The sequence below is a fragment of the Triticum aestivum genome, chromosome 2B, assembly GCF_018294505.1.
Source record: "Triticum aestivum cultivar Chinese Spring chromosome 2B, IWGSC CS RefSeq v2.1, whole genome shotgun sequence".
Classification (NCBI taxonomy): domain Eukaryota; kingdom Viridiplantae; phylum Streptophyta; class Magnoliopsida; order Poales; family Poaceae; genus Triticum; species Triticum aestivum.
Window position 1 is genome coordinate 412,377,815 of NC_057798.1, and position 72,089 is coordinate 412,449,903.

Here is a 72,089-nt window from a genome sequence, read left to right on the forward strand (position 1 = left end):
GTTGTGTCTCCTAAGGTGTTTCGGCTACTTAGGGACCGTGACTTCAACTCTGACACCGTGCATAGCTCATCATACTCTTCTGCCACCTTAACCCATTTTGACCGGGCTTTCACCGATACTTCCGCAACCACCACCGCATTCCGCTACCACCATTTGACATTTACCTTTGAGATTTTGAGTTTGTGGTTTTTACGTTTCCTAGGGTGTTTCGAATACCTAGGAACGGTTCGACATCGATAACACCGCCGCTCAACTTTGACAAGCATTCGACATCGACCACCTTCGCCATTTTGACACCCTAACTGTAGGCAAGACGGTAACCTCTATATCATCTTGGTATTGTGGTATCACATCATTGTACATTCATTCTTGCCATTGCATTATTAACCCCTAGCCCATTTTGCGTCACTTACCTATCGAGACTAGCCATTGAGTATTATCGGCAGCATTAATTGTGCACATTAGTGATCATCGATCCGCCCTTCCATTGCATACATACCATATCATTTTGGTATCATCATCTTGGTATCATCATATCATCTCGTGTGCCACAAGATTGTTCCCGCATATACACAATTGCTATCTTGTTTTGTGCGTTTCGCAAAGTGGCAATACAAAAAGAAAAGAAAAAAAGAACAAGCTTTTAAGCAAAGAGTGAACAAAGAGATTGTAAGCAATAGCCATAGCATCATACCACATTGCATATAAGATTGTCATATTCTATCATCTTGAGAGGAACACCGGGAACCATACATACATAGCATACTTGGGATAGAAGTCGTTGCATTTTTGTCTCTTATAGGTTATGCACAAGTGTCATGTCTACCTATTGAGCAATCGCGCTAGCGTCTCTCTAGAGCTGTGCAACTAGAGCATTTTTCGTGGATTCCACATTTTGAGCTCATTCCTTGGTTGATGACCCCATTTATCTATCTGTGTGTGTGTGTGTTTCTGTGTGCCACATATTGCTATTGGTCTACTTGTTTCACTTGCAAATTTGTGAATCTCTTTCAACATTATTGACTCTTGCTAACATTTTGAATCAAATTTTTGTGCCACTATCCTCACCAAGCTACTCCATAAGCCTTACTTGTGTACGTGTGAGAACTTAACGAGATACGGTACCAACTGTGCTATTTCCTTGCTGCACTATTGAGTGATGATTGATCCATCTTCAACATCGGTAAGGTACATTTGGTCTAGTTCTTCTCTTTCTCCCACTCACATTTGCTCGAGTCTTGTGATGGATAGGCAAAGAATTTCATCTCCGGTCTTCCACGACAAAGACAACTACATCATCTCTGGACTACAACGACAAATGCAAGGCACACAATCTACCTTGCGCAAGTGCATCGAGAACCTCATCATCTACATCCATCACTCCGAAGCAAGGAAAAGATACTACTTCGACAACAAGCTTTCCGCACAAAAGAAGGAGGACAACGCAAGGATGGAGGAGATTCATGCCTTGTTGGTCAACCGTTCTTCCCCTTCGTCATCCTCAAGACAGCGGCGAGCAAGTCGATCATCTTCGGAGCACCCATGTGATGTAAGCGCAATTCATCCACATCCACATCTCCATGGCGACCATCATCATGTTCGTGATCCACATCGTCATGAAGGGCAAGTCACCTCCAAGCAACATGTGCACGACGACGACAAACGACATCTAGTACGAGCTCAAGCACGACAATGACACCATCAAGATGAAGATGCTCGCGATGCGTACACCTACAAGTCCCAACAAGCTCTACATCAAGCTACGGCCAAACTTCATGATCACAAGAGAAGACCGCGAGACAAGCACCACCAAGAGGAAGCTACAGCTACCACCACCACTTCGGCATCTTCGCCAAGTGTTATCAAGGCATCTTCGCCTTTGGACGTACGACATCTTTGCCTACTTCCCACGAGTACGCCTACATCGACTTCATCAAGTCCAAGGCGACCACCTACAAGTGAGGGCGACACTACCATCTTCGGAAGCCCCTCAAGGAAGATGGTCGAGCATGGGAAATTCCCCTCGATCATGGAGACGAGCTACGAGGTGCCACATCATATGGGCCTCATATAAGACGGGGCCAAGACGGTCGAGCAAGGGTCGTCCCCTTCGACCATGGCGACGAACACGAACCTCTTCAACAACATGAAGACGGCGCCCCATTGGGACTCATACTCCGAGTCAAGCTACGAGACCGCACATGAGACCCTCTCTTTGGTCTCAAAGGAGAGTGATGATTTTCCACTTCCTACGACATTCATCTTTGGAGGCGTTATGGATGAGGAGGTTGAGCATGGGACTATCCCTTCAACCAAGGCAGCGATACGAGTTGACAGGGAGACATTTGCACCTACATCTCTCTGACACCCATATATGATGAGATGCCCGAATTGCCATGTGAGGAGAGCCACCACCCCATGAGTGAGATGAATGACTCCACCATATATGACATTAAGTGCATTTCCTATGAGAGGATGAGTGTGACCACCACTAGCCCCACACATGAGAGCATGCCACACATCCTATGTGAGGTTGAGAGCCATTTGAGCGACTCCACCAACCATATGAGTGAGAGCATCTTACTGGGAGTGAGTGAGCCACAACACTTAGTGAGCGAGGTAGTTGAGATGGCATGTGAGGTCACTATGATTTCTAACGACTTAACCTCTACTCCGAGTGTGTTTTCCTTTTGGTGCTAGATATCCAACAAGATGAAGCGCCAATCCTTGATGAGTCCATACCTCCAATGGGCAAACCGATGGCCATGATGGACGATGTTGCACCCCCCCCCCCCACACACACACACATGGTACCATCAAGTTGATGAAGCTATTGACCACGTGTCAATTTTTGCCACCTCACCTACAACACAAGAGGGGAGCTCTAAAGGTAATATAGGTGATGGACCCTCACTTGTCCCACTAGTGGACTATATTAACAATGATCGTGTGCATGATGTTGATCACCTTATGGATGCACCACATACTATGGCTTCTACATGTTTCGATATGCCACCCATTTATGATGAATATGATGATGAGCATGTTGAATTGCCTAGTTGTGATGCTATGCTCCATAGGATATCATGTGAAAATTCTATCGGTCACGTCATGTTTGACAATCCATTAAACTTGTCATATGTTATGAGTGAGATCTACTGTATTTCATCATTACAATGTCAACATAGTAATAATGCATGCCCCATTAAAATAAATCCCATTTGCACTTATGGCATAGATGACGAGATGATGGTCATTGGCTTTTGTTTTTCATGCGATGATATTGCCATGCTTCCTTTACATGATTAGCGCAATTCACCTACTATGCCATGCCATGATCACATTGTTCCGAATATGCTTTGTTTCCGTTGTTGTCAATATTCTCCATGTGATGTTTCCACTAATTCTCACGAGGAGACCCCCATAGTTTCCTCATACATATTAGGAGATTTTTATGCATTCCATACTTTGCATGATTTCCATAATTGCGTGCACCATATGCATTCCATGAATAACAATACTCTACATATTTCTCATGATGCATTACACAATTTGAGTCTCCATTATGCTATACATAACAACTAACCTATCATGATAGATGACATGTTTCTATATCACGCATCTCATTTATTTGAGCATTGGCTATTTTGTGCTAATCAACACATGCACGTGCGCATCATGATGGATGATGTGTACATATACCACGCACACACAATTTCCCCTTTGCCTTTGTTTTGTGTAGGCACTCACATATACTCGTCAACCTCTCAATCCCAAGAGTTGACGAAACGAGCTCTTGAGAGCAACGACGATTTGGAATTCCATGGATTGTCCTTACCACCGTTCCCTTCTTGCATTCCTTTTACTTGGCTCTCACACGGCTATGGGCTATTTACCACTTATCACCTTATGCTCATTTTACCGTGTTCACTTTGCATGTTATGCTTGCTTCGATGCCTTTGTCATGCAATTGTGACCCTTGCTTGCATTCACACATGATTCACCATTATACTACTTCTATGTGTATTTGCATGCTTGGTGGAGATCCTTGTTGCTATTACCATGTTTTCCTTGTACCTCATTCTTGTGACATGTCATGTGCATTATATATGCCCACTATTTGCCCACATGACATGATGACCTTGATTACCTATAGTATGTTGCATCTTCGCACTACTAGATTCCATGACTTGATTACGATGATCACTTGCTTAGTTGCATCACCCATGATACATAATTGGTCACTGCATTGGGTTGGTGACATATATATTCATGCCTCTCACATGATTTGTCTTGATCATTGTCTCTTGTCTCCATTAGTTGCCTCTCTCATATCCACTTGTAGTGAGTGCAACAATTCTATGCTTATTGATTGTGGAGACTTGGACATCTTACTTGTGAAGCATGCTTGTTTGATTGTGCTTAATGCATTTGGTTGTTTTAGCATCTTATGCCTACATGCCATGCACTACACCCTTGTCATTTCTTATGATAAGAATGTCGAAAACACTTGTTGGGTAACCAACCACACGAATAGGGTTTGCAATTCCGCCAACGTCATTTGTTCTTCCGAGTGTTTGTCATGTTCTTTCGTTGTGAAGGATTCACAAGGCGATACCGTCATGAGACACATTGGTTATGTGAAGGCGTACTTGATGTGCAACTCCAAAATCTTCGGGAATATTCATAAGGTGAACTCCTTCCCTTTGAGCCATCCTCAAATGCGCATATTGGATCGGTCATTCTTTCATTGTTATTTCCTTCTTGTTGTCTACATGATACATCTCGTGAACAGAGGAGCAACATTGGAGATGGACCGTCAAGTTAAGGAGTGCTCGGACTTAGTGGATGCACCACCGGACCACCACTCTTGCCACGACATCGGGCATTGGTACATCAACACTCCTTTGACACATTGCACCAACACATCCATATTTATTGATTGTGATCCCATATGTCATGCTCGATGGACATATCATACTCACCGCAAGTTTGCACCCTATGCATGGATTGACTCACATTATGCTTGTCTTGTTGCCTCTATTTCCTTGCCATCCATGATATATGAGCTTGTACACTTCCTTAGCAAATTTGTTGTGATCTACCTTGATGGCATATTCATACATAATGGTCACATTTCCCATCATCAATTGCATGATAACATAATCTTATTGATAATCCATTACCATGTTCATGCTCTTGATATACCATCTCTCTATGAAATCATTTTGCACAATGGTTGCATTAACCACATTCACAATAACTTTTTATGTGAATTTGCTCACATGAATGCTTTACATATCATTTTACATCATTTGCTAAGCATCATGTGCCTTGTCACGAACAATCTTATCGGACGAACTCATGCTTAATTGATGGACACCTTGTGTACGCTAACCATTTTATTTTCGAGTGTCGTTTGTGTTTGCTCTTTTTGCATGTATACCACTCCGGAGACACCTTGGAGTACTTGGATTGCGCCATGTCTTCAACTCCGTCCAACTTCAAGTCCGTCCACGACAACCGTTTCAATGGTGATGAGGTTTAAGATCCAAGGTCAGATCTTTCCCAAGGGGGGGAGGGATGATGCGGAGCATCCTACGATCATCCCCATGTACACTACGACTACTCCCCAAGCCCCAAGTGGACATACGACGAGACCTCAAGTACACGCCATTGGACACAAGGTGAATCCGCTCATAAATGCTTCCCCTATCTGTTCGTGCGAGACATGGTTGCTACCACATGCAAAGACACTACATGTGCTTAGGTACCAAGAAGACCCCCTCGGAGATGCTCGGGATCACGGACAAGTCCCCAAGTACATGGACGAAGAAGCCGACGAAAGGAACCGGAGAAGGTTCCCAGGCCCCGGACATCCGGCCCCTGGCCCGGACATCCGGCCCCTGAAGCCATCGGCCACAGCAACAGCCTAACCAAGGAGCATCTCCAGGCCCCGGACATCCGGCCCGACGCGAGCCGCCGGACATCCAGCCCCAGCCCGGAAATCCGACCTCCTTCACAGTACGTAACCAAGGCTAGCCCGGACATCCGGCATCACCAGCCCAAACATCCGGCCCGTCGCGACGCCCCAGACATCCGGCCCCCCGTGCATGCAGTGTAACGGGCCACTGGCCCATGTACCCCTCCAACTCGTCCCACTTTGCACTACGACTATATATAGACTCCTACCCCCTCCTAGTTAGGGTTAGCATAGGTTTAGCTCATTTTAGAGATAGAGCTATGCTCATCCTTGTGGTTCTCCTCCATCAAGAGACTGCGGCCTCTACGGAGAAGATCCACGCTTGGATTCAAGACCACTCACGGGAAGATCCCTCGCGAACTCAAGGCCTCCTCACGAAGAATGAACTAGTTACCGTTTGTATTGTCCTTTGTTGATTTTGGATCGTGTATCTGTCATGTGTTCAGATCTAGCACATGTGTAATCGAATCTTGTTGGTTTGAGTGAATCCTCTCGTGTTTCCCCTCGTGTTCTTCGTGTTCTTCATGAGATCCACTCCAATCGTGAAAGATCGGGCATCTAGAACTCTACCCTACATCATCTTGGCCCACGCCAAAAACACGACCCAAGACCACACATGATGCAGCCGCAAGTTGGCTCGTCCCCTAAAGGCCCAACAAGAAGGAAAGACACTGTTGGGATGGATAAAGGGAGCGACTAAGCACGGGCACCTCTTGCGGGGAGACCCAACAAACACCATGGGAGTGCTCCCAGCACGCCACTTGGGGCGTCCTACCGCCGTCACGTGTTGCGTGCTAGGCGCACCCCACATGAACTTTTTTTACATGTTCCGGGTTTTTTTTATTTTGGAGGAGGGTGTTTTGAATTTTTATTACATCGCAGGCAGTAAGTATACTGCGACAGCTTAGACGTGCTTCAAAATTCAAATAACAAAAGGCTGGCCAACGCTGACATTTCCATTCAAATGTACTCGCTCACCATCTCAAAGATGTTCGTTGAACTGTAACTACATTTCATATTGCCAGTTTGCCACTAGCATATTCGACAAGTGCGGCAACTATGATCCTGAGGATCACACATATTCTGAATGGGTCTAGACACATAGCACACATGTCCGACCAAAGAATCTTGTCTATAGCTTTGGTTAGGGTTGCAACCAATTCCCGTTTCATCTCACGAGTTCCAAACCCCGGCAGCAAAGGAAGCCTGTAATTCCTCATCAGAAAGAAATAAAATCTGGTAGAACTAAAGCCTGTAGATGTTTGAACAGCAGTAACAGTATCATTCTGAGGGTAAAGAGGTGCCAAAGATAGCATCTTGCCCAGACCTGACAGTAAAGCTATGTCCATTGGTGAGGTTTTGATTCTTAGGCGCTGCCTTAGATTCAGTCGGTAGGGCAATTGGCAGGGGAATTTTCCATGGCAGACTGCTCGCGTTTCCACTGGAGATGATGACCAGAGGACTGCTTTGGACTAACCCCTTTCTGGAATGGTGGCGAGTTCCATGGCAGCGGCCTCCCAATCTGCTGAATAGACGCCAAAAAACCAGGAGGTGCTTCTGCTTTCCGCATTACCTGAAAATACAAGATATTAATAACAGAACTATTGACTACATGCTGTAATCTGGATCTGGTTAACTACTGCTGAGAGTGTAGTTGAGCTCACGTGATCTGAACTTATAAGTTACAACGAACTTTGATATGCCTCTGTTTCATTTCAGTAAACATTTTAGCCTAAGATGAGGTCCACTTTGTCTATATGTACATTATGGAACACCAACTTTCCAGTTTTGATGATGGGGTTTCTTTTGAGAGAAAAATATGGTTCCGTAGTATGAAGGCAAGCCATATATCAAAAGGAACAGAGAAAGGTACAATTTAACAACGGATACAACAAGCTTGATAGTGAAAGTCTTACTGTGAGAACTCTAGAGTAAAACGACGTCCCACTCAAAGATAGGGCCCTCCCAATAGATTCCTTGTCAGCAAAAGTAACAAATGCAGCCCTGGGAAACAACAAGAATTAACAACAGATATGGAGCTTGTAGATGCCACAGATGAAGAAAGCAAGCTGAAACTTGGCATGAAAGAATATACCCTTTTGGGTGGCCAGTAATTGCATCTGTCAACATATTGAGCTTAAGCACTGTCCCACACTTCATAAAATGTGTTGATAATGCTTCCTTGGTTGCCGCAAAATGCACCTAAAACAATCATCCAGAGATGTAACTCACCAAATTTATCCTCTATGATGTAATTAGAATGAAGAAGCTTTTTCGGTCAAAAGAATGCAGCAAAAATTATAGTGATCCGTGGCGAACAAAAATAAAGAGATGGGTTCCTTTTACATACATTTGTCACAAGAACAGTTCTGGCATCGGCATCCTCCTCTAAATTCGAATGGGGCCCTACAAGAAAACAAAATTTCAAAAGACTCAAATCCATCTGTGGATAAGAGTGTTGAGCTGGTGAACAAAAAATAGGAAACTGCTCAATATATTTAAAACAATCCACATTACAAGGTGCAAACAGAGTTGCTTCAGAGTTATCTCTCTGTAAATAAAAAGTAACTTCAGAGAGCCCAAACAGTTAAATGCTGCCGGATCTCAAAAGTTTGACTATCCTTACTGCCCTCTGGAAACAGGTAAGCAAAGCAAAAAAGAAAGGAATATTGGCCCGAGGGGAGGTGCAGACAGCAGAAGGGTTTCTTTTAGCAGAAGCTGAGCACCACGACTGATACATCACAGTTAACCATACAGGTCATGATGTGGACAACAAAACTAGCTCTCATGCAAAATAGGCTGGGTGGTACAATCAGTTGGCGTGTAGTCAAACACATCATAAATCATTAATCGGTTGATGCTTAATGTTTTTGGTCATTCCATGGAATACACTAGACTGGTTAAGCACCAGTTTGAAGTTTCCTTAACTGTGTTGTGCTTCAAGCCGGCAATTCAACCCATGGGTTTGGCCGCCCATGGGCACCCAACCCAAATGGGTAGGGTATGGGTCGTGCTCTTTGCCCATGGGTCGCCCATAGGTTGTACCCATGGGTAACTGATTACTCATGGGTAGGGTATGGATACGAGTTTGTGCCCATGGGTTACCCATGGTTCGCCCGATTAATATTAAGAAGTGTATATATGTTTTATTTTACATGAATTGTGAACATTTTTGGTGAAGATTTTTTAGGACAGCATGCACCCACGTTGCTTAGTTATAGCTATAGAGACAGAACCATGAATTGACAAAATGCTTAGCTCAGTAGCATCAAGAGATCGTCATGTTTGGCTTGTTGGGCCTCCAAAGCCAGCCCATGCATCCTGTGTGTTGCTCTACATGCAAAGCAAGCAAAATACGTGCTTGCCAGCTGCATAGTACCACCTCGCCTAGCGAGCACATAGGAAGTCGAGCGCTGCCTGTATAAGAGACTAGAAGAGGCAGTAGCGATCCTCGGTTCGAAGTGCATGGCACCAGAAGGGAGCATAAATTAAATAATAACAAAAATACTAAGCCCGGAGGGTGCCCGATTGGGTCAGGTAACTGCGTGGGTTTGGGCATGGGCATGAGACAAGACCCGTGGGTAGGGTCGTGGGTGGGCAATACACCCGATAAGCGTTCCGGGCATGGGTCTAGTAGAGGTCGACCCAACCAAACCCGAACCGACTGGTGCTGATCTTACTTTATAAACTGTTGTGAAGAAACAAAAGCCTTTAGTCCCAAACAAGTTGTGAAGAAATAGTTGTGGCAAATTCAGTATCATGTTATGCAAACAAGATCAAAACCTAGCTGACTCCTAAAACTTTACCAAAATAAAAGCACATGTACCACCTTGCTGGATATCTCGTGTTGTTCTGTTAGCCAGGATGCAACTTTGATTTACTTTTGTGTTGATTATACCAAAAGGACTAAACATACATACGCAAATGGCAAACATAACTCTTGTCTTGTCCAATGGCAAATATACTTTTCCACCTCTTCTCTCTTCTGGATTTTGACATAAACACAGATACAAAAACGGCAAACGTAATTCTTGTCTCTCTCCGAACGGCAAATAGGACTTTTCCACCTCTCTTCTGGATTTTGACATAACATACTTGTTTGTTCAGATAAAGCCAGCTTTGTGTCCATCAGCATATTGTTAATTTCAAAGTGTTTTTAAGCAAATAACAACCAAGTGCCAGTGTCCAGAAGGAACTTTCGACATTTCTAATGTTGATGACTCAACAAACCAAAAGGAAAACAGCCGAGCGCAGCATTTCGGTGCCCAGGCTCATCTGCACCCAGTTAGAAAAAAAAATATCACAACAAATTCAAAAAAAATCAAAAAATTCCAAAAAAAATTGCATGGTAGAAACTTTATTGCGTGAGGTCTGCTCCAATTTTCAGATCATTTGGACATCTGAGTAGCTCTCAGCAAAAAAGACAAATCAGGTCAGAACAGTACATGAACAGTAAACTTTTCTACAGGCCCTGAATTTGTCTTTTTTGCCGAGATCTGCTCAGATGTCCAAATGATTTGAAAACTGGAGCGGACCTCACACAACAAATTATCTACCATGCAAAAAAAATTGGAATTTTATGAATTTTTCTAGTATTTGTTTTGATTTTTTTCATCAGCGCGGGTGCAGATGAACCTGGGCTCAGAAGTGGATTATCGAAAACAGCCTGTCTTTCATTGTTTGGAACCTCCTTCATCTGAGATAGCAGTCTCACCTTTGTCCACAAAGTTGGCTCTGACCACCATCCTGCCTGCCCCTCCACCAAGCCATTGCTTCCACAACAATGCTTTAGTAGATTGACACAGCTTTCCTGGCACTACGAGGCACGGTTTCCTAGGACACCAATGTGGCAGTCTACAAAAACAGCAGTGGCGCATGCAAGCTCCAGTAACATGTCACTGCAGACGCTAATGCAGAAGTGCTGACCGGAGAGAATGAGAACAAGGACTGTGGTTGCGGAAGAACAATCAGCTGCAACCAATCCGCAGGCAAGAAAAAGGATGCAGGAGCTTACAGCCAAATAGGATGAAGTGGAAATATACAGGGATCACATCTGGTGATAAAATAAATAGTGGAAAATCTTGTAGATTGGGCTCCTCAAACGGATCTAGAGAATACAGGGCAGCCTGGTTGGAGAAGCAGCGGCATGTGAGTCCTGAAAAGGCCCGAGCCACACTGTGGTAGAACATAATGCTGAGCTTTGATACATCTTCCACATGGCCAGCTGCTAGAGGGACGAATCGCTGATCATCGGTGCGTGGAAGGTTTTTGAGGAAATTATCTCAAATTCTCGACCATTCGAGTTGCGAGAGAGTGACTGCCAAGTCATTTGACATGGAAAGAACCTGATCTCCAAGTGGGTAGCTGGCCTGTTCCACAAATTTTCTGGTGGGTATATGGTTTAATAGCTTTGGTGGACATGTAGATTAAGCATCAAACTTCAGGGAGGTAACAAGTCTTTCTACAAATAATATGAATTCTGTGGAGGATAAAAGATTGATTAATTGGTTTCCCTGTTTTTGATGTCATTTCAAATCATATGGATTCTTGTATTTTGGCTGTCTGTTTTTGGATTAAGTGATGGAGTATCATCATATTTTTGCAATTTATAGCCAAGAACATAACGCTGCAATGCACCATTGTAGAGCATTTCACCAATAAACTGCGCTCATGTTTAAACTAGGGAGCTCTTGCTGCCAACATAGACAAGAGACCATAGAAACCAGTGAAAGGACCAACAAATTACAGATGACCATTTTTTTCAGGACTGCGGTCACAAGCAGCCAAGCATATTGACCTAGGTGACTATATCACTGATAATAAATCGCTAGAAATAATTGCAGATGACTCACTCAACAGATGACCTAATAGATTTGCAAGAACAAACTGGTGAACCAACTGCTATCTCAGAAAATTATGTCACACTATATTTTGGCATGTAGTAGTAAATCCAATGTCATTTTCCAAAGGTTCGTTTGTATGAATGTATTCATATAGAAACAGAAGGGACTAAAGAACAATAGGACAAACCTGATGGGAGGGCTCCTTGCTTCCCATTGTTTATCTGCGCCTGCTTGGACCGAAGCTTGAGCATGTCTAGTTCCACCTGCTTTAGCTTTAGTTTCACATCCAACATCTCCTGCATAATCAGTTACGACAACCATTTTAGGTCGCTAGAAGATCCCAAATAGAAAACAAGTTACTCAACAAGGATAGCTTACATCTTTTACTGGTTTGTTACTGTAATTGCCACCATCTTCACGAACAGAAGACCCACTCTTGGACTGTGCAGGGCTGCTAATTTGCTGACTTTGCAAAACATCAGTTCCTGAATTTAGCCGCATATTTAACTGGGACAATTTGTCAGATGCTGATACATGTCCTTTTAACGAGTTTGCATGCCGTGCTGGTTCAGAAGCTGATGCAGGTGAGCTCTTCACCTTGGATGTGAACTCATTCAAACTTTGTGAACCAAAACTTTTCACTGGCGGAGTTGAAGTAGACTTCTGGGTAATAACATCTCTAACTTGATGACGATTACGCTCCACATCACCAAAATTCAACCGACCGGTCAGCCTGCTTCTGTTGGATTTCTCCCCGGGCTCATATGCGTGTGCTGTATTGACATCTGGGTAACTACTGGAAAAGTTTCCAGAATTTGCTCTGTCAAATAAATCGCCTTCCGTACTTGAGTTAACACGGCATCTTCGTTCATGCTCAGACACCATTAACTTGGCCTTCTTATGCATTATATTTTCAACATGCATGTTGTCAGCTTCTGTAGCTAAACCTTGATCCTCCATAGCAGGCTTCCCTAGCCTGTCCCAAACATTGCGGGGCCTTCTCATGGATTCTGGCACTTCACCATCAGCAATTCCCACAGCCACAGGCAAACGTCTTGTGGAGGAATTTCCTCCAAGATGCTCGTCATGGGATTCCTCTGTATTAGGTTTCGAATAACAGTAAATCAATATCAAAGAATACCACTTTTGATCTTTTGGCAAACAGCCGACCCCAAAACTTAAACCCAGGACTGCTAGTGTAGTTTCCCGAATCAATGGAGTACAGAAAGGAATATGGATCAGCTCGAAGGTAGTATTAGTAATTTTGGTAGTTACCATTTCAACTCTACAACCTAGTATTCAAGGATAAGGAATGTTGAGAAACATAACATGGATTCCCTGACTCCATGCCATAGGATCAAAGTCCGTACAAATTGCAAAATCATATAGTTTCTTAAAAATATAGTTTACCAAAAAATAAGATACTCCCTCTGTTCTTTTTTATAAGACGTTTTGGACAGCTGACATTGAACTGTTTTGGGCATTGTCTGAATTGTCTAAACGTCTTATAAAAGTGAATAGAGGGAGTAGAAGATATGCACCAAGAGAGTCAGCATTTAGATCAGAGGATAACACTATGGAGTTATGTTATAAAGTCCATATATGGTATTATTGCCTTTAAGGTTGCCTCTGTAACGTACTTTGGCGGTGTGGCCATTTCCGGCAAAAGCAATTATTCTCTTTTTCAATAAAACAATGTTTGAATCCCTTCTTTGTTCAATCCATCTAGAAGCAAACAGACAGAACCATTTTTTCATATAATGTCAGTTGCACCTTCAATCTTGTACTCTCATTCGGGATTGAGTTGAGACAAACCAAACTGGACACCAAGAGCCTGAATCAGTACAACACTTCAACCAAACTGGACAGCCACATGAAAAAAGTCCTTTTAAGGGACATTTGTGAGAAACTTAGCCACTTCAACTTTCTAGAAATACATACACAACTTCCATAACTAAGGGAAATCACATGTTGCTTGTATGTATAGAACTTAAAGGCAAATGATTTTTCATAAGTTAAAGTAGGATTATCAGAACCTTAACTCCATTTAAAGTCACACCTAAGCATGCAAGCTAACCAGGGTAATGTTAGATAAAACAAGAGCAAGCACATGACCCCAAAAAAGGATTGTTTGCATACCATCTTGAATCATATTCAGGCAAGATAATTTTGACGGAGAACTATAGGGATGACCGAAGACTGTATATTTATTGATATAGAAGAAGAAAATTACAAGACTAAATACGAGGATATTTACAGAGATATTCATACAAGTTTAGAAGGACATTAACCCGCAAAGTAAGAAAGCATCATTATCTTCTTTAAAAATTGAATCGCCTAGCCTTATAGAAGCTGGTAAACATCTTTTTTAGTAGAAAGAAATGCAGCATACAGTAAAAATACAAAGTACAAACAAAATGTTCAGAGGGAAAAAAAGAGAAAAGAGAACCGGTTTTGATAAAGGGATGTGCGAGTGACATATAGTTGACCGAACACATAACTATGCATCACCCACCTCCTAGGAGGTTTCTTCTATCTTTTCAATGAAATGAAACGCAAAGGTCCTTTGCGTTTTCTCGAAAAAAAAGTGACATATAGATGTGGTCCAGTGTAGAATACATGGCACGAGACATTTAGTACTTCTCGTGGGTGTATTGAGTAGTTTGAAGTAGCTATCATATGCCAAATGGTTCAAGAACATATTGTCCTAGAATTGAGCTGTCGCATAAGGAAAAAATGCTTGCCTTGCATCAATGTATGTTCAGTCTTTGCAGCTACACCAAACTGCCGCATGGAGGAACTTCTGCCACCTGTTGAACTCCAATCTTTCTGCTCTGACATAGAATCATCAAGTTAGATGCATCCTTTCCATAGCACATCCTACAAATGTAGGTAGTTAACAACAGATGCATGGCCTATTGAGTATTTACCTTCTGATGCTGGCCCTCCCGATAACATTCGTCACCAGCCACCATTTTAGGGGAAATGATAACAGTTGAACTAATGCGTCGCTGGGCCACATTTTGTCCCTTAGTTAAATCAAGCTTGTGAAGGCCATTATGCTCTTGTGGTACTAAGATATTTGAGTTTACCTGGTCAACAGTGGATGAGTTTGACTGAGTGTTCGTAAGTCATGATACGTGCATAATTTGGACATTTTGACTTGAAAGAAGTTAACGGATGCTCAATTAAGTTGACCTAGTGGATAACTGGATATGCTGAAGACAATTAAATGTTGTGTGGCAACTGATGATTGTAAGAGGAAAGAGGGTAAGATCCTTACAATATGAGCCTCCCCGGGTTGGGTTTTTGTGACCAGAAGATTTTTCTTGTCATTCCGGTCCTGACTTTCATTTTCCAGCCTATGTTGCACGCTAGAATCATCAGCCAGTGCTACAGCCGTTTTGCATAGGTAACCCCAAAGCCTGCTTAGTCATGCAAAAAAACATCATGGCCTCATAAAAGTACACATATCAAGAACACAACTAATTGATTAAATGGCAGCTATAATACCATGCAACAAATTTTGCACTATCATCACCAAGAAAGGCCTCCAAATCATCGCGTGCTTGATACTGATGTTTCCCATTACAAACTAAAATTACAATGTACTCCTTTAGTCAGGGAGAAAAGAAAAGAAGAATTATCAGTCATTATGCAATCAACAGCTATAAAGCATCTTGTTTATATTAACATGAAAACAAACATACCAAGAACTCAAACAGTCGAATCTTGCATATTTGGCAAAACATGCAATGAAAACTCACGGTTATCCTACCAACTAAACTAATGAGAGTAATGTAGTCCTCAAACATGGCATACAACATAGCAACATAGAAAACTGAGGAAGTTGCCATCTATAGCCAACATGCACTTATCACGGGAGGACGCCAAGGTTGTGCTTCAATGTTTCTTTCTTTGAGATTATCAATCTAACACCCAAAAAAATCTCTTTGCTAAATCCATTTAACAGCAGCCCTCAACTCTCGCTAAGGCAGACTTATAGGAGAACATGTCTAAAATCTAATGAAAACACATTAGGTGTAGGCAAGAGGGAATATACACCCTTTTCTTTTCTTCTTTTTTTGCGGGTGAACATACACCCTTTTCGAAGGGAAATGATCACTAGATATGTGTTAGAGACACTCTACTGCCCCTTCGCATGTCTTCTTATGCAAATATCCTCTTCATTATCATGAATTGGTCAAATCACCAATCTACAAATATAATTGGACAACTGAAATTGTACTGAACTACATGTGTTCACTTTATCTCAAGGTGATGTGAAAACAATACAATCCATTTTACAGCCTTCAATATTACTCCCTCCATTCACAAATATAAGATGTTTAGGATATTTCAATATGGACTACATACGGACTGAAATGAGTGAACAAACACACTAAAACATGTCTATGTGCAACCGATTCAGAAAAAAGTTAGAACATCTTATATTTGTGATCGGAGGGAGTATTATACAATGTCTCTACAGTCTTCCATGTCAATGAAGCAGCACCCAGAAACATCTTAATCACTTAAATAACTGGTGAAAGTTACTACTGAACAAAACTCATCATCAGTGTCCCGTCATATTTGACTCATAGATCATATAAACCTGACCACAACAATATATTTGTGCCTCGAACACGCTGGCTTTGCCAAAGTTAGGTGTTGGTGGCATTATGAACTTATGCTTTATGAAGTATCTATAGACTTGTGTACTATAATGCTTAATTTGCAAATTGTAGGGCACAACAATGGAACAGAGGCACACAAAAAAAAATGTGAAGTACAAAAGGTTAATGACCTGTGAAATATGAATCAAGGTTATCAGCGAGGAAAGGAGGTAGGTATATCGAATTGATAAGGACTGTTTATGAGGGTTAAGAGAACACACTGGTCCATTATGTCAGAAAACTACTTTAAATATATCTTGGCACCACTTCTGATGCGATTGAGGCTGGGACGACCAATTAGAAGGCTCACATTTCTGAATTGAGATCCTGGGAAGTCCATACCTAACTTCTATAGAGTTCCTAGGAAAAGTTAAACAAGCCGAATGTTCCAGATAGATAGTCTAATCCATCACCTCTCCAACTTAAATTTCACTTGGGTGCCAATCACTCGACCAGGCAGAGCATTCAACAAACAAGCACATGCATATAGTCCGTTCAGAGCCACCCCAATCCCCTTGGTACAGCCCCAGACGGGGAGGCCCATCCACACTCATATCGTGACATTCCCGAGACCAATTAGCACACGGAACCACGCAGGATGGAGACGCGACCGCATCCCACCAAGTATGGGCACTGGCAAGTTCTAGGGCACGCGTGCGTGCGAGAGAAGGAAGGGGATATTTGGGGCGGTACCGCGAGGGTCTCGTCGGAGTAGTTGCCGAGGAATCGGGGGAGCACATCGGCGACGGCGGAGCGGAGGTCGGCGGCGGCCGGCGAGCGCCGATCCATGCGGAACGACCGCTCCTCGGCAGCGAACACCCGCCGGAGCCGCCGCTGCAGCTGCTCATCCGCATCCGCCTCCTGCCCCATCTTTCCGCCTTTTGGGAAAAGGCAGTGCCCGTGGGTGAGAATCTTCTAGCGGCTACTGGGGCCAGTCGCTACTAGTATGTGTCAGCGTCAGCCTGTGGTTGAGATGGTTAGGATGCGTTTGGTTGCTGGGCTATCCCTCTCTGGGACAGGGATAGCCAGTTTTTAGATGGATGTCACCCGTTTGGTTTATGGGCAAGCCGGGATACAACTAGCCAGATGCTTGAAATATTCCTCTAAAACCTGGCTCCGCGTGTCCGCGAAAATCTCATGGATCTGCTCATCCCGCGTGCGCGCGAGATGGAAAGCCAGCCCGTGAAACGTTTTCGGCCTCGCTCTCGCTGGCTCACCTCCCGCAAAAGTCAACCCTATCTTTTTTCCCTTCCCATCTCTCTTCTCTGCGGTGACAGCGGCGACAGGAAGAGCGGCGGCGCCGGAGGTAAATGCACGGCGGCAGGGCTCCCTCCTCCCTTATTTTCTTCCTTGCCGTGTCCTCTCTCCTTCATCTCTTACCTCTCGCGTTTGAGCTGCAACTAGCAGAGGTCACGTCGACGGGCGGCAGGCTCATGCATGCATGTGACTATGAGTGCCGCGCGCCGCTGCCGGAGCTCTGCGGATGTGAGCGTGGGCGCAGACACAAGCCGTGCATGCGTGCTATGCGCACCGTTTGTGTCGCGCCACTCGTGCATGCATGAGCGTGGTGTTGTGCGCATGCAGTGCATGGTGTACTTCTGTGTGTTTCCTTCTCTTGATTTTCTGCCTAATGTGCTGATCCATTGTATGATCTTGTACTGCAGCAGCTCAAAGGGCAAAGATGACAGGAAGTCAACTCTGTACTCTCTATCAAATATTGAACCATACTATATGACTATCCGCAATCACGAGTTGTCCTTCAAACCAAACAAAACACAGGCTATCCTCACCCATCAACCAAACAGAAAAAATGGTTATCCCTATCCGGCTGGCTGGGGATACCTATAACCACTCTATTATGTCCCTCTAACCAAACGCATCCTAGGTGGACAGTGGTATCCCAACCCACGAGAGTTCAAATCCTGGTGCTCGCATTATTCCTGGATTTATTTTAGGATTTCCGGCGATGCGCTTTCAGTGGGAGGAGACGTTCCCGTCGACGACGAGGCACCTACGGTTGCTTCGTAAATCTCAAAATGATATGTTGGCTCAGTCTCTCGGAGGTGCTCATAGAAGTAGGATGTGCGTGTGTGCATTCATAGAGATGAGTGTATGCGCGTGTATATGAGCGTTTGTGTCTGTACTGACGCTCAAAAAAAAAGCGTCAGCCTGCGTGCGTGCGTGCAACCGGTGTGCTGTTTACCGTCCCTTCCATGCTCCCAGCGTCTTCATCAATCGTCACTTCGAGTTGTTCCAATCTTTTGAAAAATTTGGATATCGATTTTTTTAGGATGGATATCGATTGTTTACGTGTAGGGCTGCATTTTGTAAAATATTTGTCCTCTAACCCTTTTTACCTTTTTTAGGTTAAAGTTAAGTTTTATTGATCTAAAGCCACTGAATGTGAAATGCAAAATTGATCATGGGTGGGCCACAAGTGACGCCCATGCTTAAGAGAATTTGAATACTGCTAAATTATCTGCATCTAAATTTGCCGCTCGACCTTCAAATAAAAATTAATTTAAATTTGTTGTTTGCTGCTTGATCTCCTTGATGATGTTCCAATAGTTGCTACCCGTTCCTTTGTCGATATCCTTGATCACTTGTTTCGAAATCTGAAGCAACAACGAAGTTCTAGAGAAGCAAATGTTTGGTTAATGATAAAGCCTCGTGACATGTGATCGAGATATGGCCTAGAGGCAATAATAACGAGATATATGACTTGGGCCTCCCTCTATCGATCTGTAAGCTTCACTCGTCAACACTAGACCCACTCGTCGACAAGGTCGCGTGGAAGTTGTCCACCTGGCATGTATCAATGCTCTCGCTTGTTGATCGGCCATCTCTTGTTCGCCATGTGCTATGTGCCATCCACGCCCATATTCTGACCGCTCTCACCTTCAGCAAGTCTGCGCTGGCTCGTGCAACCAGGTGATCCGAGGCATCCTTTGGGATGGTCGCAAGAGAGCTAATGGTGGACAATGCAAGGTCAACTGGGCGCACGTGTACCGCCTGGTGCAGCTTGGGGGCCTCGACGTCTGAGACCTCCACCGCACCGGCATTGCCCTCCTCACCATATGGGTACGGCTGCAACGGACTGGCGGTGGGTGCCCTTGGGCCCACCTCCCAGTCCCCGCATGATCCAGATGCTCTTGCGATCATGCGCGCCTCCACGTCCTGGATTCTAGGCAATGGCTTGAGTTGGCGTTTTTTACGAATCATTGGCTGGAGGGTCGCTGCATCACCAACATCAGCCCGCTCGTCCATTCCTTGGTCCCCCGCAGGCGCCGCCGCCACAATAGGGGTTGCCGCAGCGTGCTTGGATCCGTGACATTGCCGGCACACTAGGGGCCATTGTAGTCGTGCAATGTGTCGAGCTCTAGTGTCTCCTGCGTCGCACATCACGCTTTCCCCGGTCCTAGATTGCCTCATCTGGAGATGGACAGAGCCCGGTGTCTAATCTGTTGTGTCTTGCTACACCGCCCTATTCCGAGGCTCTGTCGAAGACCCCAACTGGCGCCTCACCTAGAGGACGAGGGCCCAGCTGCATGTCAAGATCTTCATACAAGGGTTGACTGGTTCAGTTTTCATACGAGGGTTGACTGGTTCGACTGCGGTGTGAGGCTGTCATCGCCGGAGAATGACACGGGTGTGGGTGGGTGGAGGGAAGGCCTGGAAAGCAGCGGGATTAGGGTGGGGTTGTGAGGCATGCGTGGCAACACAGTCAGTCATGGGAGGTAGGAGCAGGCGGTACCACCCACGCTAATTTGGGCGGCTGGAGCAAGAAGATCGGAGATTGAAGAAGCAGCACGACCGTTGGATGACATCCAACGGTCACTGCTGCTATAATCGTTTGTTGACTAAGTTGACAAAGCCTTGTGTGCTTGTCAAATTAGTAGGCCCACGAGTCAGCCTCCAAATATCGTGCGCCCTGGTTGTCATGGTGGGCCCTAGATGGCTTCTTCTCTCTCTTTGATCTTCAATACAATGTTCTCCTCGATGTTCATGGAGATCTATCCGATGTAAATTTCTTTTACGGTGTGTTTGTCGAGATCCGATGAATTGTAGGTTTATGATCAGTTTATCTATGAATATTATTTGAGTCTTCTCTAAACTCTTTTATGTATGATTAAGATATCTTTGTATTTCTCTTCGAACTATTGGTTTGGTTTGGCCAACTAGATTGGGTTCTTTTTTTTGCAATGGCAAAAGGTGCTTAGTTTTGGGTTCAATCTTGCGGTGTCCTCACCCAGTGATGCAAGGGGTAGCAAGGCACGTATTGTACTGTTGCCATCAAGGATAAAAAGATGGGGTTTACATCATATTGCTTGAGTTTATCCCTATACATCATGTCATCTTACTTAAGGCCTTACTCCGTTCTTATGAATTTAATACTATAGATGCATGCTGGATAGCGGTCGATGTGTGGAGTAATAGAGTAGATGCAGAATCGTTTCGGTCTACTTGACACGGACGTGATGCCTATATTCATGATCATTGCCTTAGATATCGCCATAACTCTGCGCTTTTCTATCAATTGCTCAGAGTAATTTGTTTACCCATTGTATGCTTTCTTTCAAGAGAGAAGCCTTTAGTGAAACCTATGGCTCCCGGGTCTATTTTCCATCATATATTTTCAGATATATAAACAAAAAAACCAAAAATACCTTGTTGCACTTCATTTATATTTACTTTAGTTTGTCTTTTTATTTATCTTTTATACCTATCTCTATTTGATCTCACTCTTGTTCGAGACCGTGAAGGGATTGGCAACCCCTTTTCTTGCGTTGAGTGCAAGTGTTTGTTAGTTTGTGCAGGTGCATAGATTGGAGACTTGCTTGTGCCTCCTACTGGATTGATACCTTCGTTCTTAACTGAGGGAAATACTTATCTCTACTTTGCTACATCACCCTTTCCTCTTCAAGGGAAAAATCAACGCAAGCTCAATAAGTAGCAGGAAGAATTTCTGGCGCCGTTGCTGGGGAGGTTCTACATCAAACCTACCAAGTACCCATCATAAACTCTCATCTCTTGCACTTATATTATCTGCCATTTGCCTCTCATTTTTCTCTCCCCCCACTTCTAAAACATTTTTAGGAAAATACAAAAATATTTGCCTTTTTATTTGCCTTCTTTCGTTCGTCCTTTTCCTTTGCCCTTATGTCTTACTTGGTTTGTTTGCTCGTTTGCTGTATAATTATGTGTTTATTGAAAATCAAAAGCAAAGAGTTTATGGATCCTCATTCACTTGCTAATATTTTTAAAAGACCCAACTATGATGAATCAATTGCTACTGAGTTGAGTGCACTAGATTATCTTTATGAAGTTTTGCTTGAAGTTCGTGAATCTGAAAATTGTGATGAAGTGCTAAACGAAGAAGATTATAAAGCGATTCACGATAGCTCCTTGAATAAAAAGCATGTTTGGAATGATGTTATTATAAATTCTATTAATGTCAACTGTGCTAATAATATGCAAAACCCCAACCTTGGGGATGCTAATTTTGCTATGTCCACTACTTATTGCAATGATCATGATTAGGGTGATAATGCTTCTTGTGATCTTGAAAATTTATTTAAGCCTCGTGATGAATATGTTTGCGGTAATATTGAAAGTGGGCTTGGAAGAGTGTCAACTCTAGACTATTTTGGAAGAGTGTCAACTTTGCGTGCATGTGGAACATGTAGAGAAAATTTTATGTGATAGCTATATTGTTGAATTTGATTATGATCCTACATGTAATTATTATGATATAGGAAAAATATGGTTGTAGAAATTTTCATGTTACTAAATTACCCCTCATTATGTTGAGATTGCTATTGTTTTTCTCTTCTTCCTTGCATATGCTAGTTTTTACTTGCCTTAATAATTTGTTTGCTTACAAAATGGCTATGCATAGGAAGTATGTTAGACTTAAACTTGTTTTTCACATGCTTCATGATGCTTCCTTCATATTTCAATTGTTTTCTTTCATGTGAGCATCATTAAAATTATCAATGCCTAGCTAAAAGGCTTTAAAAAAGTGCTTGTTGGGAGACAACCCAATATATTTTTTGCTATTTTTATGAGTTTACTCATTATTACCTCTGTAGTAATTGTGTTTTAGAGTTTTTAGTTAGTGTTTGAGCCAAGTAAGACCTTTGGGATGGTCTATGTGATAGTTGATTTGATCTTGCTAAAAAACAGAAACGTTTGTGTCTAGTAGCAGAATTTTTTAAACTCACAGAACTGTGATAAAATTCTAATTTTTTTACACAAGATTTATATACAAATTGCCTAGGTTGTCCTAATTTTTCAGAATTTTTGGAGTTACAAAAGTATACAAAGTTTTCAGATTACTATAGACTGTTCTGTTTTTTTGAGTATACACATTATTACCTCTGTACTAACTTTGTTTTGGTGTTTTAATTAGTGTTTGAGCCAAGTAAAGCCTTTAAGATACTTTGGTATATCATTGATTTGATCTTGCTGAAAAAACAGAAACTTTTGCGCCCATTTCCAAACTTGTTAAAAATCACATAAGCGTGATAAAATCCTGATTTTTTTACACAAGATTGATATATGAATTTCCTTTGTTGTGCTAATTTTCAGAATTTTTGGAGTTATAGAAATATGCGAAATTTACAGATTACTATAGACTGTTCTGTTTTTGATAGATTTTGTTTTCTTTGTGTTGTTTGCTTATTTTGGTGAATCTATGGGTAGTATCGGGGAGCATGAACCATGGAGAAGTTGGAATACATTAGATATGACACCAATATAAATTAAGAATGAGTTCACAACATTGCCTAAAGTGGTGATTTATTTTATTATACTAACAGATCTCATGAGTTTTTTGTTGAGTTTTGTGTTGTAAAGTTTTCAAGTTTTGGGTAAAGATTTGATGGACAACGGAATAAGGAGTGGCAAGAGCCTAAGCTTGGGGATGCCCAAGGCACCCCAAGGTAACATTCAAGGACAACCAAGCATCTAAGCTTGGGGATGCCCCAGATGGCATCCCATCTTTCGTCTTCAATCCATCGGTAAATTTACTTGAGGCTATATTTTTATTCACCACATGATATGTGTTTTGCTTGGAGTGTCTTGTATGATATGAGTCTTTGCTTTTTAGTTTGCCACAATCATCCTTACTATACACACCTTTTGAGAGGGACGCGCGTTAATCGTGATATGTGCTTCACTTATATCTTTTGAGCTAGGCGGTTTGCTCTAGTGCTTCACTTATATCTTTTTGAGCACGACTGTGGTTTTATATTATAGAAATTGATGAATTCTCATGCTTCACTTAAATTATCTTGAGAGTCTTAAATAGCATGGTAATTTTCTTAGGTTATAAAATTAGTCCTAATATGATGGGCATCCAAGAGGGGTATAATAAAAACTTTCATATAAAGAGCATTGAATAGATGAGAAGTTTGATTCCTTGCATTTGTTTTGAGATATAAAGATGGTGATATTAGAGTCATGCTAGTGAGTAATTGTGGATTGGTAGAAATACTTGTGTTGAAGTTTGTGATTCCCGTAACATGCACGTATGGTGAACCGTTATGTGATGAAGTCGGAGATGATTTATTTTTCGATTGTCTTCCTTATGAGTGGCGGTCGAGGACGAGCGATTGTATTTTCCTACCAATCTACCCCCCTAGGAGCATGCGTGTAGTACTTTGTTTCGATGGGTAATAGTTTTTTGCAATAAGTATGTGAGTTCTTTTTTTTGACCTTGAAGACTGCAGGGCTTGCACCCCACAGCATTTTATTAAAGAAAAAAAGTAGTAGCAGTACAAAACTTCCTCAAGGTGAGGAAAAAGATAAAAAGAAGAAATAAGAAGAAAAAAGAATCTAAATAAGGCTATACAAGGGCAGGATGTACTATACCTAATAATTACAAAGATACATTGAAGCAACTCCCCTCAAGGAGGAAGGAAATCAATCCACTTAAGTAAGGCCTCTCTATACTTCTGTTTGATTCTATGAGAGAGCAGAGTGAGATCATGAATGAATCCATTTCTCCATGCCCTGAAAGATGGCTTGATGTTCCTGAAAGCTCTGTCATTCCTGACCTTCCAAATATTCCACCAGGCAGTGAATACCACCTCCCCAAAGAAAGGTTTGTTAAAGTCCTTTCTAGCATGGTAGGCAATCTCCACCATGTCATCACTGTCTTTCCATACAATTTGCAGATAAATCCACACGCGACACTAAAATTGCATTGGAAAAAAGGTGGTTTATGTCCTCCAATATCCCAGTTGGACAGAGTACACATTGTGGCCCCTCATTAATCTTCCAGTGCCTCCTCTGGATCATGTCCTTAGTGTTAACCCTGTCCATTATAACAAGCCAAGCAAACATCTTGATCGACATTGTACATCAGCTCTTCCATATCCACCCCAAGATGGGGTTTGCTACCATTGGCTGGTAAACAAAATCATAAAACTTTTTTGCAGTATAAGTAGACTTCTTGCCATGCCTCCAACCCCAAGAGTCATGACAGCCACTGTCAATATGGAAAGACCCCATTAAGGACGAAAGCTGCTGTAAATCTTGAAAGGATTGTTCAGAAAGAGGCAAGGAAAAAAGATCTTGGAAACTACTAGCCTGAAAGACTTCCTTGACTGAGAGGTGATACGTCCATTTTGCATCATGCTTTTATATCAATATTTATTGCATTATGGGCTGTTATTACACATTATATCTCAATACGTATGGCTATTCTCTCTTATTTTACAAGGTTTACCATGAAGAGGGGGAATGCCGGCAGCTGGAATTCTGGCTGGAAAAGGAGCAAACGTTGGAAACCTATTCTCCACAACTCCAAAAGTCCTGAAACTCCACGAAACAACTTTTTAGATTTAATAAGAATTTATGAGCGAAAGAAATAGGCCAGGGGGCCCACACCCTGTCCAGGAGACAGGGGGGCGCCCCCCCTATAGGGCGCGGCCCCCTATCTCCTGCCCCCCTGGTGGGCCTCCGGCGTCCATCTTCTGCTATATCATCACTTTTACCCTGGAAAAAATCATGGGCAAGCTTACGGGATGAAACTCCGCCGCCACGAGGCGGAACCTTGGTGGAATCAATCTAGGGCTCTGGCGGAGCTGTTCTGCCGGGGACACTTCCCTCTGGGAGGGGGAAATCATCACCAACGATCCTCTCATCGGGAGGGGGTCAATCTCCATCAACATCTTCACCAGCACCATCTCCTCTCAAAACCCTAGTTCATCTCTTGTATCCAATCTTGTATCAAAACCACAAATTGGTACCTGTGGGTTGCTAGTAGTGTTGATTACTCCTTGTAGTTGATGCTAATTGGTTTACTTGGTGGAAGATCATATGTTCAGATCCTTTATGCATATTATTACTCCTGTGATTATGAACATGAATATGCTTTATGAGTAGTTACGTTTGTTCCTGAGGACATGGGTGAAGTCTTGCTATTAGTAGTCATGTGAATTTGGTATTCGTTTGATATTTTGATGAGATGTATGTTGTCTTTTCCTCTAGTGGTGTTATGTGAACGTCGACTACATGACACTTCACCATTATTTGAGCCTAGAGGAAGGCATGGGGAAGTAATAAGTAGATGATGGGTTGCTAGAGTGACAGAAGCTTAAACCCTAGTTTATGCATTGCTTCGTTAGGTGTTGATATGGACCCATATGTTTAATGTTGTGGTTAGGTTTACCTTAATACTCCTTTTTGTAGTTGCGGATGCTTGCAATAGGGGTTAATCATAAGTGGGATGCTTGTCCAAGTTAGGGCAGTACCCAAGTACCGGTCCACCCACATATCAAATTATCAAAGTACCGAATGTGAATCTTATGAACGTGATGAAAACTAGCTTGACGATAATTCCCAATGTGTCCTCGGGAGCTCCTTCTTCATTATTAGAATTTGTCCAGGCTTATCCTTTGCTACATAAAGGATTGGGCCACCTTGCTGCACTTTATTTACTTTATTTACTTTTTGCTTGTTACTATTTATCTTATCACAAAATTATCTATTACCTACAATTTCAGTGCTTGCAGAGAAAACCTTACTGAAAAACGCTTATCATTTCCTTCTGCTCCTTGTTGGGTTCGACACTCTTACTTATCGAAAGGACTACGATAGATACCCTACACTTGTGGGTCATCAAGACTCTTTTCTGGCGCCGTTGCTGGGGAGTGTAGCGCTTTTGGTGAGTGGAACTTGGTAAGGAAATATCTATATAGTGTGCTGAAATTTTCTGTTACTTGTCACTATGGAAACTAATCTTTTGAGGGGCTTGTTTGGGGTATCTTCACCCCAACCAGAAGAGCAAGGAGATGCTCCTCAACCTACTGAACTTTATGAAAATATTCACTTTGAGATTCCTTCGGGTATGATAGAAAAACTGTTAGCTAATCCTTTTGCAGGAGACAAAACATTGCATCCCGATTTACACCTTATCTTTGTGGATGAAGTTCGCGAATTATTTAAGCTTGCAGGTATTCCCGATGATGTTGTCAAAAGGAAGGTATTTCCTTTATCTTTGAAGGTAGATGCAATGACATGGTATAGGCTATGTGATGATACGAGATTTTGGAATTATAAGCGATTGAAGTTGGAATTTCACCAGAAGTTCTATCCTATGCATCTTGTTCGCCGTGATCGTAATTACATATATAATTTCTGGCCTCGCGAAGGAGAAAGCATCGCTCAAGCTTGGGGGAGGCTTAAGTCAATGTTATATTCATGCCCCAATCATGAGCTCTCTCGGGAAATGATTATTCAGAATTTTTATGCTCGGCTTTCTCTTGATAATCGCAACCTGCTTGATACTTCCTGTGCTGGTTCTTATATGCTGAAGACTATTGATTTCAAATGGTACTTATTGGAAAGAATTAAACACAACTCTGAAGATTGGGGTTCCAACGATGGTAAGGAGTCAGGTATGACACCTAAGTTCGACTGTGTTAAATCTTTTATGGATACCGATACTTTCCGTGGATTTAGCTCTAAGTATGGACTTGACTCTGAGATAGTAGCTACTTTTTGTGAATCTTTTGCTACTCACATTGATCTCCCTAAAGAGAAGTGGTTTAAATATAATCCTCCTGTTGAAGTGAAAGTAGTTGCACCTATTACAGTCGAAGAAAAGACTATTACATATAGTGATCCTATTGTTCCTACTGCTTATGTTGAAAAACCTCCTTTTCTTGTTAGCATAAAAGATCACGCTAAAGCTTCGACTGTTGTTCGTAAGAGTAATACTAGGACCTATACACCTCCTGAGCAAATTAATGTTGAACCTAGTATTGCTATGGTTAAAGATCTCTTGGATGAGGATTTAGATGGGCATGTTATTTCTTTCTTGGGTGAGACTACTAATATTGCTAGACCTGATACTAAGACACGTAGACCTGTTTTAGGCATGCCTGTTATTTCTATTAAAATAGGAGATCATTGTTATCATGGCTTATGTGATATGGGTGCTAGTGCTAGTGTGATACTTTATGATCTTTATAAAGAAATTATGCATGACATTGCACCCGTTGAATTAGAAGACATTGATGTCACTATTAAGCTTGCTAATAGGGATACCATTAAACCTATTGGGATTGTTAGAGATGTCGAAGTTTTGTGTGGGAAGGTTAAATACCCTGCTGATTTTCTTGTTCTTGCTTCCCCACAAGATGATTTTTGTCCCATTATTTTTGGTAGACCCTGCTTGAATACAGCTAGTGCTAAGATTAATTGTGAAAGGAATATTGTCACTGTTGGCATAGATGGCATGTCTCATGAGTTTATTTTTGCCAAGTTTAGTAGACAACCTCATGAAAGGGAACCATCTAGTAAGGATGAAATTATTGGTCTTGCTTCCATTGCTGTTCCTCCAACTGATCTGTTAGAACAATATTTGCTAGACCATGAAAATGATATGTTTATGAAGGAAAGGGAAGAAATAGATGAGGTGTTCCTTAAATAGGAACCTATGCTGAAACATAACCTTCCTGTTGAAATTCTTGGGGATCCCCCTCCACACAAGGGTGATCCCGTGTTTGAACTCAAACCCTTACCTGATAATCTTAAGTATGCTTATCTTGATGAAAAAGAAATATATCCTGTTATTATTAGTGCTAACCTTTCAGAGAAAGAAAAAGAAAGATTATTGAAAACTCGGAAGAAGCACCGAGCTGCTATTGGATATACTCTGGATGATCTTAAGGGCATTAGTCCCACATTATGTCAACACAAAATTTCAGTAGAGAAAGATGCCAAGCCAGTTAGAGATCCTCAAAGACAATTAAATCCCAAAATGAAGGAAGTGGTAAGAAAGGAGATTCTAAAGCTCCTTGAGGCATGTATTATTTATGCCGTTGCTGATAGTGAATGAGTATGCCCTGTCCATTGCGTCCCTAAAAAGGGAGGTATTACCGTTGTTCCTAATGATAAAGATGAATTGATCCCGCAAAGAATTATTACAGGTTATAGGATGGTAATTGATTTCCGTAAGTTAAATAAAGCTACTAAGAAAGATCATTACCCTTTACCTTTTATTGACCAAATGCTAGAAAGGCTATCCAAACGCACACATTTTTGCTTTCTAGATGGTTATTCTGGCTTCTCCCAAATACCTGTGTCAGCGAAGGATCAATCTAAAACTACTTTTACTTTCCCTTTTGGTACTTTTGCTTATAGACGTATGCCTTTTGGTTTATGTAATGCACCTGCTACCTTTCAAAGATGCATGATGGCTATATTTTCTTATTTTTGTGAAAAGATTTGTGAGGTATTCATGGATGACTTCTCCGTCTATGGATCCTCTTTTGATGATTATTTGAGCAACCTTGATCGAGTTTTGCAGAGATGTGAAGACACTAGTCTCGTCCTGAATTGGGAAAAGTGTCACTTTATGGTTAATGAAGGCATTGTCTTGGGGCACAAGATATCCGAGAGAGGTATTGAAGTTGATAAAGCCAAAGTTGATGCTATTGAAAAGATGCCATGTCCCAAGGACATAAAAGGTACAAGAAGTTTCCTTGGTCACGCCGGCTTTTACAAGAGGTTCATTAAGGACTTTTCTAAAATCTCCAGGCCTCTGACTAATTTATTGAAAAAGATATTCCTTTTGTCTTTGATGATGATTGTGTAGAAGCATTTGAAACACTTAAAAAAGCTTTGATCACTGCACCTATTGTTCAGCCACCTGATTGGAATTTACCTTTTGAAATTATGTGCGATGCTAGTGATTATGCTATAGGTGCTATTTTAGGGCAAAGAGTCGATAAGAAATTGAATGTTATCCAGTATGCTAGTAAGACTCTTGATACTGCCCAGAGAAATTATGCTACTACTGAAAAAGAGTTCTTAGCAGTTGTGTTTGCATGTGATAAGTTTAGGCCTTATATTGTTGATTCCAAGGTTACTATTCACACTGATCATGCTGCTATTATATATCTCATGGAAAAGAAAGATGCTAAGCCTAGACTCATTAGATGGGTTCTCTTGCTCCAAGAATTTGACTTGCATATTATTGATAGAAAGGGAGCTGAGAACCCTGTTGCACACAACTTGTCTAGGTTAGAGAATGTTCTTGATGACCCACTGCCTATTAATGACAGCTTTCCTGATGAACAATTAGCGGTAGTCAATGCTTCTCGTACTGCTCCTTGGTATGCTGATTATGCTAATTACATTGTTGCTAAATATATACCGCCTAGTTTCACATACCAGCAAAAGAAAAAGTTCTTTTATGATTTAAGACACTATTTCTGGGATGACCCACATCTTTATAAAGAAGGAGTAGATGGTGTTATTAGACGTTGTGTGCCTGAGCATGAACAGGAACAGATCCTACGCAAGTGTCACTCTGAATCTTATGGAGGACACCACGCTGGAGACAGAACTGCACACAAGGTACTACAATCTCGTTTTTATTGGCCTACTCTCTTGAAAGATGCTCGTAAGTTTGTCTTATCTTGTGATGAATGTCAAAGAATAGGTAACATTAGTAGACATCAAGAAATGCCTATGAATTATTCTCTTGTTATTGAACCGTTTGATGTTTGGGGCTTTGATTATATGGTACCTTTTCCTGCCTCCAATGGTTATACACATATTTTAGTTGTTGTTGATTACGTTACCAAGTGGGTAGAAGCTATTCCAACTAGTAGTGCTGATCACAACACTTCTATTAAAATGCTTAAAGAAGTTATTTTTCTGAGGTTTGGAGTCCCTAGATATCTTATGACTGATGGTGGTTCACATTTTATTCATGGTGCTTTCCGTAAGATGCTCGCTAAGTATGATGTCAATCATAGAATAGCATCTCCTTATCATCCGCAGTCTAGTGGTCAAGTAGAGTTGAGCAATAGAGAGCTCAAATTAATTTTGCAAAAGACTATGAATAGATCTAGAAAGAATTGGTCCAAAAAACTTGATGATGCATTATGGGCCTATAGAACTGCATACAAAAATCCTATGGGTATGTCTCCTTATAAGATGGTTTATGGAAAAGCATGTCATTTACCTCTTGAACTTGAACATAAGGCATATTGGGCTATTAAGGAGCTCAATTATGACTTCAAACTTGCCGATGAGAAAAGGTTATTTGATATTATCTCACTTGATGAATGGAGAACCCAAGCCTATGAGAATGCCAAGCTTTTCAAAGAAAAAGTCAAACGCTGGCATGATAAGAGGATACAAAAGTGTGAGTTTAACGTAGGAGATTATGTGTTATTATTCAACTCTCGTTTAAGATTTTTTGCAGGAAAACTTCTCTCAAAATGAGAAGGTCCCTACGTTATCGAGGAGGTCTATCATTCTGGTGCTATAAAAATCAACAACTTCGAAGGCACAAATCCGAGGGTGGTAAACGGTCAAAGAATTAAACATTATATTTCAAGTAATCCTATCAATGTTGAAACTAATATTATTGAAACCATAACCCCTGAGGAATACATAAGGGGCACTTTCCAGAATGTTCTAGACTCGGAAAATGCATAGGTACGTGGTACGGTAAGTAAACCGACTCCAAAACAACTCTAATGGTAATTTCTATCAGTTTTGGATTATTTAAGAATTTTAGGAAGAAAGAAGTAGTCCGAAAGGGACATGAGGCTCCCACGAGAGAGGAGGGCGCGCCCCCCTGTAGGGCGCGCCCCCTGTCCCGTGGGCACCTTGTGTGTCTCCCAGACTCCGTTTTCTTGTATGTTACGTATTTTGATCGGTAAAAATTCATTATTTATACTCCTGAAGGTTTTGACCACCGTATCACGCAAATATCCTCTGTTTTCGTTTCGAGCTGTTCCTGTTGCAGATTTGGAACAAGATGTCGTCCCAAGATAAGGAGGGAGAGAGCTACATGGCTGATTATATCGCAAACCCAAAAGTATATGGTGATGTGGAACATTATGGCTAGACCACACAGGAAGAAGAAGACTATGATCCAAAGGGGAAGGAGGAGACAAGCTCCGATGAAGAGGACGATCCACTACCTCAACCTGGTGATATGCACGTGGAGTTCAAGAAGTCAAGCCTCCCTAAGGTCCAATCTATCCCACCACGTTTTTTGCAGGACAGCAAGGCAGCACTATGCAAAAAGATAATGAAACTTGAGCTCGAGAATGAGGATCTGAGGGAGGAAAATTTTAGCCTTAGACGCAAGCTAGAGAAGAAAAATGCAACAATTCCACCGTCATTACCACCTCCATCACCTCCGAGGAAATAATCTCATGAGTATGGGCACTCCCCTTGGCAACTGCCAAGCTTGGGGGAGGTGCCCCGGTACCGTATCACCATCACACTCCTATCTTTACCGCTTTATTCAGTTCGATCCTTTTAGTAGTATCTTGATCTAGTAGTTTGAAGTTTTGATATCAAGTAGTTTTTAGTTTTGCATTGTGATCTCTTTATGTAATCGAGTCAGTGTGCTATCTATAATAAAGATTAGTGTTGAGTCAAGGGCTTTGCTTTGTTGCTATGATCTTGAGGAAGTAGAAAGAATAAAAGAGTTCATATTGATCTTATGGATAGTGATAACTTCACACATAGAAAGTACGAGGCATAAAAATTGTTGAGAGTTGATGAACGTAGCCTTGGTCATCGTTGCAATTAATAGGAAGTAATAAGGAAAGAGGGGTTCACATATAAATATATTATCTTGGACATTTTTTATGATTGTGAAGCACTCATTAAGTATGACATGCTAAAAGAGTTGACGTTGGACAAGGAAGACAACGTAATGGTTTATGTTTTCCGACATCTCAGTTAAAGTATATTGTCATTGACCTTCCAAACATGTTGAGCTTGCCTTCCCCCCTCATGCTAGCCAAATTCCTTGCACCAAGTAGAGATACTACTTGTGCTTCCAATTATCCTTAAACCCAGTTTTGCCATGAGAGTCCACCATACCTACCTATGGATTGAGTAAGATCCTTCAAGTAAGTTGTCATCGGTGCAAGCAATAAAAATTGCTCTCTAAATATGTATGACTTATTAGTGCGGAGAAAATAAGCTTTGTACGAACTTGTTGTGGAAGTAATAAAAGCGATGGACTGCATAATAAAGGTCCACATACAAGGGGCAATATAAAGTGACATTATTTTGCATTAAGATTTTATACATCAACCCTAAACACGCATGACAACCTCCGCTTCCCTCTACGAAGGGCCTATCTTTTACTTTATGTTTTTACTTTATGCTTGAGTCAAGGTGATCTTCACCTTTCCCTTTTTCACTTTATCCTTTGGCATGCTCCTCGTGTTTGAAAGATCATGATATATATATCCAATTGGATGTAAGTTGGCATAGGCTATTATTGTTGACATCACTTAAAGGTGAATACGTTGGGAGGCAACACAATAAGCCCCTATCTTTCTCAGTGTCCGGCTGAAACTCCATAACCACAAGTATTGCGTGAGTGTTAACAGTTGTAGGAGACTACGAGATAGTTGAGTATGTGAGCTTGCTGAAAAGCTCTATTATTGACTCTTTGTGATGTTACGATAAATTGCAATTGCTTCAATGACTGAGATTACAGTTTGTTAGTTCCCAATGAAGTTTTTGAACCATACTTGACATTGTGAATAGCTTATTACTTGAGCATGAGAAATCATATGACAAAATCTATATATGTTGCTGTTATTAGAATGATCATGATGCCCTCATGTCCGCATTTTATTTTTATCGACACCTCTATCTCTGAACATGTGGACATATTTTTTGATTTTGGCTTCCGCTTGAGGACAAGCGAGGTCTAAGCTTGGGGGAGTTGATACATCCATTTTGCATCATGCTTTTATATCAATATTTATTGCATTATGGGCTGTTATTACACATTATATCTCAATACTTATGGCTATTCTCTCTTATTTTACAAGGTTTACCATGAAGAGGGGGAATGCCAGCAGCTGGAATTCTGGCTGGAAAAGGAGAAAACATTGGAAACCTATTCTCCACAACTCCAAAAGTCCTAAAACTCCACGAAACAACTTTTTGGATTTAATAAGAATTTATGAGCGAAAGAAATAGGCCAGGGGGCCCACGCCCTGTCCAGGAGATAGGGGGGCGCCCCCCCTATAGGGCGCGACCCCTTATCTCCTGGGCCCCCTGGTGGGCCTCCAGCGTCCATCTTCTGCTATATCATCACTTTTACCCTGGAAAAAAAATTGTGGGCAAGCTTACGGGATGAAACTCCGCCGCCACGAGGCGGAACCTTGGTGGAATCAATCTAGGGCTCTGGCGGAGCTATTCTGCCGGGGACACTTCCCTCCGGGAGGGGGGAATCATCACCAACGTCATCACCAACGATCCTCTCATCGGGAGGGGGTCAATCTCCATCAACATATTCACCAACACCATCTCCTCTCAAAACCATAGTTCATCCCTTGTATCCAATCTTGTATCAAAACCACAAATTGGTACCTGTGGGTTGCTAGTAGTGTTGATTACTCCTTGTAGTTGATGCTAATTGGTTTACTTGGTGGAAGATCATATGTTCAGATCCTTTATGCATATTATTACTCCTCTGATTATGAACATGAATATGCTTTGTGAGTAGTTACGTTTGTTCCTTAGGACATGGGTGAAGTCTTGCTATTAGTAGTCATGTGAATTTGGTATTCGTTCGATATTTTGATGAGATGTATGTTGTCTTTTCCCCTAGTGGTGTTATGTGAACATCGACTACATGACACTTCACCATTATTTGGGCCTAGAGGAAGGCATGGGGAAGTAATAAGTAGATGATGGGTTGCTAGAGTGACAGAAGCTTAAACCCTAGTTTATGCGTTGCTTCATTAGGGGTTGATATGGACCCATATGTTTAATGTTGTGGTTAGGTTTACCTTAATACTCCTTTTTGTAGTTGCGAATGCTTGCAATAGGGGTTAATCATAAGCAGGATGCTTGTCCAAGTTAGGGCAGTACCCAAGTACCGGTCCACCCACATATCAAATTATCAAAGTACCGAACGCGAATCTTATGAACGTGATGAAAACTAGCTTGACGATAATTCCCAATGTGTCCTCGGGAGCTCCTTCTTCATTATTAGAATTTGTCCAGGCTTATCCTTTGCTACATAAAGGATTGGGCCACCTTGCTGCACTTTATTTACTTTATTTACTTTTTGCTTGTTACTATTTATCTTATCACAAAATTATCTATTACCTACAATTTCAGTGCTTGCAGAGAAAACCTTACTGAAAACCGCTTATCATTTCCTTCTGCTCCTCGTCGGGTTCGACACTCTTACTTATCGAAAGGACTATGATAGATCCCCTACACTTATGGGTCATCAAGAGGTTTTTGTGGAGACAAAAGGAATAGAGCCTAGGAAATCGATCTTGAAGAGGGACATAACTGTTTCCAATTTGCCAATAGTCAGACCAGAACAACACAGTATCTCCACTATGGACATCAACCGAAGCAATTGCTCTGAAATTATCCATCAACTTGCAGACATCTCTCCACCAAAAAGAGCCACAAAGAATAGTATCATATGGAATTCTTTCGAAATAGTAAGAATCCCAGATTAACTGAACCCAAGGCACATCCATCTTATTATAAAATTTATTCAGATGTTTCAGAAGAAGAGCTTTATTTTGCAATCCTAGATTTAAGATTCCAAGCCCCCCCTTCGACTTAGGCCTGCAAACAAGCGGCCAAGCAGCCAGAGAATCGCCCTTCTCCTGACCATATTTCCTCCATAAACACTGCCTCTGAATCCTTTCGAACTGCTTCAAAATACCCCGAGGGATTGACAAGCTGCAAAGGAAGAAGATAGGCAAAGAAGAAATGACAGAGTTTACTAATTGTAATCTGCTGCCTTGAGGCAAGAACCAAGAACTTGCTATCAATCTTCTCTCCATACAATCCACTAAGGGAAGGAAATCCACAATCTTGGGCCTGGTGGTCCCAACAGGCAAACCCAGATATGTGAAAGGCATTTTGCCTAACTTACAACCAAAAAAGGCAGTTAGATCAGTAGCAACCTGGTCAATCACATTAATGGGATACATGGAGGATTTATGGAAGTTAATCTAAAGACCAGTTGCCTCTGAGAAAGAATATAACACTGATTTCAGTGCCCCCAATTGATCCTTGTCAGCCTTTAGGAAAAGCAGTGTGTCATCAGCATGTTGAACAACTGGAAAATCAGGATCATGGGTTGGCAGAGGCCTGCTTATTAAACCCTACTAAAGAAGATTATTGATCAATGTCTGCAACAGGTCAACTGCAATAACAAAGAGCAAGGGGGAGATTGGGTATCCTTGCTTAACTCCACATTTGCATTTGAAATGATTCCCAGGAACTCCATTCAGTAAGACAGAGGAAGTGCCTGATGACAACAACTGCTTAATCCATGTAATCCATCTTTTGTCAAAACCCTTTGCAACAAGAATCCTTATGATAGCCTCATGCTGGATAGAATCAAAAGCCTTTTTCAAAATCTAACTTAAGCAAAAGGATGGGTTGTTTAGACTGGTTACACTGATGGATATATTCAAAGGTCTAAGCAAGGCAATCCTGGATTGTTCTTGATTTTATGAAACCATATTGATTTTTATGCACACATTTGATGATCTCCTGTTGAAATCTGTTAGCAGCAAGCTTTGTAAGGAATTTCAGACCAACACTAGTGAGTGAAATAGGCCTAAAGTCTCCCACACTCTCAGGCTAGCAATAGAGTAATGTATGCATCATTGAGATTTTCTAACTGAACTGTTCCAGCATGAAACTCATGCACCGGCTGAATAAAATCAGCAGATATTATATGCCAACACTTTTTTTAAAAGTCCATTGAAGCCATCAGGCCCAGGTGCCTTATCAGTAGGCATTTCTTTAATAACCTGATCAATTTCCTTAAGTTCAAAAGGTTTGGTGAGGACCTCCAATCCCTGAACCCTAGGTATTAAAGACAAAATGTTCTCATCCAAAGATATTGGCCGAACCATCTGCATTCTGTTTTTGAAGGAAAGCAAGAATTCTTTGGCCATTTCCTCATGATTTGACGTGATAGAGCCGTCAGACAACAACAGGCTAGCAATAGAGGTCTTTCTGTATCTCTTAGTTGCCATGGCCTGAAAGAACTTGGAGTTTTCCTCTCCCACTTTGATATACCTGATGGTACATCTCTTCCTCCAATATAGATATTGCATGTGCAGCAAATGCTCATGGTGCAGTTTAGTGAGTTTCGTGAAATTGCTCTCAGGTCTGGAAAGAGATCTCATGTCCTCAAGATTGTCCAACCAAAGAATTACCCAGTTACACTTCTCAATCAACCTTTTAATATGTGATAAACCTTTCTGCCATTTCTTCAAAGCAAACCGCAAAGCCTTTAATTTATCAACAATAATTGCTGCAATATGGGTTTTACGAGAAGGATGAGTCCAAACCTCCTGCACACAATCCATAAAACCAGCCTGATGGACCCAAAAAATTTCAAACCTAAAAATATGCGCCCTTGGAATTGATGTACTGATGGTAACCAGACAAGGCACATGATCAGACGCAGTCTTTGCCAAAGGAGTCACTTGCGTCATGGGATATATGTTAATCCAACTGGCAGAGGTAAAAACCCAGTCTAGTTGTTCCAAAAGAGGCATGTCCTGCATGTTAGACCAAGTAAACTTTCTTCCCTTTAAAGGAAGTTCCAGCAGTCCCAGATGACCAATAATTTCATTGAAAATAAACATATCCTTAATATCACCACCGGGGAGATTCCTATGTTCAGTGTAACGAATAAAGTTGAAATCCCCCATCAACATCCACCTTTGGTCAGGGTCGATGTCCAAATTGTAGATCCAGGAAACAAACTCATCCCGCAGCTCTCCCTGACAGGGGCCATAAACATTTACCAGAAACCACTGTTTGTTATTATGAACAGAGGTAAACTGCATAACAATAGCGTAGGGTTTAACTTGTAGAAGAGTGCCATGAAACACGTCAGATCGCCACGCAATTAAAAGACCCCCAGAGGCACCTCTAGAGGGGGAATCAACAAATTGATCAAAACCATAGGGACAGATGCTTTTCATAGTTGTACGCGAGCATGAGGATAGCTTAGTTTCTTGAAGACAAACCACCAAACACTGACTTTCAGTCACTTTCTCCCTGACAGAACGCTGCCTAGCATCTGAATTCAGACCGCGAACATTCCAACTTAAAATTTTCCAACTACACGTTGTGATACGATTCATTAATCACCGAGGAGTAGAAGAACAAATATAGCATGACACACAATGCCATACCACCCAAAAGATAATAGAGTTTAGAACCACAAAGTGCCACTTCCCTAAACTGACACAGTTCAACCATAAAGAAAACACACATAGTAGGCTCTCTAGGCCAAGACAAAGGAGCTAACATAATCATTAAGCTGAAGATGTAGAGGAATCTTCCTGTGAATTAGCCATAAGCTTGTCCACCGATAAAAGGGAAGGATCAATCTCCATCTCCGCGCCCACCGCCTGAAGAACATGAATTGGTGTATGTGGTGGTGCAGCAGGCTGGGCATCTTCAGAGCCATCCGCAGAAGTGGGCTGGGCCTTGTCCTCCATGGGCTTGGCACGTGGGCGCTTCTTTGATGGCTGAAGCGAGAGCTGCTCAAAAACCACGTTTTTGAAGCCATCTAACTTTGCCGCACTCCGAGTGCAACGTCTCAGTGACGTATCAACAACGGGAGCCTTCTTCTTCTCTCTACGCTTTCTCATAGTAGTTTGCTCCACAGAGAAAACCACAGGTGATGACGCAGCAGAGACAGAAACAGCAGAATTACCAGGTGCAACTTCTTCAGAAACAGAAACAGAATCAGCCGGCAGGCTCTCAAATAAAGCTCTGGCCACAGGATGCTTCACCATGACAGATCTTCTGACAGCAGCAACCGTGGGCAAAGAAGCAGTCAAGCAAGACATCTGTCTGGACACATCAAAAGCAATGGACCAAGTCCTCTTGGAATAGATGATTGTGCCCATCGGTTTGAAGAAGATAGACCTTGGCACCTCCTTAACTGAAAAATCAAACATGAGGTTCTGGAAAGACCTCTTCCAAATCATCTCCGGAGGGAGAGGAGGTCCAGCCATAATGCGCGCCATGCCAATAAATATCTCATGATGCTGAATCACAGGTGGTTGATAAGGCACAATTGCTAGATGATTCTCCTCGAAGACAGGATGCTGCTGAAGATCTGGGAGAGGCAAATCATGCTGCTGTTGGATGTCAATGCCCTGCTCCGGTAGGTCCACTTGGGGCTTGAGGTGCTAAGAATGTGTACATGGAGATGACCGTAGTATGCTCTTCATCATCCCCTCCCCCTTGGGAAAGATCCGACCGTGGATCATAAACCGTATCACCACATACACAATAGGCATGGATGCACTTGTTTTTGGACGGAGTGTATGTGATGGTGCGGTGAAAACACTCCAAGATGTCTTGTCGCTTGACGAGGTCCCCGAAGATGTTGGTGTGACCAATATAGCTCATGATGGTACCGCCTTGTGAACCCTTCAAAACGAAAGAACATGACAAACACTTAGAAAAAACCAATGAGGTTAGCGTGAATGCAAAACCTATCATTCGGATGGTGAGATACCCAACAAGTGACTTTATCATGCTTATCGTAAGGAAGGACAAGGTAGTATGACATGGCATGGAAGCATATGATGCGAGTACAACCAAATACATTAGGCTCAAACAAACAAGCATGTGTCACTAGTAGAGTGTCCAAGTCTCCAAGATCAATAAGCATAGCATGGTTGCACTCACTACAATGTTTTATGAGAGAGGCAACTAATGGAGACAAGGGACAATGTTCTAGACAAGGCAAGTGAGAGGCATGAGCATATATGCCATCAACCCAATGCAATGAGCAATTATGTATCATGGGCGATACGACAAAGCAAGCAATCATAGTAAACAAGTCATGCAAACTAGTAGTGCGAAGATGCAACATACTAGAGGTGATCATGGTCATCATGTCATGTGTGCAAATAATTGGCATATCTAATGTGCATGACATATTGCAAGCATGAAAACAAGATATGAGCAAAGTATGCGCAATATCATGGATCACACATAAAACATGCACTACTGGAATCATGATCTTTGTCGTCAGCTGGCTCTTTGCCATAAGGTTAAAGAAAACTGACGACAAAGAAGAAGCAGATGGCTAAGATATTGTTTGTCGTCAGCCGTCTCTTTGCCGTCCGCTAGCTGACGGCATAGATGCATTGCCGTCAGCGAGAAGACAACAAAGAGGGAGGGTGGCCCACTAGGAAGAGCCACCTAACGACCACTTTCTTTGCCATCTGCTAGCCGACGACAAAGAAAGTACCCAAACTAACGTCCGTTAGCTAGGATCTTTGCCGTCTGCTAGCAGGCGACAAAGAACCGTGCCCTAACTAAAAAGACAACACACCTGCGCCCCACCCCTCTCTCTGTGTCCCTCTCTCCGCCCTGTGCCCGAGCCGCCGCCGCCCCGGACCACCCGTGTCGCCGCCGCCCCGCGCCACCCACATCGTTGCGCCGCCCCGGTGACCCCCTCTCCGCCCCGCGCCAACCCTGTCGCCGTGATGCCCCCACGCCCCGGTGACCCCCTCCTCCATCCTGCGCCACCCGACCTCGCCCGCTGCTCCTTCGACCACACGTATCAAAGTCAAGTAAGTGTGCCACTCTTCGTGGTGCCCCAATTGCGGCATTTTTTTAGAGTGATTTTGTACAAGAATCAACACAGGGTAAATCCTCAATAAAAAACCCAAACGTGGATCTTTGAATTAAAGAAGTGATTCAATGCTTGTTAGCAAATTTGCCATTTGCCACGAAGCAACCAAAATCAAAACGCTGATAATTTCACCTGAGACTCATTCCAACTCACCAAAAACAATCCAATTGATGGTTCTAAGCTGGCGCTAGCTTGATATAGCAGCATTAATGCAAAGCAATCTAGTTTCTGAGATAGACTATTCTCTCTTGTTCCAGGGATGTATTACTTTGTGTAGTTTCTTTAGTAGATGTGCTTAGCAAGTTAAAAGGGGAACTGCAATAATTATGTTGATTGGCAGATCTTGTTATTATAATTACTTAAGTTGTAATCACGGCTCATTTTTTAACAAATGGTTCATTGTGTTGGAGAGCACCACCGAGCATTGTTGGGAGTAAATCAAATTATAGCATATTGTTAGTCAAATTTTCAACGTCATGTTGCTAAGACTGCCTTTATCACAGAACTTCAATTATGCATATCTCTTCTTGCTCTACACACTACTCCAAGTAAATTAAAACCAAATGTTACTCCAAGTAACTACAACTTGTTAATTTAAGGATCATTTGTAGTTTTAGTAGTTTTGCTTGCATCTGTAGTTTTAATTAAAGGATCATCTGTTTTCATACTCTTGAACCTTGTGTGGGGAGCTGTTTCCATACTCCCTCTATATATAAGAGACATTATGGGCACCTCTGAGATACCTAGCCAACATATATATCAATTTAATTTATCAAATAGGGAGAAACTCCTATGTTGGTTACACTTGAACCTAGTGTTATCTTTGAATATCACCATCAATATCGTTGGTAGTGGTAATGTTTTCTTATTGGTATCGCCATCAATTTGGTTTACATTTTCAGATTTGTTTCATGTCTAAAGAAATCCCTAGTTTTGAAGGGTTATAGCTGTTGCCATCATATGTCCACAAGTGCATTGCTTTTTGAATGTGAAATGATAACTTGGTGTAGTTGATTATCTTCTGCTCAAAACTTTTGCTGCTGTAATGGTGTATGATAATGTTGTAAGGGTAGTAATTGGTCTCTTCTACTGCTTATCAAAGATGGGGGGAGGCCGCCACCGTAGGCTGCGCTCTGCCACACCGGAGTACGAGTTGGATGGTTTCAAGTGCTTCACGATCATACTTGAGAATTCCTCCAGGAGGCAGGTATATAAAAGGAGAGATATCCCCTTCACCCATCTCTTTATGATAACTCTGTTGTTTGCTACATCACTCCTTGAACCACGCTGCAGAGGCTGCTTGACACTTTTATGAAGATGTTGGACGGCCATCGGACAAAGAATGTGAAGCTGCGACAAGCCATCAGCACCCTTCACAGGCATTGGGACGTGGAGGTGGTGATCAGGTACGACCACATGTACCTGTGTCGTGGCTGGGAGTAGTTCGTCCGTGCCTACGACCTGCGGCACGGGTACTTCCTTGTCTTCAGGTATGACGGTGACGCCATGCTGACCGTGAAGGTGTTCAACACGACTTTGTGCCGCATGCGCTACTAGGACAACGATGATGCCAATACGTGCCGCCTCTTCTTCCTCTACATTTGGCTTTGTCTCACATTGATTGTTAAAAAAACTTTGTTGCATTTGGTTAGGCAATGGGAGAAGCAGCAGCGACTCTGGCTACAACCAAAGCAGCAGCGACTCTGGCTATAGCAAAAGCAGCAGCGAGGATGATCCGGAATGGAGTGGGGAAGAAGAGGAGCAGAGTGGGGATGAGGAGGTGCAGCCTATTCTGTCCGACGACGACCTCGTGATGGTGGTGGCTGACAATGGCCAAGCAATGGTGGTGACTGACGATGGGCAAGCGATGGTGGTGGCTGATGATGGGCAAGAGATGGTGGTGGCTGATGATGACCTAGCGATGGTGCTACCTGAAGATGGCCTCGCGATGGTTGTAGTGCCTGAGAATGACCTCGCGATCCCACAGCTGGGCGACATGACCATGCCAATTGTGGTACAAGACTACGTCCCACTGCCTCGCCACTCTAAGCGCATCAGGATGATGAAGGAGAAGGAGAAGAAGGAGGAGTGAAGTATGTCAGGTATGTCAGATCTCCAAAATGATCTATACTTAGCTTTGTTTCCCCCGAAATGACCTAAGTTAGCTCTAATATGCTAAGTTATCTCTAATATGCTTAGTTACCTAGGTTTGCTCAATAATGACATACACTTAGCTTACTTATGTAAAAAATGGCATAATTAGCTTACCTAGGTTTGAAATGGCATAACAAACTTGGTAACCTCATATATGTCATACAGTTAGCTTATTTTCCTCGAAAATGACACAATAAGCCTAATTAGCTCCAAAATGATCAATTTTACCTAAGTTAGCTCCAAAATGACCTAAGTTAGCTCTAATTAGCTCTAAAATGCTAAATTAGCTCTAATATGCTTAGTTACATGGGTTAGCTGAAGAAAGACCTGTACTTAGCTTACTTATGTCAATAATGGCATAATATGCTTAGTTAACTAAAAAATGGCATAATTAGCTAGGTTAGCTCCAAAATGAACAATTTTACCTAGGTTAGCTCCAATATGATCCATTTTACCTAGGTTAGCTCCAAAATGACCAAGTTTACCTAGGTTAGAAGAAGAAGAAGATAAAGAAGAGGAGAGGAGAAAAACAAAGAGAAGCTAAATTCTTCTTCTTCTTCCTTTTCTTCTTTTTCTTCTAGCTAGTCTTCTTCTTCTTCTAACTTTCATGTTTCCCAATTTGTAGATTTGCTTTACATGAGGAAGCTTGCATTGATGGAGTGTACTATTCTCCTTGTGCTTCCTTTTTGTTTATGGGAACTTGTTGGAACTTCTTTTGGATATGTATGTATATATGGATATGTTCTTGGAAACTTCTTGTTGGAAACTTGTTTTTGGATATGTATATATGGATATGTTGTTGGAAACTTCTTGTTGGAAATCATTGCATGTTGGATATGTTGTTGGAAACTTATTGTTGGTATGCTTGTTGAAATTATTTTCAAATGTATATATATATATGTGTGTGTGTGTGTGTGTGTGTGTGTGTGTGTGTGTGAAATTCTGTCAAATTGAATGGAACTAAAGAAAAAAAGGGGCTATATAGGCACTTTGTCGTCTGCTGGCAGACGACAAAGAGCTTTGCCATCAGCCAGCGGACGGCAAAGCTGCCACGTGGCAGCTACCTGTACAACCTGGGGGCACTGGGTTGGCCTATATGGTTTCTTTGTCGTCTGCTGGCAGATGGCAAAGAACTTTGCATCTTTGCCGTCTGCCAGCAGATGGCAAAGCACACCGTTAACCCCTTAACGTCCCTAAGCTGGCATGTGTTCCGTCCAGGTCCTTTGCCGTCCGCTAGCTGACGACAAAGACCATTTCATCTTTGTCGTCCGCCAGCAGATGATAAAGAGGCCTTTGTCGTAGCCTATTCAGCCGGACCTGTTGCCGTCTGCCGGCTGACGGCAAAGGTCTTCGCCGTTAGCCTGGCATGCCTTTGCCGTCAGCCATGGCTGACGGCATAGTGCCTGATTCTTGTAGTGATGGTAATATAAACAAGGATGTCCACCGAGCATGCAAATACACATAGTAGTAGAAGAATAGTGAATCATATGTGAGTGCAAGCAAGGGTCACAATTGCATGGCAAAGGCATATAAAGAGGCATAATATACAAAGTGAACACGGTAAAATGAGCATAAGGTGACAAGTGGTATATAGCCCATACCCGTGTGAGAGCCAAGTAAAAGAGATGCGCGTAGTCCTTGCGCGAAGGGAACGGTGTGAAGGACAAAACATGGGATCCCAAGTCGTCATTTCTCTCAATAGCTCATTTTGTCAACTCATGGGATTGTGAGGTTGACAAATATTCTTGAGTACCTACAAAACAAAGGCAAAGGAAAAATTGTGTGTGCATGGTATATGTACACATCATCCATTGTGATGCATGTGTGCATGTGTTGGTTAGCACAAGATATCTGTTGCAACCCGACCTCAGATGATCAAGTCTCTGTGCTTAAGTGTCATCCCTAGATCGGTATGCTGACACACATAGTACTCGAGGATTTATAACAAAGGTAAATCACATGTATAAAGTAATGTAAATACTATTACCTCAATCCATAAAGCGGAAGAAACAACAAGGTTGTGGATTCCCATCAACACCAACGGCAAAGTTGAGTGTAGGAACCGTAACCCTAACGTATCACTTACTCGTCGTAAGAATCCTGCAACATGCATTGCAGCCATGTAGGTCAGTACATTGAATGTACTGGCAAATTCACACCGAAGGATAATAATGATTAATAGATATCACTACATGCATATTTGGCTGGTGGAAGCTCTAAGTTTAATTTTGCATAAAGCCAATTTTTCCCTACAACAAAGGAATATATTTTATTTAACTACCAAGTTGGTTGAAAAATATTGAGAAGGTTCCTCCAACTCAATCCCAAAGTAATAATTACAACCCAACAATTTCATTAAATAGAGTGATGAGATCAAATCAATAATTCAAGTACCAGATACTCAAGATGTTCATAACGGGGGACACGGCTAATCATGATTAGTTTGTACACTCTGTAGAGGTTTGCGCACTTTTCCCCACAAGACTCGATCTCCTCCATTGAATTTCTCGCACTTCATGATGTTTGAGAAACAGATGACCGAGACACAGTCTTTTAGAAGCATTTACTCTCTACTCCGGGCGGACCAGTACACCTACAATCCCCCTACATCTGCTAGTCCACCTCTTCAAGAGCTCACACAACTTACTCAACTATGCCAGAGCCCATAATGGCTTGTGGCTGCACACGGAAGTTTCTAGCATGAATAATCTTATGATCCCTTTGAGCCTGGGTGGCATTCCATAGGGTGATCACACGGGTACTCCGGGATCCCCTTGGGCAAGCACTGGGTTCTCCAGGTGCCCGGGCAAACCACTGGGTGCTCCAGGGTTCCCCAACCAATCCACCCAGATGTGTATTAAAGTAGCCACCTTAAGTTATCCCTTAATTCATAATAATACTCACATGTGTCATGAATCACTCAAACCAAACCACGTCTACGAGCATAGCATAGCAGTATAAGCATAATGTAGTAATACCCAAGGGTTTGAATATAATACAATAGGTTCCTACCTCATCAACTACTTCCTAGTACCCACATGATATCAAATCCTAACCATGCAGTGTTTGAGGATTGAACTAATGCATAAAAAACTGGGTAATAAAGGGATATGATCAATGTGTGAACTTACCTCATACTGTTGATGAAGATGATTCGCACTCATAACTCCTGATAGTTCTACTCGTCACACTCCGGTCAATCTATCGTAAGCAAGCAATAGTAACCACACATAAGCAATCACTCAAAAGATCGAAAATAACGAAGAAAATAATTCAGAAAACTTCAAAACCAAGAAATAACTCTTGCAACATAAAACAATTTATAAAAATACCAAAATTAAGTGAATTTGGCCTTATCAGAAAGTTTAGGTCAAGAGCTTAGATTTGCAAAAAGAATCAACTAAATCGGAGTTATAAAACTCAAGTTACGATCAAACGAAGTTCAAATACAAATCTGTTTGAATTCAAATTTTAAAACTTTCAAAAATATGTTTAAGTTGTTTTACTGGATAGAGGGGATCATAACGAAGAAGTGGGCATTGGTTTCATCGAATTCCGACTAACTAGCAAAAAGTGATGATCGTTTTAAGATTAGAGACTAATCTGGAAAAAAGACTACAACTAGGTCCCTAGCCACGTGGCAGAAAGCTACTGGCTAAAAACCATGCACTGTGGAGCTAAACCAGCGAACGGCCACTAAATAGCACTTACCGGTTCGAAATAATAATAATAATAATAAAAACAATTCTAATCTGAACCGTTGATCCTAAATCTAACGGATGAGGGAGGAGAGGCGGCGGTTATCGCGGCGTGGAGGTCGCCGGCGACGAGGAACATTTTGCAGACAACAAAAATAAATAAATGCAAATAAAATAAAAATATAACATAGGCATATTATATATCAAAAATTTTAGAAAATTATTTTCTACAACATGAACATTATTCTAGCTTCAAATAAAATCTACAATTTTTTTTAAAAAGCAAAGAGTGCTACTGATTTATTTAAAACCCAATAAAATCATTTTAAAAATACCAGAATGATTTCAAAATTATTTATGTCCAATTTTCTAATGTAGGGAATCATTTTACCCTATTTTCCATATATTTTATTTTTGGAGAAAAATAATTTGAATAAAACCCAAATAACTCCAAATTGAAAATAATTTCACACGGACTTTCAATTTGTTTCTTTTAAACTTCCAACTCACATTTCATGTAATTTGAAGAAGTCATTTTATCTTCTCTCATGAAAATCATTGAGTTGCATAAAGTTTCTGAATTGGAAATATTTCCAAATGAAATTCAAATCTTTTCAAAACCCTTTTCATTTATTTAAATGGAAGAAGTCATGTCATATTATCTCTAGGGTTTTGTATTTGAAAAGAATTTGAATTCATGGAGTCCATAAAAGGAAGATGTAAGTTTGGGAAAGTCCTTTTATTCCCTCTCATGTAACTTTCAGAGGTTTCAAATTTCACTCAATTTCACACAGCACACCACACAAGCAATCAAAACTATCTATTTAATATAACATTCCAAAATTTAGAATTTTGGGATGTTACAAACCTACCACCCTTAAAATGAATCTCGTCCTTGAGATTCGGAGAGGCTAGCAAGAAATAGGTTAGGTTTAGGGTCTTCTCAAAATCCATTGATCGTCACAGGGGTCTGGGGTGCTAGCACCCTTAGAAACATTGTTAAGGTTCCATCAAAACTCATATACTCCATCCTTTTTGTTAACAGTGATGATCTTCTCAGATCTTCAGGACTAATTCCTCCTCTGGGCTGTTCCGATAGTGGCATAACCTTTTTCCTTCTTCTGTCCTTTCATCTTAGTAAGGTCCTTCTGTGACTGGGTCTTCTTAGCTGATAGGTCTGGTGCCAATACTAAACAACTATCGATATCTCATGGTGGTCATCAATTTATGGTTTCTCCTGCAGAAAACGGGCCTGGGCTTCATTCTCACCATATGACCTACGATTGCAACAACTGCCTTGTACAAGGGGAAAAATTGTCATACCATTCTAAGGTTCAAACAAGGTTTTGATTGTCGTCGCTCTACTATAGGTAAGTCACTCAGATTTACCATCCCACATAGCAAGACGGATAATAAGAGTAAGTCGGTATGGTGATCAATCCATCCCGCACCCAAATCATTACCTTGTATATGGTTTAGTGAATCTTGCATGCTAACACTCGGTCATCCTCACAAGCATTGCAGAATTTTCTCTCGTCAACGAACCAAGCTCGGATAATCCACCGATTCTGCAAGCCAGACAAACAATTTATCATTCCTTCACAACTCTCAGGTTTTGCGTTACTCCTATAAGATTGTTTGTTGACAAAGTCGTAACCTCTTCCAGGGTTTTTTCTTCGGCAAGAGTGTGCTTTCTTCTTGGCAGGCCTTGGGGCATGTGGGTTATGACCCATCTCATCACTTGTAAATCTTGAACTCATCATTAGGGCAACTGATCATTATTCAAACATACAACTTCTTAGCATTCTTAAATCCATCCAATTGTACTGTCTCCCTTCCTTCTATTGGTACCAACTAAGATGTGACTACTTAGACTCATCATGGAGGTATGCTACGTCTTGAGCTTGCGTTGGTTTTCCTTGAAGAGGAAAGGGTGATGCAGCAAAGTAGCGTAAGTATTTCCCTTAGTTTTTGAGAACCAAGGTATCAATCCAGTAGGAGGCTCCTCAAAAGTCCCACGCACCTACACAAACAAACAAGAACCTCACAACCAACACAATAAAGGGGTTGTCAATCCCTTCACGGCCACTTGCGAAAGTGAGATCTGATAGAGATAATATGATAAGATAAATATATTTTTGGTATTTTATGATATAGATTGGAAAAGTAAAAGATGCAAATAAAAGTAGATGGTAAACTTATATGATAAAAGATAGACCCCGGGGGCCATAGGTTTCACTAGTGGCTTCTCTCAAGATAGCATAAGTATTACGGTGGGTGAAGAAATTACTGTCGAGCAATTGATAGAAAAGCGAATAATTATGAGATTATCTAGGAATGATCATGTATATAGGCATCACGTCCGTAACAAGTAGACCGACTCCTGCCTGCATCTACTACTATTACTCATGCATCTAGAGTATTAAGTTCATAAAGAACGGAATACCGCATTAAGAAAGATGACATGATGTAGAGGGATAAACTCATGCAATATGATATAAACCCCATCTTTTTATCCTCGATGGCAACAATACAATACGTGCCTTGCTGCCCCTGCTGTCACTGGGAAAGGACACCGCAAGATTGAACCCAAAACTAAGCACTTCTCCCATTGCAAGAAAGATCAATCTAGTAGGCCAAACCAAACTGATAATTCGAAGAGACTTGCAAAGATAACTTAATCACACATAAAAGAATTCAGAGGAGATTCAAATATTTCTCATAGATAAACTTGATCATAAACCCACAATTCATCGGATCTCGACAAACACACCGCAAAAAGAGTTACATCAAATAGATCTCCAAGAAGATCGAGGAGAAGTTTGTATTGAGATTCAAAGAGAGAGAAGAAGCCATCTAGCTAATAACTATGGACCCGAAGGTCTGTGGTAAACTACTCACAACTCATCGGAGAGGCCTTGGAGATGATGTAGAGGCCCTCCGTGGTCGATTTCCCCTCCGGCGGAGCACCGACAAAGGCTCCAAGATGGGATCTCACGGATACAGAAGGTTACAGCGGTGGAAATAGGTTTTCGTGGTGCTCTCTGATGTTTTCAAGGTATGTGGGTATATATAGGAGGAAGAAGTAGGTTGGTGGACGCTCGAGGGGCCCACGAGGGTGGGGGCATGCCCACCTGTAGGGGGCGCGCCGGGCACCCTCGTGGCCGCCTTCTCTGTTGCTTGATGTCCACTCCAAGTCCTCTGGATCACGTTTGTTCCAAAAAGATCGCTTCTGAAGGTTTCATTCCGTTTCGACTCTGTTTGATATTCCTTTTCTTCGAAACACTGAAATAGGCAACAAAAAAAAACAATTCGGTCTGGGCCTCCGGTTAGTAGGTTAGTCCCAAAAATGATATAAAAGTGTAAAGTAAAGCCCATAAACATCCAAAATGGGTAATATAATAGCATGGAACAATAAAAAATTATAGATATGTTGGAGACATATCAAGCATCCCTAAGCTTAATTCCTGCTCGTCCTCGAGTAGGTAAATGATAAAAACAGAACTTTTGATGTGGAATGCTACCTAGCATAATTCTCAATGTAATTTTATTTATTGTGGCATGAATGTTCAGATCCAAATGATTCAAAGATAAAAGTTCATATTGACATAAAAAATAATAATACTTCAAGCATACTAATAAAGCAATCATGTCTTCTCAAAATAACATGGCTAAAGAAAGTTATCCCTACAAAATCATATAGTCTGGATGTTGCTCTATCTTCATCACACAAAGTATTTAATCATGCACAACCCCGATGACAAGCCAAGAAATTGTTTCATACTTTAGTAATCTTAAACTTTTTCAACTTTCACACAATACATGAGCGTGAGCCATGGACATAACACTATATGTGGAATAGAATGGTGGTTGTGGAGAAGACAAAAAAGGAGAAGATAGTCTCACATCAACTAGGCGTATCAACGGGCTATGGAGATGCCCATTAATAGATATCAATGTGAGTGAGTAGGGATTGCCATGCAACGGATGCACTAGAGCAATAAATGTACGAAAGCTCAACAAAAGAAACTAAGTGGGTGTGCATCCAACTCGCTTGCTCACGAAGACCTAGGGCATTTTGAGGAAGCCCATCATTGGAATATACAAGCCAAGTTCTATAATGAAAAATTCCCACTAGTATATGAAAATGACAACATAGGAGACTCTCTATCATGAAGATCATGGTGCTACTTTGAAGCACAAGTGTGGTAAAAAGGATAGTAGCATTGTCCCTTCTCTCTTTTTCTCTCATTTTTTTATTTGGCCTTTCTCTTTTTTTGGCCTTTCCTTTTTTTGGGTGGGCTCTTTGGCCTCTTTTTTTTATAAAGTCCTAAGTCTCATCCCGACTTGTGGGGGAATCATAGTCTCCATCATCCTTTCCTCACTTGGGACAATGCTCTAATAATGAAGATCATCACACTTTTATTTACTTACAACTCAAGATTACAACTCAATACTTAGAACAGGATATGACTCTATATGAATGCCTCCGGTGGTGTACCGGGATATGCAATGAATCAAGAGTGACATGTATGAAAATTATGAAGGTGGCTTTGCCACAAATACGATGTCAACTACATGTTCATGCAAAGAGCAATATGACAATAATGATGCATGTCATATAAACGGAATGGTGAAAAGTTGCATGGCAATATATCTCAGAATGGCTATGGAAATGCCATAATAGGTAGGTATGGTGGCTGTTTTGAGGAAGGTATATGGTGGGCGTATGGTACCGGCGAAAGTTGCGCCGCACAAGAGAGGCTAGAATGGTAGAAGGTGAGAGTGCGTATAATCCATGGACTCAACATTAGTCATAAAGAACTCATATACTTATTGCAAAAATCTACAAGTCATTGAAAACAAAGTACTACGCGCATGCTCCTAGGGGGATAGATTGGTAGGAAAAGACCATCGCTCATCCCCGACCGCCTCTCATAAGGAAGACAATCAATAAATAAAATTGTGCTCCAACTTCATCACAAAGCGGTTCACCATATGTGCATGCTACGGGAATCACAAACTTCAACACAAGTATACTTTAAATTCATAATCACCGAACTAGCATGACTCTAATATTACCACATCTATATCTCAAAACAATTATCAAGTATAAAATTGATCATAACATCCAATTCACTTCCTATGATAGTTTTTAATATACCCCACTTGGATGCCCATCATTCTAGGACCAATTTTATAACCATAGCAAATACCATGCTGTTCTAAGAGACTCTCAAAATAATATAAGTGAAGCATGAGAGATTAACAATTTATTCAAAATTAAGCCACCACCGTGCTCTAAAAGACATAAGTGAAGCACTAGAGCAAAAAATTATCTAGCTCAAAAGATATAAGTGAAGCACATAGAGTATTCTAATAAATTCTAAATCAAGTGGGCTTCTCCCAAAAGGTGTGTACAGAAAGGATGATTGTGGTAATCTAAAAAAGCAAAGACTAATATCATACAAGACGCTCCAAGCAAAACACATATCATGTGGCAAATAAAAATATAGCTCCAAGTAAAGTTACTGATAGACGAAGACGAAAAAGGGGATGCCTTCTGGGGCATCCCCAAGCTTAGGCTTTTTGTTATCCTTGAATATCTTGGGGTGCCATGGGCATCCCCAAGCTTAGGCTCTTGCCACTCCTTATTCCATAGTCCATCAAATCTTTACCCAAAACTTGGAAAATTCACAAGACAAAACTCAACAGGAAATCTAATAAGCTTTGTTAGTGCAAGAAAGAAAAACCACCACATATGGTACTGTAATGAACTCATTCTTTATTTAGATTGGTGTTAGACCTACTGTATTCCAACTTCTCTATGGTTCATACCCTACATACTAGCCATAGGTGCATTAAAATAAGCAAACAACACACGAAAAACAGAATCTGTCAAAAACAGAACAATCTGTAGCAATATGTAACTCTCGAATACTTCTGGAACTTTTAAAATCCTACCAAAAATAGGAATTCCTGGGAAATTTGTCTATTGTTCTACAGCAAAAAGAATCAATGCAAAAGCACGTTTCCGTGAATTACTAAAATTATCTTCGTGCGTGCAAAGTTTCTGTTTTTCAGCAGAATCAAATTAACTATCACCATAGGTTATCCTATAGGTTCTACTTGGCACAAACACTAATTAAAACATAAAAACACATCTAAACAGAAGCTAGATGAAAAATTTATTACTAAACAGAAGCAAAAAACAAAAAAACAAAAATAAAATTGGGTTGCCTCCCAACTAGCGCTATTGTTTAACGCCCCAAGCTAGGCATAAAAGCCAGGATAGATCTAAGTAGTGCCATAATAATAAGATAGATCACGAAAACTCATCTCATATTCTCTATGTTCAGCAGCAAGTTTTCTTTGAGGCAAACAAAAGTAATCAAAAGGGCTAAATTTAATGGGACAAAAGTCTCCAAGATCAACCTCAGGAGGTATGGGTTCCTCCTTGGGCCCTTCATATTACACAACCAATTCATCATTAAAAACATTCTTTTGACAGAACCTCTTGAGTCTACACTCAAGAGAATATCCTAGCTCATTATTTCGAATAGCAAAATCATTATTGAGTTCAGAAATTTTATCAATTAGAATAGTGGTAGGAACCTTTTTTCTAAGGTTTTCATTAAAAGCAATATAGTACAAAGATTGGAAACGCACAATTTCCTCTTGATCGAAGAGGATCACCTCTATGGGAGGACGACTGGCGTCCACCCTATAGTGAGCAAAAACTTCTTTGGCTTCTCTTATTATAAATCTAAACTCATGTGCCAAAAAGATAGTAGCTGCGCGCTTAACAGAAGAATGCTCAATATTAGAAAATTCTAGGAAAATCCTATGTATGCAAGGATGCATGTGCATAAACTGTCTTTCAAGTTCAACTGTAAGCATGGCCATAGCATCCGCAAGACTACTAGTTCTATGCAAGATAGAACTACCCATAGAAGGTAAAGCACCGGCACAAGTAAAGAAATCTTGAATAACCCCTTTTCCAATAATATTACCACTACCGATTCGAAACTTTTTAGTATGCAAGATAGGGGGTTCTTCAATAGGAGCATCAGAATTCTCCATGTTATCATTATTGCCCATATCGACGATAATCTCCCCAATTTCAGACATAAAGGCAGAAGAAGCAAGGAGGAAGAGAAAGAAGAAGGCAAAAGAAAGAGAGGGTGAATAAAACAGCAAGGGTGAAGTGGGGGAGAGGAAAACGAGAGGCAAATGGCAAATAATATAATACGAGGGAGATGAGTTTGTGATGGGTACTTGGTATGTCTTGACTTGAGCGAAGACCTCCCTGGCAACGGTGCCAGAAATCCTTCTTGCTACGTCTTGAGCTTGCGTTGGTTTTCCTTGAAGAGGAAAGGGTGATGCAGCAAAGTAGCGTAAGTATTTCCCTCAGTTTTTGAGAACGAAGGTATCAATCTAGTAGGAGGCTCCTCAAAAGTCCCACGCACCTACACAAACAAACAAGAACCTCGTAACCAATGCAATAAAGGGGTTGTCAATCCCTTCACGGCCACTTGCAAAAGTGAGATCTGATACAGATAATATGATAAGATAAATATATTTTTGGTATTTTATGATATAGATTGGAAAAGTAAAGATGCAAATAAAAGTATGGTAAACTTATATGACAAAAGATAGACCCGGGGGCCATAGGTTTCACTAGTGGCTTCTCTTAAGATAGCATAAGTATTACGGTGGGTGAACAAATTACTGTCGAGCAATTGATAGAAAAGCGAATAATTATGAGATTATCTAGGCATGATCATGTATATAGGCATCACGTCCGTGACAAGTAGACCGACTCCTGCCTGCATCTACTACTATTACTCCACACATCGACCGCTATCCAGCATGCATCTAGAGTATTAAGTTCATAAAGAACAGAGTAACGCATTAAGAAAGATGACATGATGTAGAGGGATAAACTCATGCAATATGATATAAACCCCATCTTTTTATCCCCAATGGCAACAATACAATATGTGCCTTGCTGCCCCTGCTGTCACTGGGAAAGGACACCGCAAGATTGAACCCAAAGCTAAGCACTTCTCTCATTGCAAGAAAGATCAATCTAGTAGGCCAAACCAAACTGATAATTCGAAGAGACTTGCAAAGATAACTTAATCACACATAAAAGAATCCAGAGGAGATTCAAATATTTCTCATAGATAAACTTGGTCATAAACCCACAATTCATCGGATCTCGACAAACACACCACAAAAAGAGTTACATCGAATAGATCTCCAAGAAGATCGAGGAGAACTTTGTATTGAGATTCAAAGAGAGAGAAGAATCCATCTAGCTAATAACTATGGACCCGAAGGTCTATGGTAAACTACTCACAACTCATCGGAGAGGCCTTGGAGATGATGTAGAGGCCCTCCGTGGTCTATTCCCCCTCCGGCGGAGCACCGGAAAAGGCTCCAAGATGGGATCTCGCGGACACAAAAGTTTACGGCGGTGGAAATAGGTTTTCGTGGTGCTCTCTGATAATTTCAGGGTATGTGGGTATATATAGGAGGAAGAAGTAGGTCGGTGGATGCTCGAGGGGCCCATGAGGGTGGGGGCGCGCCGGGCACCCTCGTGGCCGCCTCCTCTGTTGCTTGACGTCCACTCCAAGTCCCCTGGATCACGTTTGTTCCAAAAAGATCGCTTCCGAAGGTTTCATTCCGTTTGGACTCCGTTTGATATTCACTTTCTTCGAAACACTGAAATAGGCAAAAGAAACAGGAATTTGGGCTGGGCCTCCGGTTAGTAGGTTAGTCCCAAAAATGATATAAAAGTGTAAAGTAAAGCCCATAAACATCCAAAACGGGTAATATAATAGCATGGAACAATAAAAAATTATAGATATGTTTGAGACCTATCAAGGTACAATCTCTCCATATTACCAACATTACACCTCCTTTATATCCAACTAGTACTTCATCCCTTCATATTCTTGGGGTATCCCACATATCAAGACAAAACTCGCACTTATTTTGTCCGAAGTCCACTCAGTGGAATATCATTATCATTTCCAGGGGTCAAGGGTCCTCACAGGGTACTACCACCCTTGAATTGCACAATTTCCTCCCTAGACCATATTTCTCATATCCTCGAAAATGGTTAAAATCTTTCTTTATAGAGTAACAACTCATAAAATCCAAATCAGTACCAACAATGCTTTATTGATTCTCAAATTACTACAAGCTCCTGCATTTACATTACATGCCTCAACTCAACACCTCAATATAAAATATTTGTTCCCACTACTACTATATTTCTCACAGACTCCACTATTTTACACGAACATCCTCATTGAGACAATCTCTAGCAAAGTGCCCTACTTCATTATAGTGGAAACATATTACTTCTGACAAGTCTTGAGGTTTCCTTGTGATTACATAGCCTCCTAGGGTCCTCGGCTTCCTTTTTGGGAAACCGCTGAAGTAGTGCCCTGAATCTTTGCACCTGAAACATGTGATATGACTTAGGTCCTTCTTTCTAGAAATTGGGTTGTTCCTGGAATCCAATATATTTCTCTTTTTGGACTTTTCCATTCCAATCAGGGTTTCTATTTCCTGTGGGTCATATTCTACTTCCTCTGTCAGGAATTCTACTAGATCCCCATTCAGGCAATTCTAGGAGATGTGTCCTTCTCCACATGAGTAGCAAGACTTGGTGCAAGGTTTAATTGGGTTTTCTTTGGGTGTGTCCTCCACCTTTTCCTTCATCACAGGTTCTTCTAAAACTTCCATGAGGGCTCCTTTCATTGCTTGTTTCTTTTGCTGGATGGTTCTTTGTACCATGGGGTAAATGTGACACTGAGCAGGGTAGTGGGTAGTTCCTTCACACAAGAAACAAGTATTCTTCCTAGTTGAGAATTCTTCAGCTGGGTGACTTCCTTCACAATTAGGGCATTCATCCTTGTGTTCTTTATGGTTGTGTCCTATTTCTCCACAAAGCTTGCATGCACAGAGTTTATTCATATCATTTCCATAAGGCTTCAAATACGGGGACACAAGATGAGACTTTAGCAAAGTCAACTTAAATTCCTTCCAAGTGGTTACTCCTTGCCATCCATTGATGTTTTGGTACATCCTTCACCAAGTAGCAGCACCTCTCTCAAAGCACTAAAGAGCATGACGGGACATATCCTTTCCGGCTATAGTGTTATTCTTCAAGTGATCCTCCATGTTCTGAATCCATTGGTCCGTCTCCAATTGAGTCATCGGTCCAGATAATATGAGCTCATCTCCATTCATCCTCTATTGGGTCCAGGGGTTTTGGGGTGAGATAAGAGAGATAGGGAGGGATACACACAATACAAACAATAGTTTTTGAAAAGATAGATTTTATTTTGTGGCCGTCGGAAAAACATCAAACAAATGACAGCTCACAATCGTCGCATCTAACGTAAGTATATAATAGAAGTTTGGTCTTCTAAAGGTCAATAAATCTTCAAAGTCGCCAAACTCTTCTTGTTCATGTCTCCGATGGCTTCTTCCGATCGTGCTTGTCATTCTCAAGTTCTTTTGCCAGATCATCTCTGTTGACGCGAAGTCTCTCATGATGTCCTTTAATATTCTGGAGTTGCGTTCCAAACTTCTCGGTTTCAACATCCTAGGCATGAACCATGGTCCTACTGTCCTTCAGTTCCTAACGAATCTCCGGTATCTCGAGGTTTTGCTCCTCCAGCTTGGCTACTTTCAGCTTCTGGGTCCTGAGTTCTTCATGAAATGCTCCCTTGTCAAATATGACTTCCTAAAGTTCCACCCTAAACTTCTTGATGTAATACTCCAGATCCTGGTGATACACCAGCTAAGGTTAAAACTTCATCTTTTGCTGACAGGTGCTCCATCAGCCTTCTACCATCCAATCCTTCCGAAGAAATGCATGCTTAACTCAGCACAGTGACAATAGCATAAGCGGGCGATATCATCTTGGATATCCATGTTTATGCCCATATCTTTGCCAGGGGCTATCATTCCCGCCTTAGGGTTTTCTTGACAAAAACTTTGAGTTTTTAACTCTCCATGTTCTGGTCTTTCTCCTACACACTTTGATCTCGGGTACTGACTGCTTCAATAGTCTGACAAGTTCCATAAGGGTAGCCTTCCTAGGTTATACAAATCTGGAAATTCTTCAGAGCCTTCAATTCTCCTAGTCTTCAGAGTCTTCAACCATTATTGTTTCCATTATTATAATGCACGGTAAAATCCTCTTCATTCCAAAGTGGTCTTAGTTGTCCGATATCTTGTACTTCTTGGAGTGGTCTCATCAGTCGTATCTTCGTGTGGTCAAAAGGGGAAAGGGGTATGGTCTAACTAAAAGGGAATATTTGACAAATCTCAGAAAAGAAGAGAGGTAAAAGATCTTTTTGAAAATAAAGTTTTTAGAGAAAATCTTTCCTATGGGCTTGCCAGTCTCTAGGGTCATGTCCTATAGTCAACATGTGCTCTGATACCATCTTGTAGCGACCCGACCTCAGACGGTCAAGTCTCTGTGCTTAAGTGTCATCCCTGGATCGGTATGCTGACACACACAATACTCGAGGATTTATAACAAAGGTAAATCACATGTATAAAGTAACATAAATACTATTAGCTCAATCCATAAAGCGGAAGAAACAACAAGGTTATGGATTCCCATCAACACCAACAGCAAAGTTGAGTGTAGGAATCATAACCCTAACGTATCACTTACTCGTCGTAAGAATCCTGCAACATGAGACGTTGCAGCCATGTAGGTCAATACATTGAATGTACAGGCAAATTCACACCAAAGGATAATAATGATTAATAGCTATCACTACATGCATATTTGGCTGGTGGAAGCTTAAGTTTAAGTTGCATAAAGCCAATTTTTTCCTACAACAAAGGAATATATTTTATTTAACTACCAAGTTGGTTGAAAAATATTGAGAAGGTTCCTCCAACTCAATACCAAAGTAATAATTAGAACCCAACAATTTCATTAAATAGAGTGATGAGATCAAATCAATAATTCAAGCACCAGATACTCAAGATGTCCATAACCGGGGACATGACTAATCATGGTTAGTTTGTACACTCTGCAGAGGTTTGCACACTTTTCCCCACAAGACTCGATCTCCTCCATTGAATTTCTCGCACTTCATGATGTTTGAGAAACGGATGACCGAGACACAGTCTTTCAGAAGCATTTACTCTCTACTCCGGGTGGACAGGTACACCTACAATCCCCCTACATCTGCTAGTCCACCTCTTCAAGAGCTCACACAACTTACTCAACTATGCCAGAGCCCATAATGACTTGTGGCTGCACACAGAAGTTTCTAGCATGAACAATCTTATGATCCCTTTGAGCCTGGGTGGCATTCAATAGGGTGATCACACGGGTACTCCGGGATCCCCTTGGGCAAGCATTGGGTTCTCTAGGTGCCCGGGCAAACCACTAGGTGCTCTAGGGTGCCCCAACCAATCCACCCAGATGTGTATTAAAGTAGCCACCTTAAGTTATCCCTTAATTCATAATAATACTCACATCTGTCATGAATCACTCAAACCAAACCACGTCTACGAGCATAGCATAGCAGTATAAGCATAACGTAGTAACACCCAAGGGCTTGAATATAAGACAATAGGTTCCTACCTCATCAGCTACTTCCCAGTACCCACATGTTATCAAATCCTAACCCATGCAGTGTTTGAGGATTGAACTAATGCATAAAAAACTGGGTAATAAAGGGATATGATCAATGTGTGAACTTGCCTCATACTGTTGATGAAGATGATTCACACTCATAACTCCTAATAGTTCTACTCGTCACACTCCGGTCAATCTATCATAAGCAAGCAATAGTAACCACACACAAGCAATCACTCAAAAGATTGGAAAGAACGAAGAAAACAATTCGAAAAACTTCAAAACCAAGCAGATAACTATTGCAACATAAAACAATTTCCAACAGTACCAAAATTAAGTGAATTTGGCCTTATCAGAAAGTTTAGGTCAAGAGCTTTGGTTTGCAAAAAGAATCAACTAAATCAGAGTTATAAAACTCAAGTTACGATCAAACAAAGTTCAAATACAAATCTGTTTGAATTCAAATTTTAAAATTCAAAAATATGTTTAAGTTGTTTTACTGGATAGAGGGGATCATAATGAAGAAGTGGGCGTTGGTTTCATCGAATTCCGACCAACTAGCAAAAAGTAATGATTGTTTTAAGATTAGGGACTAATCTAGAAAAAAACTACAACTAGGTCCCTGGCCATGTGGCAGAAAGCTACTGGCTGAAAACCGTTCACTACGGAGCTAAACTAGCGAACGGACACCAAATAGCGCTTACCGGTTCGAAATAATAATAATAATAATAATAATAATAATAAACAAACATGTCTAATCTGAACCGTTGATCCTAGATCTAACGGATGAGGGAGGAGAGGCGGCGGTTATCGCGGCGTGGAGGTCGCCGGCAACGAGGTAGACAGCGGCGTCGACGTCGGTGTGAACGGGGCGGTGATTCCGGGGCTCGGTGACGCCGGTGGAGTAGACGGGGAAGCGCGGCTCGGCGAGGCGAAGGTGATGGCGGCGTCGGCGGCGGTCGAGGGCGACGGAGCGGAGCGGGCGATGACAGCGGATCTCGTCGGAGTTTGCAACTCCGGCGAGGGTGTGCGGGGCTGCAGGGAGTCGGGGCCCGGCTTTTATAGGGGGAAGGGGCGGCGGGTGGTGTGGGGAAGGGGCAGGAGGAGGCCAGGGCGGAGACGGCGTCCATGGCGGCGCGGCGGCGCTCTCGTGCGGGAGCCGGTCTCCCGCAGTGGCTCGGGGACGACAGTGTGACGCGGGCTGGGCCGCGGCCTGTTTGGTCGGGCCAGTACGGTGGCGGAGGAGAGTTTTTTTAAAACATTTTGCACACAACAAAAATAAATAAATGCAAATAAAATAAAAATATAACATAGGCATATTATATATCAAAATTTTCAGAAAATTATTTTCTACAACATGAACATTATTCTAGCTTCAAATAAAATCCACAAAATTTAAAAAAAAGCAAAGAGTGCTACTGATTTATTTAAAACCCAATAAAATCATTTTAAAAATACCAAAATGATTTCAAAATTATCTATCTCCAATTTTCTGATGTAGGGAATCATTTTACCCTATTTTCCATATATTCTATTTTTGGAGAAAAATAATTTGAATAAAACCCAAATAACTCCAAATTGAAAATAATTTCAAAGGGACTTTCAATTTGTTTCTTTTAAACTTCCAACTCATATTTCATATAATTTAAAGAAGTCATTTTATCTTCTCCCATGAAAATCATTGAGTTGCATAAAGTTTGTGAATTGGAAATATTTCCAAATGAAATTCAAATCTTTTCAAAACCCTTTTCATTTATAATGGAAGAAGTCATGTCATCTTCTCTTTAGGGTTTTGTATTTGAAAAGAATTTGAATTCATGGGGACCATAAAGCAAGATGAAAGTTTGGAAAAGTCCTTTTATTCCCTCTCATGTAACTTTGAAAAGTTCCAAATTTCACTCAATTTCACACAGCTACACAAGCAGTCAAAACTATCTATTTAATATAACATTCCAAAATTTAGAATTTTGGGATGTTATAATATCTAATGCTCAAATAAATGAGATGTGTGATAAAGAAACATGTCATCCACCATGAAAGGTTTGTTGTTATGTATAGCATAATGGAGACTCATACTGTGTAATGCATCATGAGAATTATGTAGGACATTGTCATGGATGGTATGCATATGGTGCACACAAGGGATGGAATCATGTGAACTACATTCATGTACGTGGCATGGTATATGGGATGAATTGTACAAATTTTGCAAAGGTAGCATAGCAATATCATCACAAGAGAAGCGAAGTCCAATAACCATCATCTTGTCATCTATGCCATAACATGCAAAGTGAACACGATAAAATGAGCATAAGGTGACAAGTGGTAAATAGCCCATAGCCGTGTGAGAGCCAAGCAAAAGGAATGGGCGAAGGGAATGGTGGTAAGGACAATCCACAGAATCCCAAATCTTCGTTGCTCTTAAGAGCTTGTTTCATCAACTCTTGGGATTGAGAGGTTGACGAGTATACGTGAGTGCCTACACAAAACAAAGGCAAAGGGAAAATCGCGTGTGCGTGGTATATGTACACATCATCCATCATGATGCGCACGTGCATGTGTTGGTTAGCACAAAATATCCAATGCTCAAATAAATGAGATGCGTGATATAGAAACATGTCATCCGTCATGATAGGTTTGTTGTTATGTATAGCATAATGGAGACTCAAACTGTGTAATGCATCATGAGAAATATGTAGAGCATTTTTATTCATGGAATGCATATGGTGCATGCAATTATGGGAATCATGCAAAGTATGAAATGCATCAAAATCTCCTAATATGTGTGAGGAAACTATGGGGGTCTCCTCATGAGCATTAGTGGAAACATCACATGGAGAATATTGACAACATCGGAAACAAGGAATATTCAGAACAATGTGATCATGGCTTAGCATAGTAGATGAATTGCGCTAATCATGTAAAGGAAGCATGGCAATATCATCGCATGAAAAACAAAAGCCAATGACCATCATCTCGTCATCTATGCCGTAAGTGCAAATGAGATTCATTTTAATGGGGCATGCATAGTTACTATGTTGAGATTGTAATGATGAAATACGGGAGATCTCACTCATAGCATATGACGAGTTTAATGGATTGTCAAACATGATGTGACCGATAGAATTTTCACATGATATCCTATGGAGCATAGCATCACAACTAGGAAAATCGACATGCTCTTCATCATATACATCATAAATGAGTGGCACATCTAAGCATGTAGAAGACATAGTATGTGGTCATTCCATAAGGTGATCAACATCATGGAAGCAATCGATGTCAAGATAGTCCACTAGTGGGACAAGTGAAGTTCCATCACCTATGTTACCTTTAGAGCTCCACTCTTGTGTTGTAGGTGGGGTGGCAAAAATGGACACTTGGTCAATAGCTTCGTCAACTTGATGGTACCATGTGGGGGGTGCATTGTCGTCCACCATGGCCATTTTGTCCATTGGAGTTATGGACCTGTCGAGTGTAGGCATGTCGTCATGTAGGAAACCTATCACCAAAGAAAGCACACTCGGAGTAGAGGTTATGTTGTTAGAAATCCTAGTGTCCTCACGTGCCCTCTCAACTACCTCACTCACTAAATGTTGTGTCTCACTCACTCCCGCTAGGATGCTCTCCCTCATATGGTTGGCGGAGTCACTCAAATGGCTCTCGACCTCACATAGGGTGTGTGGCATGCTCTCGTGTGTGGTGCTAGTGGTGAACACACCATCCTCTCATGGGAAATGCACTCAATGTCATATATGGTGGAGTCACTCATCTCGCTCATGGGTGGTGGCTCTCCTCACATGGCAAATGGGGCATCTCTTCATATGTGGGTGTTGGAGACATGTTGGTGCAAATGTCTCCATACTCAACTCCTTTTGCCTCCTTTGTTGAAGGGATAGTCCCATGCTCAACCTCCTCATCCATAGCGCCTACGAAGATGAATGTTGTGGGATGTGGCAAATCATCGCTTTCCCCCGAGACCAAATATAAGGTCTCATGTGTGGTGTCGTGTCTTGACTCAGAGTAAGAGTCCCATTTGTGGTGCCGTCTTCATGTTGTTGAAGAGGTTTGTGCTTGTCGCCGTGGTCGAAGGGTATGGCACTTGCTCGACCGTCTTGTCACCATCTTGTGTGAGTTCCATATGATGTGGCACCTCAGAGCTCGTCTCCATGACCGAAGGGAATTTCTGATGCTCGACCGTCTTCCTTGAGGGGCTTCCGAAAATGGAAGTGTCACCCTTGCATGTAGGTGGCCGCCTTGGACTTGATGATGTCGAAGTAGGCATACTCGTGGGAAGTAGGCACATATGTCGTACGTCCAAAGGTGAAGATGCCTCGAGAACACTTGGCGAAGATGCCAAAGTGGTGGTGGTGCCCGTAACTTCCTCTTGGTGGTGCTCGTCTCGCGGTCTTCTCTTGTGCTCATGAAGCTTGTCCATAGTAAGATGTAGAGCTTCTTGGGAGTTGTAAGTGTCGTGGCGGTTGTCTCGAAGAGGATAACGGTGCCGTGTGGTACTTGCATCGTGTGGTTGATACGTCTCCAACGTATCTATAATTTTTGATTGTTCCATGCTATTATATTACCCGTTTTGGATGTTTATGGGCTTTACTATACACTTTTATATCATTTTTGGAACTAACCTCTTAACCGGAGGCCCAACCCAAATTGCTGTTTTTTTGCCACTTTCAGTGTTTCGAAGAAAAGGAATATCAAATGTATTCCAAACGGAATGAAACCTTCAGGAGAGATCTTTTTGGAAGAAACGCAATCCAGGAGACTTGGAGTGGACTTCAAGAAGCAGCCGAGGCGGCCACGAGGCAGGAGGCCGCGCCCTAGGGGGGTGGGCACGCCACCCACCCTCGTGGGCCCCTCGTGGCTCCCCTGACCGACCTCCTTCGCCTATATATACCTACGTACCTTGAAAACATCCAGGAGCACCACAAAACCCTATTTCCATCACCGCAACCTTCTGTACCCGTGAGATCCCATCTTGGAGCCTTTTCCGGTGCTCCGCCGGAGGGGGAATCGATCATGGAGGGTTTCTACATCATCGCCAAGGCCTCTCTGGTGAGTTGTGAGTAGTTTACCACAGACCTTCGGGTCCATATTTATTAGCTAGATGGCTTCTTCTCTCTCTTTGAATCTCAATACAATGTTCTCCTCGATCTTCTTGGAGATCTATTTGATGTAACTCGTTTTGCGGTGTGTTTGTCGAGATCCGATGAATTGTGGGTTTATGATCAAGTTTATCTATGAGAAATATTTGAATCTCGTCTGAATTATTTTATGTATGATTGGTTATCTTTGCAAGTCTCTCAAATTATTAGTTTGGTTTGGCCTACTAGATTGATCTTTCTTGCAATGGGAGAAGTGCTTAGCTTTGGGTTCAATCTTGCGGTGTCCTTTCCTAGTGACAGCAGGGGCAGCAAGGCACGTATTGTATTATTGCCATCGAGGATAAAAAGATGGGGTTTATATCATATTGTTTGAGTTTATCCCTCTACATCATGTCATCTTGCCTAATGCGGTACTCTGTTCTTATGAACTTAATACTCTAGATGCATGTTGGATAGCGGCCGATGTGTGGAGTAATAGTACTAGATGCAGAATTGTTTCAATCTACTTGTCGCGGACGTGATGCCTATATACATGATCATGCCTAGATATTCTCATAACTATGCATTTTTCTATCAATTGCTCGACAGTAATTTGTTCACCCACCGTAATACTTATGCTATCTTGAGAGAAGCCACTAGTGAAACCTATGGCCCCCGGGTCTATTTTCCATCAAATAAGTTTCCAATCTACTTTATTTTGCAATCTTTACTTTCCAATCTATATCATAGAAATACCAAAAATATTTATCTTATCTTATTATCTCTATCAGATCTCACTTTTGCAAGTGGCCGTGAAGGGATTGACAACCCCTTTATCGCGTTGGTTGCGAGGTTCTTGTTTTGTTTGTGTAGGTACGAGGGACTTGCGTGGAGCCTCTTACTAGATTGATAACTTGGTTCTCAAAAACTGAGGGAAATACTTATGCTACTTTGCTGCATCACCCTTTTCTCTTCAAGGGAAAACCAAAGCAGTGCTCAAGAGGTAGCAAGAAGGATTTCTGGTGCCATTTTCGGGGAGGTCTTCGCTCAAGTCAAGACATACCAAGTACCCATCACAAACTCATCTCCCTTGCATTACATTATTTGCCATTTGACTCTTGTTTTCCTCTCCCACACTCCACCCTTGCCATTTTATTCGCCCTCTCTTTCCCGTTTGCCTCTCTTTTTTGCTTGCCTGTTGTGTGCTTGTGTGTTGGATTGCTTGTCACGATGGCTCAAGATAATACTAAATTGTGTGACTTTTCCAATACCAACAATAATGATTTCCTTAGCACTCGGATTGCTCCTCTTAATGATGCTTAATCTTGTGAAATCGATGCTGCCTTATTGAATCTTGTTATGAAAGATCAATTCTCCGGCCTTCCTAGTGAAGATGCCGCTACTCATCTAAAAAACTTTGTTGATTTGTGTGATATGCAAAAGAAGAAAGACATGGATAATGATATTGTTAAATTGAAGTTTTTTCCGTTTTCAGTTAGAGATCATGCTAAAACTTGGTTTTCTTCCTTGCCTAAAAATAGTATTGATTCATGGAATAAGTGCAAAGATGCTTTTATCTCTAAGTATTTTCCTCTCGCTAAGATCATCTCTCTTAGAAACGATATTATGAATTTTAAGCAACTTGATCATGAGCATGTTGCCCAATCTTGGGAGAGGATGAAATTAACGATTCGTAATTGCCCTACACATGGTTTAAATTTATGGATGATAATACAAAAAATTTATGCTGGATAGAATTTTGCTTCTAGAAATCTTTTAGATTCGGCCGCGGGAGGCACTTTTATGGAAATCACTTTAGGAGAAGCTACTAAACTCCTATATAATATTATGGTTAATTATTCTCAATGGCACACCGAAAGCTACTAGTAAAAAAGTTCATGCGATAGAAGAGATTAATGTTTTGAGTGGAAAGATGGATGAACTTATGAAATTGTTTGCTAATAAGAGTGCTCCTATTGATCCTAATGATATGCCTTTATCTACTTTGATTGAGAATAATAATAAATCTATGGATGTGAATTTTGTTGGTAGGAATAATTTTGGTAACAATGCTTATAGAGGAAACTTTAATCCTAGGTCGTTTCCTAGTAATTCCTCTAATAATTATGGTAATTCCTACAACAACTCTTATGGAAATTTTAATAAGATGCCCTATGATTTTGAGATTAGTGTTAAAGAATTTATGATCTCTCAAAAGAATTTCAATGCTTTGCTTGAAGAAAAATTGCCTAAGATTGATGAATTGGCTAGGAACGTTGATATAATTTCTGTTCATGTTGATTCTTTGAAACTTAGATCTATTCCTCCTAAGCATGATATAAATGAGTCTCTTAAAGCCATGAGAATTTCCAGTGATGAGTGCAAAGAAAGAACCACTAGGATGCGTGCTAAGAAAGATTGCTTTGTAAGAGCGTGTTCTTCTAGTTTTCATGATAATAATGATGAAGATCTAAAAGTGATTGATGTGTCCCATATTAAATCTTTGTTTTGCAATATGAATCTTGATAATGATGGTACTGGAGATGAGTCAACTTTTGTTAAAAGGCGTTCCAATAATTCAGAGTTTTTAGATCTTGATGATAAATTTGGTAAAAGTGGGATTGGATAGATCAAAACTTTACATAGCAATGAACTTACTATTTTGTATCTCAAGGAATTTAATTATGATAATTGTTCTTTAGTAGATTGTATTTCCTTGTTGCAATCCGTGTTGAATTCTCCTCATGCTTATAGTCAAAATAAAGCTTTTACTAAACATATTGTTGATGCTTTGATGCAATCCTATGAAGAAAAACTTGAATTGGAAGTTTCTATCCCTAGAAAACTTTACGATGAGTGGGAACCTACTATTAAAATTAAGATTAAAGATCATGAATGCTATGCTTTGTGTGATTTGGGTGCTAGTGTTTCCACGATTCCAAAAACTTTATGTGATGTGTTAGGTTTCCGTGATTTTGATGATTGCTCTTTAAACTTGCACCTTGCGGATTCCACCATTAAGAAACCTATGGGAAGGATTAATGATGTTCTTATTGTTGCAAATAGGAATTATGTGCCTGTAGATTTTATCGTTCTTGACATAGATTGCAATCTTTCATGTCCTATTATTCTTGGTAGACCTTTCCTTAGAACGATTGGTGCAATTATTGATATGAAGGAAGGAAATATTAGATTCCAATTTCCATTAAGGAAAGGCATGGAACACTTTCTTAGAAAGAAAACCAAATTATCTTATGAATCTATTGTGCGATCCACTTATGAATTGAATGCCAAAGATGGCGATACTTAGATCTATTCTCGCTTTCATGCCTAGCTAGGGGCGTTAAACGATAGCGCTTGTTGGGAGGCAACCCAACTTTATTTTTGTACCTTGATTTTTGCTCTTGTTTAGTAATAAATAATTCATATAACCTATGTTTATATGTGGTTTTATGTTTTAATTAGTGTTTGTGCCAAGTAGAACCTATAGGATAACCTACGGTGATAGTTAATTTGATCTTGCTGAAAAACAGAAAATTTTGCATGCACGAGAATAATTTTAATAAATCACAGAAACTTGATTTTTAGTTGATTCTTTTTGCAGTAGATCAATAGACAAATTTCCTAGGACTTCCTATTTTGGTAGGATCTTTAGAGTTCCAGAAGTATTCGAAAGTTACATATTGCTACAGACTGTTCTGTTTTTGACAGATTCTATTTTTGGTGTGTTGTTTGCTTATTTTGATGAATCTATGGCTAGTATCGGGGGGTATGAACCATAGAGAAATTGTAATATAGTAGTTTTAACACTAATATAAATAAATAATGAGTTCATTACAGTACATTAAGTGGTGGTTTTTCTTTCTTGCACTAATGGAGCTCATGAGATTTCCTGTTGAGTTTTGTGTTGTGAAGTTTTCAAGTTTTGGGTAAAGATTTTATGGACTATGGAATAAGGAGTGGAAAGATCCTAAACTTGGGGATGACCATGGCACCCCAAGATAATTCAAGGATAACCAAAACCCTAAGCTTGGGGATGCCCCGGAAGGCATCCCCTCTTTCGTCTTCGTCTATCGGCAACTTTACTTGGAGCTATATTTTTATTCACCACATGATATGTGTTTTGCTTGGAGCGTATTTGCTTTTTAGATTACCACAATCATCCTTGATGTACACACCTTTTGGGAGAGACACACATGATTCGGAATTTATTAGAATACTCTATGTGCTTCACTTATATCTTTTGAGCTAGACAATTTTGCTCGAGTGCTTCACTTATATCTTTTTAGACCACGGCGGTGGTTTTATTTAGTAGAAATTATTGATCTCTCATGATTCACTTATATTATTTTTAGAGTATTTTAGAACAGCATGGTATTTGCTTTGGTTATAAAATTGTTCCTAATATGATGGGCATCCAAGTTGGGTATAATAAAAACTATCATAGAAAGTGCATTGAATACTATGAGAAGTTTGATGCTTGATGACTGTTTTGAGATATGAAGATGGTGATATTAGAGTCATGCTAGTTGGGTAGTTGTGAATTTGAGGAATACTTGTGTTGAAGTTTGTGATTCCCGTAGCATGCACGTATGGTGAACCCTCATGTGATGAAGTTGGAGCATGATTTATTTATTGATTGTCTTCCTTATGAGTGGCGGTTGGGGACGAGCGATGGTATTTTCCTACCAATCTACCCCCTAGGAGCATGTGCATAGTACTTCGTTTAAATAACCTGTAGATTTTTGCAATAAGTATATGAGTTCTTTATGACTAATGTTGAGTCCATGGATTATACACACTCTCACCCTTCCACCATTGTTATCCTCTCTTATGCCGCGCAACTTTCGCCGGTACCATACACCCACCATATACCTTCCTCAAAACAACCACCATACCTACCTATTATGGCATTTCCATAGCCATTCCGAGATATATTGCCATGCAACTTTCCACTGTTCCGTTTATTATGACACGCTCCATCATCGTCATATTGCTTTTTGCATGATCATGTAGTTGACATCGTATTTGTGGCAAATCCACCTTGATATTTCTTTCATACATGTCACTTGATTCATTGCATATCCCGATACACCGCCGGAGGCATTCACATAGAGTCATATTTTGTTCTAATTCTTGAGTTGTAATTCTTGAGTTGTAAGTAAATAAAAGTGTGATGATCTTCATTATTAGAGCATTGGCCCAAGTGAGGAAAGGATGATGGAGACTATGATTCCCCCACAAGTCGGGATGAGACTCCGGACTTTATGAAAAATAGAAGAGGCCAAAGAAGACCAAATAAAAAAAAGGCCAAAGAAGCCCACCAAAAAAAGAGAGAAAATGAGAGAAGGGACAATGTTACTATCCTTTTCCACACTTGTGCTTCAAAGTAGCACCATGATCTTCATGATAGAGAGTCTCCTATGTTGTCACTTTCATATACTAGTGGGAATTTTACATTATAGAACTTGGCTTGTATATTCCGATGATGGGCTTCCTCAAAATGCCCTTGGTCTTCGTGAGCAAGCAAGTTGGATGCACACCCACTTAGTTTCTTTTGTTGAGCTTTCATACACTTATAGCTCTAGTGCATCCGTTGCATGGAAATCCCTACTCACTCACATTGATATCTATTAATGATCATCTCCATAGCCCGTTGATACGCCTAGTTGATGTGAGACTATCTTCTCCTTTTTTGTCTTCTCCACAACCACCATTCTATTCCACATATACTGATATGTCCATGGCTCATGCTCATGTATTGCGTGAAAGTTGAAGAAGTTTGAGAACTTCAAAAGTATGAAACAATTGCTTGGCTTGTCATCGGGGTTGTGCATGATTTAAATATTTTGTGTGATGAAGATAGAGCTAACCAGACTATATGATTTTGTAGGGATAGCTTTCTTTAGCCATGTTATTTTGAGAAGACATGATTGCTTTGTTAGTATGCTTGAAGTATTATTGTTTTCATGTCAATATGAACTTTTATCTTGAATCATTTGGATCTGAACATTCATCCCACAATAAAGAAAATTACATTGAGAAATATGCTAGGTAGCATTACACATCAAATTTTTTGTTTTTATCATTTACCTACTCAAGGACGAGTAGGAATTAAACTTGAGGATGCTTGATACATCTCCAACGTATCTATAATTTTTGATTGTTCCATGCTATTATATTACCCGTTTTAGATGTTTATGGGCTTTACTATACACTTTTATATCATTTTTGGGACTAACCTATTAACCGGAGGCCCAACCCAAATTGCTGTTTTTTTGCCTATTTCAGTGTTTCGAAGAAAAGGAATATCAAACGGAGTCCAAACGGAACGAAACCTTCGGGAAAGATATTTTTTGAACAAACACAATCCAGCAGACTTGGAGTGGACGTCAAGAAGCAGCCGAGGCGGCCACGATGCAGGAGGGCGGGCCCTAGGGGGTGGGCACGCCCCCCACCCTCGTGGGCCCCTTGTGGCTCCCGTGACCGACCTCCTTCGCCTATATATATCTATGTACCCTGAGAACATCCAGGAGCACCACGAAACCCTATTTCCACCGCCGCAACCTTCTGTACCCGTGAGATCCCATCTTGGAGCCTTTTCCGGCGCTCTGCCGGAGGGGGAATTGATCATGGAGGGCTTCTACATCATCGCCAAGGCCTCTCCGATGAGTTGTGAGTAGTTTACCACAGACCTTCGGGTCCATAGTTATTAGCGAGATGGCTTCTTCTCTCTCTTTGAATCTCAATACAATGTTCTCCTCGATCTTCTTGGAGATCTATTCGATGTAACTCTTTTTGCTGTGTGTTTATCGAGATCCGATGAATTGTGGGTTGATGATCAAGTTTATCTATGAGAAATATTTGAATCTCCTCTGAATTCTTTTATGTATGATTGGTTATCTTTGCAAGTCTCTTCGAATTATCAGTTTGGTTTGGCCTACTAGATTGATCTTTCTTGCAATGGGAGAAATGCTTAGCTTTGGGTTCAATCTTGCGGTGTCCTTTCCCAGTGACAACAGGGGCAGCAAGGCACGTATTGTATTGTTGCCATCGAGGATAAAAAGATGGGGTTTATATCATATTGTTTGAGTTTATCCCTCTACATCATGTCATCTTGCCTAATGCGTTACTCTGTTCTTATGAACTCAATACTCTAGATGCATGCTGGATAGCGCTCGATGTGTGGAGTAATAGTAGTAGATGTAGAATTGTTTCGATCTACTTGTCGCGGACGTGATGCCTATATACAGGACCATGCCTAGATATTCTCATAACTATGCATTTTTCTATCAATTGCTCGACAGTAATTTGTTCACCCACCGTAATACTTATGCTATCTTGAGAGAAGCCACTAGTGAAACCTATGGCCCCCGGGTCTAGTTTCTATCATATGAGTTTCCAATCTACTTTATTTTGCAATCTTTACTTTCCAATCTATATCATAAAAATACCAAAAATATTTATCTTATCTTATTATCTCTATCGGATCTCACTTTCGCATGTGGCCGTGAAGGGATTGACAACCCCTTTATCGCATTGGTTGCGAGGTTCTTGCTTTGTTTGTTTAGGTACGAGGGACTTGCGTGGAGCCTCCTACTGGATTGATACCTTGGTTCTCAAAAACTGAGGGAAATACTTACGCTACTTTGCTACATCACCCTTTCCTCTTCAAGGGAAGACCAACACAATGCTCAAGTGGTAGCAAGAAGGATTTCTGGCGCCGTTGCCGGGGAGGTCTTTGCTCAAGTCAAGACATACCAAGTACCCATCACAAACTCATCTCCCTCGCATTACATTCTTTGCCATTTGCCTCTCGTTTTCCTC

At 41.2% G+C, this 72,089-nt stretch overlaps 1 protein-coding gene across 4 annotated transcripts; it reads right to left on the minus strand.

Moving 5' to 3' along the window:
* Positions 1-6,904: 6,904 nt before the first annotated feature.
* Positions 6,905-17,449, minus strand: LOC123045210 (uncharacterized). Of its 4 annotated transcripts, none has more exons than XM_044468171.1 (11): positions 17,196-17,449; positions 15,340-15,440; positions 15,110-15,251; positions 14,757-14,918; positions 14,571-14,655; positions 12,205-12,923; positions 12,014-12,122; positions 8,334-8,389; positions 8,079-8,185; positions 7,900-7,987; positions 6,905-7,556 (listed from the first exon to the last, which is right to left on the minus strand). In XM_044468171.1, exons 1-11 carry the CDS (start codon positions 17,370-17,372, stop codon positions 7,368-7,370), a joined length of 1,935 nt encoding a protein of 644 aa, XP_044324106.1. In that variant the 5' UTR covers positions 17,373-17,449; the 3' UTR covers positions 6,905-7,367. The 4 variants fall into 4 exon arrangements, with proteins under 4 accessions (XP_044324106.1, XP_044324105.1, XP_044324107.1 ...); XM_044468170.1 differs by having other exon boundaries at positions 14,757-14,942; XM_044468172.1 differs by lacking the exon at positions 15,340-15,440 and having other exon boundaries at positions 14,757-14,942; positions 17,196-17,439.
* Between the last annotated feature and the right edge of the window lie 54,640 nt (positions 17,450-72,089).

What these genes read in the sequence shown, in the direction of transcription:
- LOC123045210 (XM_044468170.1), bottom strand. Translation starts at nt 17,372, where the DNA reads ATGGGGCAGGAGGCGGATGCGGATGAGCAGCTGCAGCGGCGGCTCCGG. An exon ending in GAACTGTTCTTGTGACAAAT is followed by an intron (nt 8,186 to 8,333) that starts GTATGTAAAAGG and finishes TGATTGTTTTAG; the next exon opens with GTGCATTTTGCGGCAACCAA. An exon ending in TTTACTCTAGAGTTCTCACA is followed by an intron (nt 7,557 to 7,899) that starts GTAAGACTTTCA and finishes TTGTATTTTCAG; the next exon opens with GTAATGCGGAAAGCAGAAGC.